The sequence below is a fragment of the Triticum urartu genome, chromosome 5 (assembly GCF_003073215.2).
Source record: "Triticum urartu cultivar G1812 chromosome 5, Tu2.1, whole genome shotgun sequence".
Lineage (NCBI taxonomy): Eukaryota > Viridiplantae > Streptophyta > Magnoliopsida > Poales > Poaceae > Triticum > Triticum urartu.
The window spans coordinates 48,481,988-48,553,684 of NC_053026.1; the positions used below are offsets into that span (position 1 = coordinate 48,481,988).

General features: G+C 44.5%; 3 protein-coding genes and 2 pseudogenes across 6 annotated transcripts; 4 read left to right on the forward strand and 1 right to left on the reverse strand.

Annotated features, from left to right (window-relative positions):
* Positions 1-34,739: 34,739 nt before the first annotated feature.
* LOC125507803 (WPP domain-associated protein-like) lies at positions 34,740-38,713 on the forward strand. Of its 2 annotated transcripts, XM_048672307.1 has the most exons (6): positions 34,740-35,223; positions 35,310-35,375; positions 35,927-37,305; positions 37,543-37,669; positions 37,980-38,081; positions 38,203-38,713. In XM_048672307.1, exons 1-6 carry the CDS (start codon positions 35,191-35,193, stop codon positions 38,281-38,283), a joined length of 1,788 nt encoding a protein of 595 aa, XP_048528264.1. In that variant the 5' UTR covers positions 34,740-35,190; the 3' UTR covers positions 38,284-38,713. The 2 variants fall into 2 exon arrangements, with proteins under 2 accessions (XP_048528264.1, XP_048528265.1); XM_048672308.1 differs by lacking the exon at positions 35,310-35,375 and having other exon boundaries at positions 34,744-35,223.
* Positions 38,714-39,192: 479 nt separating this feature from the next.
* Positions 39,193-51,374, forward strand: LOC125507805. 3 transcript variants are annotated; one of them, XM_048672311.1, is made up of 4 exons: positions 39,193-39,483; positions 39,850-40,084; positions 40,254-40,288; positions 41,790-43,547. In XM_048672311.1, the coding sequence occupies exons 1-3, from the start codon at positions 39,352-39,354 to the stop codon at positions 40,262-40,264; spliced, it is 378 nt and encodes a 125-aa protein (XP_048528268.1). In that variant the 5' UTR covers positions 39,193-39,351; the 3' UTR covers positions 40,265-40,288; positions 41,790-43,547. The 3 variants fall into 3 exon arrangements, with proteins under 3 accessions (XP_048528268.1, XP_048528269.1, XP_048528267.1); XM_048672312.1 differs by lacking the exons at positions 40,254-40,288; positions 41,790-43,547 and adding an exon at positions 51,356-51,374; XM_048672310.1 differs by lacking the exon at positions 41,790-43,547 and having other exon boundaries at positions 39,196-39,483; positions 40,254-40,573.
* On the forward strand, positions 46,469-50,081 carry LOC125507804 (protoporphyrinogen oxidase, chloroplastic). Its single transcript, XM_048672309.1, has 9 exons — positions 46,469-46,898; positions 46,986-47,171; positions 47,259-47,343; positions 47,451-47,598; positions 47,675-47,755; positions 47,929-48,100; positions 48,946-49,105; positions 49,219-49,322; positions 49,578-50,081. The coding sequence occupies exons 1-9, from the start codon at positions 46,539-46,541 to the stop codon at positions 49,875-49,877; spliced, it is 1,596 nt and encodes a 531-aa protein (XP_048528266.1). The 5' UTR covers positions 46,469-46,538; the 3' UTR covers positions 49,878-50,081.
* Positions 51,375-54,264: 2,890 nt separating the features above from the next.
* LOC125506746 lies at positions 54,265-54,693 on the forward strand (annotated as a pseudogene).
* A 13,689-nt stretch (positions 54,694-68,382) lies between these two features.
* Positions 68,383-70,279, reverse strand: LOC125506747 (annotated as a pseudogene).
* Between the last annotated feature and the right edge of the window lie 1,418 nt (positions 70,280-71,697).

Below are 71,697 nucleotides of genomic sequence, written 5' to 3' on the forward strand. Positions count from 1 at the left end.
GTGCCTTGGGGGGGAGGGAAACCCCCCTTGGCCGCCGCACCTAGGAGATTGGATCTCCTAGGTTGCGCACCACCCCCCCTTGGCCCTCCTATATATAGTGGGGGAGAGGAGGGACTTGACAGACCAGCCCCTGGCGTCTCCCTCTCTCCCCGTTACGTCTTTCTCTCGTAGTATAGGCGAAGCCCTGCTACTGTGACGCCCTGCATCCACCACCACGCCGTCGTGCTGCTGGATCTTCATCAACCTCTCCCTCTCTCCTTGCTGGATCAAGGCATGGGAGACGTCACCGGGCTGTACGTGTGTTGAACGCGGAGGTGCCGTCCGTTCGGCACTAGGATCATCGGTGATCTGAATCACGACGAGTACGACTCCATCAACCCCGTTCACTTGAACGCTTTCGCTTAGCGATCTACAAGGGTATGTAGATGCACTCTCCTTCCCCTCGTTGCTGGTTTCTCCATAGATAGATCTTGGTGATACGTAGGAAAATTTTGAATTTATGCTACGTTCCCCAACAGTTGGTTGCATCGAGTTCCAGACAGCGTCATTGAGCTTGTGTTAACACTATTTTAGGGGGAAGAAAACCCACTATTATCCTGAAAGAAAGTATGTTTTTTTCGAAAAGGGGGATCTCCCCGGCCTCTGCATCAGAGTGATGCATACGGCCATTTTACTAACCAAATAAAAAGGTTCCAACAAGGTTCCGAAGTCTCGAACTGTAGAAAAAAAAGGACAGCAAGCTCACACAGAGCCAAAAAGGGCTAGAAACACAAACTAGCCAAGAAAAGACGCCACAACCGGCTGGCTAAAGATAGATAGGTGAACTAATTGCCTATCCTATTACATGACTGCCATCCAAACCGGTTGAAGATATCCCGAGCTACCATCTCCCGGCGGATAGATCCAGTAACCAAATGCTCCCTGGCCCCCATCGGAGTGAGTAGCGACCACGAACGGATCAGTGACGTGGCTCGGAAAATAACCTGCAAAAAATGAATACGTGATGTTCTGTTAAAAACCAAATCATTTCTGCAATTCCAGATAGTCCACATCAAAGCGCAAACTCCAACCCGAATGTGTCTCGCTAAGTCAGGCTCAATCCCATTAAGCCATGTCCCAAATAACGCGTTGACGGAATTCGGTGGAGTAATATTAAAAGCAATGTGGACCTTCCGCCAAAGGACTTTGGCCAACGGGCAATCAAAAAAGAGGTGTTTGATTGTCTCATCCCGATCACAGAAACTACACCTAGTAGGTCCTGTCCAATTACGCTTTATCAAGTTGTCCTTGGTTAAAATAACTTGTTTATGAACAAACCACATAAACACTTTTATTTTCAAAGGAACTTTGACATCCCAAACATTCTTGGAGGTAGGAATGGAGTTCGAATTAATAACACCAATGTACATTGATTTAACTGTGAATAATCCCGACCTAGTCAGTTTCCAGCGTAATTCATCGGGTTGTTGAGAAAGCTGAACCTCCATCAGTCTCCTAACTAGACGGAGCCATTCTTCCCAACGATTGCCCACTAGCGACCGTCTAAACTGAATATTAAGGGGGATAGATTGAAATACCGTTGCAACGAACACCTCACGTCGTTGAACAATACGATACAAAGACGGATATTGAATGGCCAAGGGTGTCTCACCGAGCCAAGTATCCTCCCAAAAGCGCGTACTAGCGCCGTTTCCAATAACAAACTTTGTTCTAGTAAACAAGGATTGTTTGACTTTCATCATTCCTTTCCAAAAAGGCGAGTCAGTCGGCCTGACTGTGACCTGGGACAAAGTTTTTGTCTGGAGGTACTTGCTGCGAAGGATTTGCGCCCACGTGGCATCAGTCTCAGATGAGAGCTTCCACAGCCACTTACTAAGAAGGCATCTGTTCTTAACCTCAAGATTCTCAATACCAAGACCCCCTTGGTCTTTCGGTCTACAGATTATATCCCATTTAGCAAGCCAGTATTTTCTTTTAAGTTCATCACCCTGCCAAAAGAAACGCGATCGATAGAAGTCCAGTCTTTTCCTAACACCAACTGGGACCTCAAAGAACGATAAGAGAAACATAGGCATACTCGTGGTCACCGAATTTATCAGAATTAATCGGCCTCCGTATGACATGAGCTTACCCTTCCAGCAACTCAGTTTCTTCTCAAATCGGTCCTCAATGCACTTCCATTCTCTGTTTGTCAGCCTATGATGGTGGATTGGAATACCTAGGTAAGAGAAAGGTAAATCCCCCAACTCGCACCCAAACAATTGCATATAAGCCTCCTGTTCTTCTTTGTCTCTACCAAAGCAGAACAACTCGCTCTTATGAAGGTTAATCTTTAACCCGGTCAATTGTTCAAAAAGGCATAACACCAGCTTCATATTTCTCGCCTTGGCCAAGTCATGCTCCATAAAGATGATTGTATCATCAGCGTACTGAAGGATGGATACACCTCCATCAACGAGATGAGGTACCAAGCCACCTACTTGACCATTCTCCTTAGCCCTTCCTATCAAAATTGCTAACATATCCACCACAATGTTAAACAGGATAGGGGACATCGGATCTCCTTGTCTTAGACCTTTATGTGTCTGGAAGTAATGACCTATATCGTCATTTACTTTAATTCCCACACTCCTTTTTTGCGTAAATGATTCAACCTGTCGGCGCCAGGCTTCATCAAAACCTTTCATACGCAATGCCTATTGGAGGAATGGCCATTTGACCTTATCGTACGCTTTCTCGAAATCCACCTTAAAAATTACTCCATCTAATTTTTTGGAATGGATTTCATGGAGCGTTTCATGAAGGACGACCACCCCTTCAAGGATGTTTCTGTCTGGCATGAAAGCATTTTGGGATTGTTGCACCATAGAATGCGCAATCTATGTGAGCCTATTAGTCTCGACCTTGGTGAAAATTTTGAAACTAACATTGAGGAGGCAGATCGGCCTGAACTGCTCAATTCTCACAGCATCCATTTTCTTAGGAAGCAATGTGATAGTTCCAAAATTCAAGTGAAATAAGTGAAGCTGTCCAGAGAACAGATCATGAAACATAGGTAACAAATCCCCCTTAATAATGTGCCAGCACTTTTTATAGAACTCGACCGGGAATCCATCCGGTCCGGGAGCCTTATTGTTTTTCATCTGTGCAATAGCATCAAACACCTTCTTCTCTGAGAACGGGGCGACCAAAATATCATTATCGGCAGCCGATAGTTGAGGTACATCCTCAGTCCTGGACTCATCGAGGGACACACAATTATCCTGCGGAGGTCCAAATAACTGCCTATAATACTCGGTAATATAGGTTTTTAGGTTATCTTGTCCTAAAATAGTGCCCTCATCTTGTTCAAGTTGAAAGATTCGCTTCTTTCTATGCTTACCATTAGCAATCAAATGAAAGAATTGAGTATTTGCGTCCCCTTGGACCACTTTGCGGACCTTAGTCCGCAAAGCCCACTTCAATTCTTCTTCGCGGAGAAGTTCTTTCAACCTCTTCTCTGCCTCAGTTTTAACCTGAAGCTTAGCTGGCAGCAAAATCATGGATTCGGCCTTTATGTCCAGAGCCTGTATAAGAGAAAGGAGCCTATCCTTTTCAATCTTATACATCCCACTGAGGTGCTTAGCCCAACCCCGTAAGAAACTTCTCAAATTCCTAATCTTATTCTGCCAACGCCTCGACCGCAGTCCTACCTCCTGCACCCCTAGCCCATTCCCTGGCAATCAGGTCCAAGAACCCCTCGCGTTCGAACCAAGCCATCTCGAATGAAAAGGTGTTTTTGTTTCCCACGTGGTTCGGCTCCCCTGAGTCCACGAACAAGGGTGTGTGATCGGATATTCCCCGCAAAAGAGCTTGCACCGTAACAAGAGGAAACTTTTGTTCCCACTCCACGCTCGCGAGAACTCGATCGAGTTTTTCGTATGTCGGGTTTGGCATAGCATTAGCCCAGGTAAACTTTCTACCAGAAAGCTCAATCTCCCTTAGATCCAAGCTTTCGATAATGGTATTGAACATAAACGACCACCTGCCGTCAAAGTTATCATTATTCTTCTCCTCTCTCCTCCTAATGATGTTGAAATCACCCGCAACTAAAATTGGAAGCTGCTCTGACCCACAGATTCGAATAAGGTCTGCCAGAAACTTCGGTTTAAGCCCGGGCTGTGCGGCACCATAAACCGCCACCAAAGCCCAGTTGAAACCATCAACTTTAGACCTGACTCGAAACTTTACCGCGAAGTCGCCCATCACTACACTTCGGACTTCAAGCGAATCGCATCTCACACCCAGCAAGATACCACCCGATCTTCCTCGCGGAGGGAGGCAATGCCAATCGAAATCAACACCACCCGCAAGAGAGGAAAGAAACTAGGGCGCAAAGTTATCTCTACCAGTTTCCGATAGAGCAATAAAATCTAAACGATGCTCCAGAGATGCCTCAGCAAGAAACCTTCTTTTAGCCAAGTCTTTCAGACCTCTGCTATTCCAAAAGATTCCTTTCATAATTCGTCATGAATTTTTTTAGTAGTCCAAATCCTAGCACTCCTATGAACTGCAGAAACGGGATAAATCTTCCATTTCCACTTGCGCTTTGGTTTACTAGGCTCTGTCGCCCGGTCCTCATAACCGGGCTCAGCGGTACTAACAACGGCATTATCTAGGAGCATATCATCGTCCTCAGACTCATGATTGGAGGGTGCTAGATCTGCACACGGATTATCGAGCACTCTAACCCCTAACGCATCAATCTCATCATCATTCATTGGTTTAACCGCTGCGAGATTATGAATCATCTCTAAGGCACGTTCCGCCTCCAAATCTAAAAGATCATTCACCGAATTGGAAATCTCACTATCAGTAGCCCCTAGTGAAACTCCTAATTGTTTTGCATTATTTATAATCTCCTCATGAGAAAAATGCAATAAAGAATTAGAAATGTTGACGGACATACCAGAAGAGACCTCAGCATCATGAAGCTTGGCCGCCCTCATAGCGCACCACTGCTGCATGTCATCAACCTCTGGAAGCTCCTGAATGCGAGCACTCATCCGTCTCCCCATCGAGATTGGGTCAGGTATCCCGCCAAAAGCAACGACCTCCTCCCTAGTAAAGCCTCGCGCTGAATCCCTCAAAGGATCAACCAACGTTACCGGAGGAGGCGGCTGCGGGCTCCCATGCCCCTCAGACAAGTGCCCCACACCAAGGCCCAAGACCACGGGCACGTCAGGAGAGAGGATGGCGGGGGCCGCCTGCTTGAGCCCTCCTCCCGCCCCACCCGCCAGCGCAGAGTGGAGCACCGTCGTCGTAGGAGATGCGGTCCTCCTGACCGCCGAAGACAAAGGAGGAGCCAGGGCCACCTGCCCCAGACCCCCTCCCTCCAGCGCCACTGGAGGCGCGGGCGCCGTCGCCACGACCGGAGGAGAAAGAGTCGAGGTCGCCTGCCTCGGGCTCCCTCTCCCAGGGCTGGCCGACCCCCTCGGGACCGGCGTCACCGGTGTCACCGGCGTCAGGATAGGGAGGGGAGAAGGCGAGGCCACTTGCCCCGAACCCCCTCCCCCAAGCCCCACCTCACACGCAGTCGTCATCACCGGAACCTCAACCACAGGAGAAGCAAGGGAAATAGAGGCAACCTCCGGCTCCCCCTCCCCAACTCCAACCAAAGTCCTCGCCGACGAGGCCCTCACCAAGCGTCCATCCAATGATCCGCCAGCCCCCTCAAACTCCAACAAAGGGAGCGCGCGCTCAAACATATCCTCGGAATCTACCCGGTCACTCCAAAGTCTGGGAGGCGCTGAGGCTGGCTCAAAGGACCCAAAATGCAACAAAGTCATAAGCACCGATGGTGAGTCTGCCGGCTCAACCCCGGTCCCATCCCCGGGCAACTGAGAATCTGGGCGAGAGCCGTTAGACCCCTCTCGTGTCGACTCATCAGTCGGTGCCCCCTTGGCTCCCGCACTGCCGTCACCCTCGTGCATATCAACATCATTCCCATTAACCGCATCAGCAAACAGATCGGTGTCCTCAAACTCGATCTCGAGCGGGAACACCTCTCCCCTATAAGTCCAGTTGACCACATCAGGCACGAACTCAATATCCAGAACACTCACTAAAATCCGGGCCACCCCATGAGCATGGGTAAAAGCCATATCCACTCTCTCCGTCTTCCCAACCATAATACCCATACTGGCCACAACTCGAACATCCTGCAAAGGCTTAGATGGAGCCCCTGAAAACTGCAACCAGACCTGCGTAAGCGGCTTTCCCTTAGGCTCCACCTTCTTCCACTCGTGAAACTCCAGAATGCACTTAGTGCCAGGAACTCTACACAAGCCAAAGCTCAGCAATCTCTGCAAATCATCCACATTGGGGAAATCAACCTTAAAAACATTGTCCTCGAGAACAACCAGCTCCCAATGAAAGTCCCCCGGAGCCAGCTCCTGAAGCCTCCGCACAATCTGAGCCTCAGTCACCTCGCCCTGGGTAGCTTTCACAATCCCGGTGGTCATGCTCAGGGTCTCCTCCGGAATCTCTCTCGCAGCTGGGGACTCAAAGAACATTAGCTCAGCACAATAGACTCCATAGATTGTCAGCAACGGAGCCTGGTCACGCAATAACGGGCACTCCCCCGAGGCATGTGCTGGCTTGCCACACGACTCACACAGCTCGGCCACGCACTCAGCAATGAAGTGGCCCTTCTCACCACAACGGTAGCAAAGCATCCTTTCCTTCTTACGCGCATACTTGGACGCCCTCTCTGCATCAGACCTGTCGGTAACCTCGGCCACAGTCCCAGTCTCAGGAACCTCAACACTGGCCAAGGTTGTCACCACCTCCATCGCCTGGGTAGGAAGATCCATGGAGGCGTGGTCGGTCTCCACTGCTGACGCCGCATGGTCAACAACTGCCGGAGGCGGAGGCGGTCGGCGATACCTCCCACAGCCCCACCCCGACCACCACGACGGCCACGATAGCCTCCTCTCTGGCGGTGGTCCGGGCCCGAGGCTCCCTCGAGAAATCCACCTGGAGGGCCGAGAAACGGTCTCTCAGCAGACCCATCACTCTGCCAGGCATAGCCACGACCTCTTCCCGTGAAAGAGGAACCACGATGCTGTCCATCACCATACTCATCATACCCATCATCCCTCCACTGGACTCGGGGCGGATCATTGGGCTATCTATTGCTAGAATTCTGCCTCGTCTGTGCCGGACCCGATCGGTTCTGAGCCGGCCTCGCGATGTAGTGGGGCGGAGGTGCGGCACGCGGCTGACCGCCCGAAGGCGTCGGCACAACCCCAAGGGCAGTACCACCGCGGCCAGCAGGAGCCACACCAGTCACGCCCGACGCTAGAGGCCGAGGCCCACCACGACCCGCGGCCGGCTGAGCGACGGGTGTTGCACCCGGCGCCGGAGGCCTCAGCCCACCCCGTCCTGCAACAGATTGTAAGGGCACCTGCCCCGGTGGTCGCATGCCCAAGTGGCCAATGCGTCGGCCCGGGTTACCCTGCGCAACTCCCCCGCCCGCCGGCGGCCTCTGGCCAGGCGGCGCCAGGGCTCCACGCCCGGCACCCACCGCCGGCGGCGGAGCCGTCCCACCCCGTCCCGCTGGACAGGATGAGGTCTTCTTGGCTGGCGGCGGCACAGCCCCGCGGCCGGCCTTGTCCAGGAGTGGCCGGATCCTCCTTGCCCGACGAGCTCCACAGACCGGGAAACCTCTCGTCCCGTGCTTGGGAACCCTAGAACCAGGAGGCGACGGCGCACGACAGAGAGAAACACGATCGCCCTCGTACGTGCATGGGATGTCGATATGGGCAGGAGTATGGCCCGGTACAGCATGGGCCTCATACCCATCTGACCCTGGCCCAACTCCTTGCGGACCCGGTTCCCTCTGAACCGGCCCAGCACAACCCAGCAGGTGTTTCAAATGCAGCGATCTCGCGTTTGAGATCCCAGTCGCCGACGCGGCCATCACGGGCGCCGCCGGTGCCTGACGAACGGCGAGCCGCCTCGCATTCTTCCTCTTCTTCACAGTAATCCATGACTCCGGCCTAATCATATCGAATAACGTAAGATTCAGAAGACTCACCTTAGGTAGGGGACCCTTCCAAGGTCTAAGCGTCGACGCCGCCGTCTTCCGATGAACAACGCGTCGGATCATCTCATTCTTCTCGCCCGCGTGAAGACCGATACGCGCCGGATCGTCCGGTGGCAGAACCTGATCGATCGTCATGGCCACTTCATCTTCGCTATAACCTGCATGGAATAAATCGCAAATGAGATCCGAAGGTGTCGGTGAGGGCGGCGACTCTGCCGGGGATGCATCCCCATCGTTGTCCGCGTCTTCCTCGTCGGACTCGGCGAGAGCCCAGAACCGCCCACCGACGCGCCGGCGATCACCGGCGGCGGACGGCGCCGTCGCGGTCGGGTGCACGGTCGCCCGCCCTGTCGCCCGCCCTGTCGCCCTCATCCTAAAAAGCCAACCCACCTCACAACGTGTTGATCTCCGCAAGAAAGTATGTGTTCTGCTGGTTAGGTAGAAGGCAAAATATATCCGTTTGCGACTTGATTATATGTATATATGAAAAAAGGCAACAGGGTCACCGGACTATGTAAAAGTTAACAGCTTGACCTAACATAATCATCACCCAATCCACCACCGGTGTGAAAGAAAGACCAAGTTATTCCATAGACCAGATGAATGAATAAACAAAAGATAAACCACAAAGAGCAGAGGCATCACCAATGCTTTCCAAATGAAAAAAAGTTATGAAGAGATGCACGGTTAGCTGGTTTCTTCGACAATTTATTATTGTAGAGGAGATGCTCGTGATGCATTTCTTAATACCAGTAGTAGTACTAGTATTTAGTAGGGCTAGTGGATGACCAGAAGAGACAAGCATGAACGTTAGCATCGGGCTTAGCACAGCTGATCAAGGCAAAAGCTAGCGCTAAAGTGACCGAGCCAACTCCACTACTAGTACAAACCAACCAATCAATCAACCCCACTACTAATACAAACCAACCAAACATTGCCTATCTATCTATCTAGTAGTGTATCAAAATGTCGCCTCTCACCATTTCCCGTAATGTAAAAATTTGTCCCCATATATATGAACTAGCTAGTTTCAAATGTTTGCTTGATCCGTGCAAAGTTTGGATAGAAATACATGCCAAGTAGAAGTACACATCTTTTAGTTGATGCAAAGAAAAAGAAAAGAGGAAAGGAAAAAGAAATAAACATGTTTGGTGGTTGCGATATGGTGACTCTGAGTTTGCACATAGTCTTTGTAGCCTCCAAAAAGTTATGAAGGACACACCAAATTGATTTCGGAGTTGCTCTTAGAAAAATGACATAAAGAAACGCGCACAATGGGAAAATTATATGAGACATGCAGTTCTAATAATTACTCCTCGAGCTAGACCCCATCCAAAAGCCACAATATGTCTTTTGGAATCTCAAAGCTCGATTGAGCATAAAACTAAGGCAAACCGCTAAAGTGACCGAGCCAATTCCACTAGTGCAAATAAACAATCAATCAACATAAAAATGTAGGAGACATATATTCATCTTAAACAAACAAAATTAGGGTGCCACTATGACTTTTTGAACTTGATGGAGGTGGAGGGGTTAGAGGTGTTAGTTCTGGTGGGCCATGATCGGGGGTATAGATGGATCAAGTGCTAGGAAAGCTTGGGACACATCTAGGCCTCTTCTTTCGGTCTGCGCCCGCCTTCACGCCTCGTTGTTATGACCATCGCTGACTTCACGCCTGCTTCCTCCTCGGGATTAGCCTATCTTACAATCATCACATTGATTTTAGTTATTTTCCATACCAAACTAGTGAGCTATTGTTTGGCTAGCTCTATTGTTATAGCTTCCAGTCTGTTGTGTCCGTGGAGCCTATCGCTAGACATTATTTGTACGGTTGTTTGCCAAGTGTCGTCTATGGGCTCCTCTACTTGATCTTATTGTAGATGGGGTAAATGCACATATCTAATATTCTTTGTGTTTTATTTCATAGTAATCTATTTGAGCTAATGGTATTGTTTCTTTATAGCACATAGGAGCGGTTCTTCACTACAACCATCATGCCAGATGGCCTTTACAGGTTCATCAACAATAGTAAGTCATGCAAGCCACACCATTGTGCTAGTTATGTGACCGTGATCGCTATTTGCATTCTTAAGTTTTTTTTTCATTTTCACTATTATGGGTGGTTTTCATGAAACACTAGTTAAGCTAGGCTAGAGTGGTCGAGCACCCACCACCCTAAGTTAGAGGAAGGGGGCTAATGCATACCCCTCATGACACCACACTATATTGCAATAACTCTTAATATCTGAGTACATATACCACACATCATTTAGATAATTATCCAAGTACATAAATAAGAAATGCCGAGATTTACTTGTTATATCACCTATTTGTTCAAGGTTGATCCACCTATTTGTTTTGGTTAACATGTTTTTTTTAAAATTGGTTAGTAACTTAGTATTACAAATTAAAATGAACCACGTGGTCAGACACCTTATGTAGGTGGAGGGGCTAGAGGGTGTTGCTTCTGGTGGGCCATCTGCCAAGGGTCAGGATGAACGACATGCCAGGAAAGCTCAAGATGCTTCTGGGCCTCTTCTTGTGGTTTGTGCAGTCCATATGAACTACCATCACACTCTTTGTTATTGTGAGCACCGGCCTCATGCATGTTCCCTCCTTTGGGTTAGCATTATTTTGTTCTTATTTTCTAATCATCATGTTGCTTTAGTTCTTTTTCCTTATCAAATTAATGAGTTATTTGTTTTACCAGCTTTGTTATTAGAACTTCTAGTTTATTGCGTCAGTGGAGTCTGTTACTGGCCATTTTGGATTTGTACATGTTTGCCACACGTCATCTGATACGTCTCCAACGTATCTATAATTTTTGATTGTTCCATGCTATTATATTATCAACCTTGGATATTTTATATGCCTTTATATGCTATTTTATATGATTTTTGGGACTAACCTATTAACCTAGAGCCCAGTGCCAGTTTCTGTTTTTCCTTGTTTTAGACTATCGCAGAAAAGGAAAATCAAACGGAGTCCAATTGACCTGAAACTTCACGGAACTTATTTTTGGAAGGAAAGCAACCCGGGAGACTTGGAGTCCATGTAAGGGAAGCAACAAGGAAGCCACGAGGCAGGGGGTGCGCCCACCCCCTGGGCGCGCCCTCCACCCTCGTGGCCCCCTCGTGGCTCCCCTGACGTACTTCTTCCGCCTATATATCTCCATATACCCTAAAACGATCGGGGAGCATAATAGATCGGGAGTTCCGCCGCCAGAAGCCTTCGTAGCCACCGAAAGCTAATCTAGACCTGTTCCGGCACCCTGCCGGAGGGGGAACCCCTCTCCGGTGGCCATCTTCATCATCCCGGTGCTCTCCATGACGAGGAGGGAGTAGTTCTCCCTCGGGGCTGAGGGTATGTACCAGTATCTATGTGTTTGATCTCTCTCTCTCTCGTGTTCTTGAGTTGGTACGATCTTGATGTATCACGAGCTTTGCTATTATAGTTGGATCTTATGATGTTTCTCCCCCTATACTCTCTTGTAATGGATCGAGTTTTCCCTTTGAAGTTATCTTATCGGATTGAGTCTTTAAAGATTTGAGAACACTTGATGTATGTCTTGTCGTGCGTATATGTGGTGACAATGGGATATCACTTGATGTATGTTTTGGTGATCAATTTGCGGGTTCCGCCCATGAACCTATGCATAGGGGTTGGCACACGTTTTCGTCGTGATTCTCCGGTAGAAACTTTGGGGCACTCTTTGAGGTTCTATGTGTTGGTTGAATAGATGAATCTGAGATTGTGTGATGCATATCGTATAATCGTACCCACGGATACTTGAGATGACATTGGAGTATCTAGGTGACACATTAGGGTTTTGGTTGATTTGTATCTTAAGGTGTTATTCTAGTACGAACTCTAGGGCTGTTTGTGACACTTATAGGAATAGCCCAACGGATTGATTGGAAATAATAACTTTGAGGTGGTTTCGTACCCTACCATAATCTCTCCGTTCATTCTCCGCTATTAGTGACTTTGGAGTGACTCTTTGTTGCATGTTGAGGGATAGTTATGTGATCCAATTATGTTATTATTGTTGAGAGGACTTGCACTAGTGAAAGTATGAACCCTAGGCCTTGTTTCAACACATTGCAATACCGTTTACGCTCACTTTTATCATTAGTTACCTTGTTGTTTTTATAATTTCAGATTACAAAAACCTTTATCTACCATCCATATTGCACTTGTATCACCATCTCTTCACCGAACTAGTGCACCTATACAATTTACTATTGTATTGGGTGTGTTGGGGACACAAGAGACTCTTTGTTATTTGGTTGCAGGGTTGCTTGAGAGAGACCATCTTCATCCTACGCCTCCTACAGATTGATAAACCTTAGGTCATCCACTTGAGGGAAATTTGCTACTGTCCTACAAACCTCTGCACTTGGAGGACCAACAGCGTCTACAAGAAGAAGATTGTGTAGTAGACATCAAGCTCTTTTCTGGCGCCGTTGCCGGGGAGGTTAGCGCTTGAAGGTATATCTTTATATCTTGCAATCAAGTCTTTTAGTTTCTTGTTTTATCACTAGTTTAGTTTATAAAAGAAAATTAAAAATGGAATTAAGTTTACCTCATATGCTTCTTCTTTTTTATATCTTTCATGAGTATGATGGAAAGGAAAATTGTGCCAAAGTGTTAGGAGAAGAATGCATTAAAATGTTTGGCACTAAATATTTGAATGATGAGCATGATTGCAATGTTGTTAGTATGAATTCCTTGAGTATCCATGATGCTAATGATATGCAAAGCCACAAGCTTGGGGAAGCTATGTTTGATGAAGATGATATTTTTTGTCCCCCAAGTTTTGATGAGCAAATTTATTATGATGAAAGCATGCCTCCTATTTATGATGATTATATTGATGAAAGTGGATTTGGAGAGGTCATGACTTTATTTTGTGATGAATCCACTATTTCGGAAGAGGTTCCAATTGATTATGAGAACAAAGTTGCTATCTATGATGATTATTGTGATGACTTGTATGCTATAAAGAATAATGATATCCATGAAACTTGTCATCATTATTTTAGTTTCAATTGGATTATGCCTCACATGGTAATTATTTTGTTGAGTTTACTCCCACTATTATTCATGAGAAGAAATTTGCTTATGTGGAGAGTAATAAAAATTGTATGCTTGTATATCATGAAAAGAATGATTTAGGTGCTGGTTATATTGTTGAATTCATTCATGATGCTACTTAAAATTATTATGAGGAAGGAATATATGCTTGTAGGGATTGCAATAATATCGAGTTTCCTCTCTATGTGCTTAAAGTTTTGAAGTTATGCTTGTTTTACCTTCCTATGCAAGTTGATTCTTGTTCCCATAAGTTGTTTGCTCACAAAATCCCTATGCATAGGAAGTGGGTTAGACTTAAATATTCTAGTCATATTCTTCAAGATGCTCTCTTTATGTCACAATTCTTATCTTTTATGTGAGCATCATTGAAATCATCATGCCTAGCTAGGGGCGTTAAACGATAGCGCTTGCTGGGAGGCAACCCAACTTTATTTTTGTTCCTTTTTAGTAATAAATAATTCATATAGCCTCTGTTTATATGTGGTTTTATGTTTTAATTAGTGTTTGTGCCAAGTAGAACCTTTGGGAAGACTTGGGTGAAGTCTTTATGATCATGCTGTAAAAAACAGAAACTTTAGCGCTCACGAGAATCGCTGCCATTTTTATTTGGAAAGTGCTATTTAGTTAATTCTTTTTGAAGATGATTAATAGATAAATTACTCAGGTCCATCAATTTATTTAAGAATTTTTGGGGTTCCATAAGTATACGTTTGATCCATATTACTACAGACTGTTCTGTTTTTGACGGATTCTGTTTTCGATGTGTTGTTTGCTTATTTTGATGAATCTATGAGTAGTATCGGAGGGTATGAACCATAGATAAGTTGGAATACAGTAGATATTACACCAATATGAATTTAGAATGAGTTCACAACAGTACCTAAGTGGTGATTTATTTTCTTATACTAACGGAGCTTACGAGTTTTCTATTAAGTTTTGTGTTGTGAAGTTTTCAAGTTTTGGGTAAAGATTCGATGGACTATGAAATAAGGAGTGGAAAGAGCCTAAGCTTGGGGATTCCCAAGGCATCCCAAGGTAATATTCAAGGACAACCAAGAGCCTAAGCTTGGGGATGCCCCAGAAGGCATCCCCTCTTTCGTCTTCGTTCATCGGTAACTTTACTTGGAGCTATATTTTTATTCGCCACATGATATGTGTTTTGCTTGGAGCGTCATTTTATTTCATTTTGTTTTGCTTGCTGTTTGAATAAATTACCAATATCTGAAATTCTTAAATGTTAGAGAGTCTTCACATAGTTGCATAATTATTCAACTACTCATTGATCTTCACTTATATCTTTTGGAGTAGTTTGTCATTTGCTCTAGTGCTTCACTTATATCTTTTTAGAGCACGGTGGTGGTTTTATTTTATAGAAATAGATGAAATCTCATGCTTCACTTAGATTATTTTGAGAGTCCTAAACAGCATGGTAGTTTGCTTTGGTTATGAAACTAGTCCTAATATGATGGGCATCCAAGTGGGGTATAATAAAAAATTTCATATAAAGTGCATTGAATACTAAGAGAAGTTTGATACTTAATAATTGTTTTGAGATATGGAGATGGTGATATTAGAGTCATGCTAGTTGAGTAGTTGTGAATTTGAGAAATACTTGTGTTGAAGTTTGTGATTCTCGTAGCATGCACGTATGGTGAACCGTTATGTGACGAAGTCGGAGCATGATTTATTTATTGATTGTCTTCCTTATGAGTGGCGGTCGGGGACGAGCGATGGTCTTTTCCTACCAATCTATCCCCCTAGGAGCATGCGTGTAGTACTTTGTTTCGATAACTAATAGATTTTTGCAATAAGTATGTGAGTTATTTATGACTAATGTTGAGTCCATGGATTATACGCACTCTCACCCTTCCACCATTGCTAGCCTCTCTAATACCGCACACCTTTCGCCGGTATCATAAACCCACCATATACCTTCCTCAAAACATCCACCATACCTACCTATTATGGTGTTTCCATGCCCATTCCGACATATATTGCCATGCAACTTTCCACCATTCCGCTTATTATGACACGCTCCATCATTGTCATACTGCTTTGCATGATCATGTAGTTGACATCATATTTGTGGCAAAGCCACCATTCATAATTCTTTCATACATGTCACTCATGAGTCATTGCACATCCCGGTACACCGCCGGAGGCACTCATGTATAGTCATATCTTGTCCTAAGTATCGAGTTGTAATTCTTGAGTTGTAAGAAAATAAAAGTGTGATGATCATCATTATTAGAGCATTGCCTAGTGAGGAAAGGATGATGGAGAGTATGATTCTCCCACAAGTCGGGATGAGACTCCGGACGAAAAAAAAGAGGCCAAAGAAGCCCAAATAAAAAAATAGGCCATAAAAAAATGCCCAAATAAAAAAATAAAAAAAATAAGAGAAAAAGAGAGAAGGGACAATGCTACTATCCTTTTACCACACTTGTGCTTCAAAGTAGCACCATGATCTTCATAATAGAGAGTCTCCTATGTTGTCACTTTCATATACTAGTGGGAATTTTTCATTATAGAACTTGGCTTGTATATTCCAACAATGGGCCTCATCAAGTGCCCTAGGTCTTCGTGAGCAAGCAAGTTGGATGCACACCCACTTAGTTTCTTTTGTTGAGCTTTCATACATTTATAGCTCTAGTGCATCCGTTGCATGGCAATCCTTACTCACTCACATTGATATCTATTGATGGGCATCTCCATAGCCCGTTGATACGCCTAGTTGATGTGAGACTATCTTCTCCTTTTTGTCTTCTCCACAACCACCATTCTATTCCACCTATAGTGCTATGTCCATGGCTCATGCTCATGTATTGCGTGAAGATTGAAAAAGTTTGAGAACATCAAAAGTATGAAACAATTGCTTGGCTTGTCATCGGGGTTGTGCATGATTTAAATACTTTGTGTGGTGAAGATGGAGCATAGCCAGACTATATGATTTTGTAGGGATAGCTTTCTTTGGCCATGTTATTTTGAGAAGACATGATTGCTTAGTTAGTATGCTTGAAGTATTATTATTTTTATGTCAATATTAAACTTTTGTCTTGAATCTTATGGATCTAAACATTCTTGCTACAATAAAGAGAAATACATGATGAATATGTTAGGTACCATTCCACATTAAAAATTCTGTTTTTATCATTTACCTACTCGAGGACGAGCGGGAATTAAGCTTGGGGATGCTGATACGTCTCCAACGTATCTATAATTTTTGATTGTTCCATGCTATTATATTATCAACCTTGGATGTTTTATATGCATTTATATACTATTTTATATGATTTTTGGGACTAACCTATTAACCTAGAGCCCAGTGCCAGTTTCTATTTTTTCCTTGTTTTAGAGTATCGCAGAAAAGGAAAATCAAATGGAGTCCAATTGACCTGAAACTTCACAGAACTTATTTTTGGAAGGAAAGCAACCCGGGAGACTTGGAGTCCACGTAAGGGAAGCAACGAGGAAGCCACGAGGCAGGGGGCACGCCCACCCCCCTGGGCGCGCCCTCCACCCTCGTGGGCCCCTCGTGGCTCCCCTGGCGTACTTCTTCCGCCTATATATCTCCATATACCCTAAAACGATCGGGGAGCACAATAGATCGGGAGTTCCACCGCCAGAAGCCTTCGTAGCCACCGAAAGCTAATCTAGACCTGTTCCGGCACCCTGCCAGAGGGGGAACCCCTCTCCGGTGGCCATCTTCATCATCCCGGTGCTCTCCATGACGAGGAGGGAGTAGTTCTCCCTCGGGGCTGAGGGTATGTACCAATATCTATGTGTTTGATCTCTCTCTCTCGTGTTCTTGAGTTGGTACGATCTTGATGTATCACGAGCTTTGCTATTATAGTTGGATCTTATGATGTTCCTCCCCCTATACTCTCTTGTAATGGATTGAGTTTTCCCTTTGAAGTTATCTTATTGGATTGAGTCTTTAAAGATTTGAGAACACTTGATGTATGTCTTGTCGTGCGTATCTGTGGTGACAATGGGATATCACATGATTCACTTGATGTATGTTTTGGTGATAAACTTGCGGGTTCCGCCCATGAACCTATGCATAGGGGTTGGAACACGTTTTCATCGTGATTCTCCGGTAGAAACTTTGGGGCACTCTTTGAGGTTCTATGTGTTGGTTGAATAGATGAATCTGAGATTGTGTGATGCATATCGTATAATCATACCCAGGATACTTGAGGTGACATTGGAGTATGTAGGTAACATTAGGGTTTTGGTTGATTTGTGTCTTAAGGTGTTATTCTAGTACGAACTCTAGGGATGTTTGTGACACTTATAGGAATAGCCCAACGGATTGATTGGAAAGAATAACTTTGAGGTGGTTTCGTATCCTACCATAATCTCTTCGTTCGTTCTCCGCTATTAGTGACTTTGGAGTGACTCTTTGTTGCATGTTGAGGGATAGTTATGTGATCCAATTATGTTATTATTGTTGAGAGGACTTGCACTAGTGAAAGTATGAACCCTAGGCCTTCTTTCAACACATTGCAATACCATTTACGCTCACTTTTATCATTAGTTACCTTGTTGTTTTTATAATTTCAGATTACAGAAACCTTTATCTACCATCCATATTGCACTTGTATCACCATCTCTTCGCCGAACTAGTGCACCTATACAATTTACCATTGTATTGGGTGTGTTGGGGACACAAGAGACTCTTTGTTATTTGGTTGCAGGGTTGCTTGAGAGAGACCATCTTCATCCTACGCCTCCTACGGATTGATAAACCTTAGGTCATCCACTTGAGGGAAATTTGGTACTGTCCTACAATCTCTGCACTTGGAGGCCCAACAACGTCTACAAGAAGAAGGTTGTGTAGTAGACATCATCATCTACGACATCCTCTACTCGATCAATTTTGTTGTTGTTGGAGATGGGGTAAGTGCACATATATAATCTTCACTGTTTTTTTCGCAATAATCTATTTGAGCTACTGTGTTATTTCTTTACAAATCATAGGAGCAACTCTTTTCACTGCAACCACCATCATGGTAGACGGCCTTTCTAGGTTCATCAACAATAGTGAGCCGTGCGAAACATGCCATTGTGCTAGTTATGTGATTTTGACATTATTTGCATCCTTAAATTGTTTCGCACTTGTATCATCTTTCTTCCTAAACCATGGTTCATGGGCTTCCTGATCTAGTGTCAATCAGAAAAGATTTACCTTCTGCTGTAAATATTTCTCTGTTGAAATCCTAGTTATGTGCATGGTTGAATTTCATGAAATCCTAGTTATGTGCATGGTTGAATTTCATGAAATGCTAGATAAGTTAAGGCTAGAGAAGCCTAGCACCCACCACCTTAAGTTAGAGGCAGGGGGCTAGTGCCCCCCCCCCCATGATATCACATTGTATTTTAATAAATTTTTATATCTAAATACATATGCCACATACTATTTAGATAATTATCCGAGCACATAAATCAGAAATATCGGCATTTACTTGTTATATCATATATTTTCCAAGCTTGACCCGTCATCTCTTTGTTTACATGGTTTAGTGAAATTGTGGGTCTCTTTCAGAAGTGAAAACAGTTCAGCTGGTCGAAAACTTGATTGGGGTGTTGCTTCTGATAGGCCATAGGGCGGGGGTCAGGATGGATGACGTAATGGCTGAGGGTTAGGATGCATGATGTGCCAATCAAACTTGGAACACATCTAGTGAAGGAAATATGCCCTAGAGGCAATAATAAAGTTGTTATTTATATTTCTTTATATCATGATAAATGTTTATTATTCATGCTAGAATTGTATTAACCGAAAACTTAGTACATGTGTGAATACATAGACAAACTGAGTGTCACTAGTATGCCTCTACCTGACTAGCTCGTTAATCAAAGATGGTTAAGTTTCCTAGCCATGGACAAAGAGTTGTAATTTGATTAACAGGGTCACATCATTAGAGAATGATGTGATTGACTTGACCCATCCGTTAGCTTAGCACGATGATCGTTTAGTTTGTTGCTACTGCTTTCTTCATAACTTATACATGTCCCTTTAACTATGAGATTATGCAACTCCCGAATACCAGAGGAACACTTAGTGTGCTACCAAATGTCACAACGTAACTAGGTGATTATAAAGGTGCTCTATAGGTGTCTCCGATGGTGTTTGTTGAGTTGGCATAGATCGAGATTAGGATTTGTCACTCCGATTATCGGAGAGATATCTTTGGGCCCTCTCAGTAATGCTCATCAATATAAGCCTTGCAAGCAATGCGACTAATGAGTTAGTTGCGGGATGATGCATTACGGAACGAGTAAAGAGACTTGCCGGTAACGAGATTGAACTAGGTATTGAGACACCGACGATCGAATCTCGGGCAAGTAACATACCGATGACAAAGGGAACAACGTATATCATTATGCGGTTTGACCGATAAAGATCTTCGTAGAATATGTGGGAGCCAATATGAACATCCAGGTTCCGCTATTGGTTATTGACTGGAGACGTGTCTTGGTCATGTCTACATAGTTCTCAAACCCGTAGGGTCCACACGCTTAACGTTCGGTGACGATCAGTATTATGAGTTTCTGTGTTTTGATGAACTGAAGGTTGTTCGGAGTGCCGGATGTGATCACGGGCATGACGAGGAGTCTCGAAATGGTCGATACATAAAGATCGATATATTGGAAGCCTATGTTTGGACATCGGAAAGGTTCCGAGTGAGTTCGAGCATACACCGGAGTACCGGGGGGTTACCGGAACCCCCCGGGGAGTATATGGGCCCTAATGGGCTTTAGTGGAGAGAGAGAGGCAGCCAGGGCAGGCTGCGCGCCCCCTCCCCCTCTGGTCTGAATTGGACTAGGAAGGGGGGGCGGCGCCCCCTTTCCTTCCTCCCTCTCTCCCTCTTCCTTCTCTCCTAGTCCAACTAGGGAAGGGGGGAATCCTACTCCCGGAGGGAATAGGACTCCTCCAGGGCGCGCCATAGAGGGTCGGCCCTCCCCCTCCTCCACTCCTTTATATACGGGGGAGGGGGCACCCCATAGACACACAAGTTGATCATTGATCCCTTAGCCGTGTGCGGTGCCCCCTTGCTACCTCTTGAGCACTGCGTTGGATTTCCCCGAAGATGAAAGGATGATGCAGCAAAGTAGAGTAAGTATTTCCCTCAATTTTTGAAAACCAAGGTATCAATCCAGTATGAGGTTGCGCGCGCATCCCTAGTACCTGCACAAAACAAATAACTCATCGCAACCAACGCGGTAAGGGGTTGTCAATCCCTTCACGGTCACTTACGAGAGTGAGATCTGATAGATATGATAAGATAATATTTTTGGTATTTTTGTGATAAAGATGCAAAGTAAAATAAAGGAAAAGTAAAAAAGCAAAGGAAATAACTAAGTATTGGAAGATTAATATGATGAAGATAGACCCGGGGGCCATAGGTTTCACTAGTGGCTTCTCTCAAGAGAATAAGTATTCTACGGTGGGTGAACGAATTACTGTTGAGCAATTGACAGAATTGAGCATAGTTATGAGAATATCTAGGTATGATCATGTATATAGGCATCACGTCCAAGACAAGTAGACCGACTCCTGCCTGCATCTACTACTATTACTCCACTCATCGACCGCTATCCAGCATGCATCTAGAGTATTAAGTTCATGAAAACAGAGTAACGCCTTAAGCAAGATGACATGATGTAGAGGGATAAATTCATGCAATATGATAAAAACCCCATCTTGTTATCCTCGATGGAAACAATACAATACGTGCCTTGCTGCCCCTACTGTCACTGGGAAAGGACACTACAAGATTGAACCCAAATCTAAGCACTTCTCCCATTGCAAGAAAGATCAATCTAGTAGGCCAAACCAAACTGATAATTCGAAGAGACTTGCAAAGATAACCAATCTTACATAAAAGAATTCAGAGAAGATTCAAATATTGTTCATAGATAATCTTGATCATAAACCCACAATTCATCGGTCTCAACAAACACACCACAAAAGGAAGATTACATCGAATAGATCTCCACAAGAGAGGGGGAGAACATTGTATTGAGATCCAAAAAGAGAGAAGAAGCCATCTAGCTAATAACTATGGACCCGAAGGTCTGAGGTAAACTACTCACACTTCATCGGAGAGGCTATGGTGTTCATGTAGAAGCCCTCCGTGATGGATGCCCCCTCCGGCGGAGCTCCGGAACAAGCCCCAAGATGGGATCTCGTGGATACAGGAAGTTATGGCGGTGGAATTAGGGTTTTGGCTCCGTATCTGATCGTTTGGGGGTACGTAGGTATATATAGGAGGAAGGAGTACGTAGGTGGAGCAACAGGGGGCCCACGAGGGTGGAGAGTGCGCCTGGGGGGGTAGGCGCGCCCCCTACCTCGTGACCTCCTCCTTTGTTTCTTGACGTGGGGTCCAAGTCTCCTGGATCATGTTCGGTGAGAAAATCACGTTCCTGAAGGTTTCATTCCGTTTGGACTCCGTTTGATATTCCTTTTCTTCGAAACCCTAAAATAGGCCAAAAAAACAGCAATTCTGGGCTGGGCCTCCGGTTAATAGGCTAGTCCCAAAAATAATATAAAAGTGGATAATAAGGCCCAATAATGTCCAAAAAAGTAGATAATATAGCATGGAGCAATCAAAAATTATAGATACGTTGGAGACGTATTAAGCATCCCCAAGCTTAATTCCTGCTCGTCCTCGAGTAGGTAAATGATAAAAACAGAATTTTGATGTGGAATGCTACTTGGCATAATTTCAATGTAATTCTTCTTAATTGTGGTATGAACACTACAGGAATCAGCTACTTTGCCGTCTGCCACGGCGAACGGCAAAGGCCTGAACGGCGGACGGCAAAGGCCTTTGCCGTCAGCCGCGGACGGCAAAAGGCTCCGGCAAAGTAGGCTTCGGTAAACAGCTACTTTGCCGTCTGCTACTGACGGCAAAGTCTTTGCCGTCTGCGGCGGACGGCAAAGAGAGCGCGGCGGACGGCAAAGAGAGCGGACGGCAATAATTGCGCTGTCAGTCCGTTAAGTGGCTCACGGAAGGCCTTTGCCGTCCGCCGCTGACGGCAAAATTTCTAGGGTCTTTGCCGTCCGCCGTATGATGTCATCGACACATCACTACATGGCAGGTTCTTTGCCGTCCGCCACTGACGGCAAAGTCTTTGCCGTCTGCCACTGTAGGCAAACTGACCAAATGGGTCAGCTCCCAGGAAGCACAGCTGGATGCCACGTGGCTTCTTTGCCGTCCGCGGCAGACGGCAAAGAGCCCGTTGCCGTCAGTGGCAGACGGCAAAGAGCCTGCATTGCCTCTGTTTTTTCATATACCCAACCATTTTCACAGCAAATAGATGATACATATATATTTTTCACATGGCAAGTTCACAGCAAACATATGAGATATCCAACACATATAATTTCATCATACATGCATAGTTCCATCAACCATACATAACAAGTTCGACATATACATGCATCCAACCATACATATTACAATAGTGTCATCCTACCATAGATGCATAGTTCATAGATACAAAGGAAACATAGTTCATCCAAACAAGCACTCCATCTATGCAAGCTTCCATGAAGTGAATGAATTCTGCAAAATGGGAAATAAGAAAGTTAGAAGAAGAAGATTAGAAGAAGAAGAAGAAGAAGAAGAAGAAGAAAATGAAGAAGAAGAAGAATATATGACATTTATGAGCTAATTTAGGTGAAATTGATCATTTGTGAGCTAACTTAGGTGAAATGGATCGTTTATGAGCTAACCTAGGTGCAATGGATCGCTTATGAGCAAACTTAGGTAAAATGCATCATTTTAGAGGTAACCTAGGTAAGATGGATCATTTTGGAGCTAACCTAGGTAAAATGGGTCATTTTAGAGCTAACTTAGGTAAATGGATCGTCTATGAGCTAACTAAGCTAATTATGCAATTTTTGACATAAGTAAGCTAAGTACAGATCGTTTTAGAGCTAACTTAGGTAAAATGGATGGTTTTGGAGGTCAGTAAGCTTATTAAGTCATTTTGGAGGTGAAGAAGCTAAGTCTAGGTCATTATGGTAAGCATTGGAGGAAATAAAGCTAAGTCTAGGTCTTTATGCATGTGTTAAGCAAAACACTAGATAAACTTACCAAGATGTAGGAGGTGTAGGAGCGGGGTGGCTCATGTCGGTAGCTGGAGAAGGATCGTGCGATGCTTGTCTGGAGTTACGCTGCACCAAAGATCATTTCCAATGTCTTGTTAGCATGATGACACTCAAATGTTAAGACTAGCAAGTAATGTCCATTCAATAAAACTCACCGTGGTCCCAGGAGCAATCACTAGCATCGGCGGAGCGGTCTGACCTGTCTTCTCGCACACAGACTGCACATTTGGTTTTGATGACTCAGTCATACTAGTTAGTAATGAGACAAACACTACATGAATGTTTTGGCTAATCTGCAGAAGAAACTTACCACAAGGAGCTCGTACATGGCCCTTGCCTGCATGTCATTCTGTGCCCTCTCCTCCTCCATCATCTTTGTTGTCCTCTCCTCCAACTCCCGCTGCCTCTCCGCCGCCTCCGCCAGAAGTTTCTCCGTTCTATCTCTCTCACTCTGTATAGCAGCCTGCAACACCACTCACATGACCATTTGTAATCATTGATGGAAGCGCACACAATGTAATGGAGAAAGATAACTGAGTGCGTATCACTAACCTTGATGGCGAGTTGCACTGGCCGTTCACGAGGCCTTATCTCAGGAGCGGAGCTCGACTGGCGCGCCTTGATCTCCGGGAGAGTGCTAGGACAACGGATAAGTCCATCTCCAATGGCTATGGAGCCATGGGACCTCCCGCCACCAGATATCATCACCAGCTCTGGATCAATGGTACCCTGGCTCGGGTTAAAGTCCTCCCCTTTCCTCGCCTTCCCCTCATCTCTATATCTCACGAGCTTGTTGTGGGAGGAGATGTTGGTGAAGTTGTTTGCATCATCGAGGTCAGACTGAGAGAAAGCCTTGACTTTCTTGAAAGAGGCAGTGTGGGCCATGGCATACAGGTCGTACACCTCTGGCACCTTATCCGCCTTATTGTAGCGTGCCTGAAAGAGAGAAACAATGAAAATTAGTAATTAAAGGGCTCAAGCTAGCATGATGAATGAATTGCATGAATCATGAAGCAAACCACATACCCAGTTGTGCCCGAACTGATATAAGTTGGAGCTGCCTTGATGGTGTGGCACACCTTCCATTTGGGCATGTTTGTCCTTGGCCTCGTTGTGGAGGGCTAGCCATTGTTTTGAGCACCACTCATCGACCAACACCTCCCAACAATCCATCCGATCCGCACACCATCTCGGAGGCGCCTAAGTTAGCAAATAGAAACTTGAGCGCTACGGCTAAGAATTACTAAATGAAGGAACTTAAGTAGAGAAGGCCTTAAGAATTACCTTCATGTACTGCTCCTTACTCAGGAACTTATCGTGGCACGCCGGCTTGGTCTTCTTGATACCACGCAAGGCGTAGTAGTCTCGAACAGCCTGCACCCGAGCCTCGTGCCGTAAGTTCTGGAGTAGGCGCTTGCAGACGTTCTCGATAACATGTGCCGCGTCCTCCTCGTATCCCTCCTCACACCTGTAGAATGTCTACAATCAAATGAGACAATATTGATTAGTACAATTAATAACTAGCTAGTTGAAGATTTTTAAATGTGTAAAGGAGAAATTACCCAGAACTTTCTGATCACCATGTCTGCCCTCGTGTCGCACACGACACCGTCGATAATCTCATTCCGGCGGGGCGTCGGGGTGTCGGGGTCGGGGTCGGGGTCGGGGTGTCGGGGTCGGGGTCTAGGGGTCGGGGTGTCGTGTCGGGGTGCCGGGTCGGGGTTGGGGTGCCGTGTCGGGTCGGGGTGCCGTGTCGGGTCGGGTTTTTTTTTCGCTTTTTTCCTTTTCTTCTTCTTCCTATTCTTCCTTTTCTTCCTTTTCTTCCTTCTTCTTCTTCTTCTTCTTCTTCTTCTTCTTCTTATTTCCTTTTTCCTTTTCTTCTTCTCCTCCTCTCCTCTTTTTTCTTCTTCTTCTTCCTCTTCTTCTTTTTTCTTCTCCTCCTCCTCTTCTTCTTCTTCCTTTCCTTTTTCCTCTTCTTCTTCTCCTCCTCTCCTCTTTTTCTCTTCTTCTTCTTCTTTCCTCAAACTAAACTAAACCTAAAACTAAAACTAAAACTAAATCTAAATTAAACATAAACCTAAAACTAATAAAACAGAAAAAAAGGAAAAAACTAAATCTAAACCTAAAACTAAACTAAAACTAAACCTAAAACTAAATCTAAACTAAAACTAGAAAAGAAAAAAACAGAAAAAAAAACAGAAAAAAGGAGGGGGCTCACCTGGGGCAGGGCCGGTGGAGGAGGGGGGCGGGGCGGTGTAGGAGCTTGGCCGGGGGGCCGGGGCGGCCTGGGGGCGGGGGGCCGGGGGCGGCGGAGGGCTGGCGGGGCGCTGGGGCGGCGGGGGGGCGGGCCGGGGCGGGGGCGCGGGGCGGCGGGGGGCGGGGGGGGGCGCGGGGGCGGCGGGGGCCCTGGGAGGCGGGGGCGGCGGCGGGGGCGAGATGCGGCGTCGGTGGGCCGGGTGGGAAGTGGGGCGAGGAGAGAACAGAGAGGGGCGGGGGGCATACGGGCCGTTAGGTACTGCCTCTTTGCCGTCCGCCCCTCTTTGCCGTCCGCCTTTTGCCTCTTTGCCGTCTGCTGGCAGACGGCAAAGAGGTGGGCCGTTAAGTGTTTCCCAAACGGGCGGGGGGTGGGGGCCACCTCTCTCTTTGCCGTCCGCCGGCTGACGGCAAAGATTCTTTGCCGTCAGCTGGCAGACGGCAAAGAGCTTGTTTGCCGTCCGCCAGATCTTTGTCGTCTGCTTTTTGGTAGCTGATGGCAAAGAGCTTCTTTGCCATCAGCTAGCAGACGGCAAAGAGCTGGCAGATGGCAAATTAGCTGATTCCAGTAGTGGAATATGCAGATCCGAAAGATTCAAGATAAAAGTTCATATTGACATAAATATAATAATACTTCAAGCATACTAACAAAGCAGTCATGTCTTCTCAAAATAACATGGCTAAAGAAAGTTATCCCTACAAAATCATATAGTATGGCTATGCTCTATCTTCACCACACAAAGTATTTAAATCATGCACAACCCCGATGACAAGCCATGCAATTGTTTCATACTTTTGACATTCTCAAAACTTTTTCAATCTTCACGCAATACATGAGCGTGAGCCATGGATATAGCACTATAGGTGGAGTAGAATGGTGGTTGTGGAGAAGACAAAAAGGGAGAAGATAGTCTCACATCAACTAGGCGTATCAACGGGCTATGGAGATGCCCATCAATAGATATCAATGTGAGTGAGTAGGGATTGCCATGCAACGGATGCACTAGAGCTATAAGTATATGAAAGCTCAAAGAAGAAACTAAGTGGGTGTGCATCCAACTTGCTTTCTCATGAAGACCTAGGGCATTTTGAGGAAGCCCATCATTGGAATATACAAGCCAAGTTCTATAATGAAAAATTCCCACTAGTATATGAAAGTGACGAAATGAGAGACTCTCTATCATGAATATCATGGTGCTACTTTGAAGCACAAGTGTGGTAAAAGGATAGTAGCATTGCCCCTTCTCTCTTTTTCTCTCATATTTTTTTATTTGGGCCTTTTCTCTTTTTTTATGGCCTCTTTTCTTTTTCTTTTTTTTCGTCCGAAGTCTCGTCCCGACTTGTGGGGGGATCATAGTCTCCATCATCCTTTCCTCACTGGGACAATGCTCTAATAATGATGATCATCACACTTTTATTTTCTTACAACTCAACAATTACAAATCGATACTTAGAACAAAATATGACTCTATATGAATGCCTCCAGCGGTGTACCAGGATATGCAATGACTCATGAGTGACATGTATGAAAGAATTATGAATGGTGGCTTTGCCACAAATACGATGTCAACTACATGATCATGCTAAGCAATATGACAATGATGGAGTGTGTCATAATAAACGGAACGGTGGAAAGTTGCATGGCAATATATCTCGGAATGGCTATGGAAATGCCATAATAGGTAGGTATGGTGGCTGTTTTGAGGAAGGTATATGGTGGGTGTATGATACCGGCGAAAGGTGTGCGGTATTAGAGAGGCTAGCAATGGTGGAAGGAAGAAAAGTGCGTATAATCCATGGACTCAACATTAGTCATAAAGAACTCATATACTTATTGCAAAAATCTACAAGTTATCAAAGCAAAGTATTACGCGCATGCTCCTAGGGGGGGGGGGGTAGATTGGTAGGAAAAGACCATCGCTCGTCCCCGACCGCCACTCATAAGGAAGACAATCAATAAATAAATCATGCTCCGACTTCATCACATAACGGTTCATCATACGTGAATGCTACGGGAATCACAAACTTTAACACAAGTATTTCTCAAATTCACAACTACTCAACTAGCACAACTTTAATATCACCATCTTCATATCTCAAAACAATTATCAAGCATCAAACGTCTCATAGTATTCAACACACTCAATAGAGAATTTTATTATTAATCTTGTATACCTAGCATATAAGGATTTTTAAGTGAATTACCATGCTATTTAAGACTATCAAAATAATCTAAGTGAAGCATGAGATATCAATAGTTTCTATAAAACAAATCCACCACTGTGCTCTAAAAGATATAAGTGAAGTACTAGAGCAAAACTATATAACTCAAAAGATATAAGCGAAGCACATAGAGTATTCTAACAAATTCCAAATCATGTATGGATCTCTCAAACGGTGTGTACAGCAAGAATGATTGTGGTAAACTAACAAATGAAGACTCAAATCATACAAGACGCTCCAAGCAAAACACATATCATGTGGTGAATAAAAATATAGCTCCAAGTAAAGTTACCGATAGAAGTAGACGAAAGAGGGGATGCCTTCCGGGGCATCCCCAAGCTTTGGATTTTAGGTGTCTTTAGATTATTTTTGGGGTGCCATGGGCATCCCCAAGCTTAGGCTCTTGCAACTCCTTGTTCCATAATCCATCAAATCTTTACCCAAAACTTGAAAACTTCACAACACAAAACTCAAAGTAGTAAATCTCGTGAGCTCCGTTAGCGAAAGAAAAAACAAAAGACCACTTCAAGTTACTGTAATGAACTCATTATTTATTTATATTGGTGTTAAAACTACTGTATTCCAACTTCTCTATGGTTCATAAACTATTTTACTAGCCATAGATTCATCAAAATAAGCAATCATCACACGAAAAACAGAATCTGTCAAAAACATAACAGTCTGTAGTAATCTGTAGCTAGAGCAAGATCTGGAACCCCAAAAATTCTAAAATAAATTTATGGACGTGAGAAATTTATCTATTAATCATCTGCAAAAAGAATTAACTAAATATCACTTTCCAAATAAAAATGGAAGCAGTTCTCGTGAGCGCTAAAGTTTCTGTTTTTTACAGCAAGATATCAAGACTTTCCCCAAGTCTTCCCAACGATTCTACTTGGCACAAACACTAATTAAACACAACCAAAACAGAGGCTACGTAAATTATTTATTACTAAACAGGAGCAAAAAGCAAGGAATAAAAATAAAATTGGGTTGCCTCCCAACAAGCGCTATCGTTTAACGCCCCTAGCTAGGCATAAAAAGCAAGGATAGATCTAGGTATTGCCATCTTTGGTAGGCAATCCATAAGTGACTCTCATAATAGATTCATAAGGTAATTTAATTTTCTTTCTAGGAAAGTGTTCCATGCCTTTCCTTAACGGAAATTGGAATCTAATATTTTCTTCCTTCATATCAATAATTGCACCAATCGTTCTAACTAAAGGTCTACCAAGAATAATAGGACATGAAGGATTGCAATCTATGTCAAGAACGATAAAATCTACGGGCACATAATTCCTATTTGCAATAATAAGAACATCATTAATTCTTCCCATAGGTTTCTTATAATAGTGGAATCCGCAAGGTGCAAGTTTAAAGAGCAATCATCAAAATCACGGAAACCTAACAAATCACACAAAGTCTTTGGAATCGTGGAAACACTAGCACCCAAATCACATAAAGCATAGAACTCATGATATTTAATATTAATTTTAATAGTTGGTTCCCACTCATCATAAAGTTTTCTAGGGATAGAAACTTCCAACTCAAGTTTTTCTTCATAAGATTGCATCAAGGCATCAACGATATGTTTAGTAAACGCTTTATTTTGACTATAAGCATGAGGAGAATTTAGCACGGATTGCAACAATGAAATACAATCAATCAAAGAGCAATTTTCATAATTAAATTCCTTGAAATCCAAAATAGTGGGTTTAGCGACATCTAGGGTTTTAATTTCTTCAATCCCACTTTCATCAAATTTAGCATCAAGATCTAAAGACTCCGAATTTTTGGAACGCCTTCTAGGTAAAGGTGGATCATATTCAGTCCAATCATTATCAAGATTCATATTGCAAAACAAATATTTAATAGGGGATACATCAATAACTTTTAGATCTTCATCTTTATTTTCATTGGAACTAGAAGAACACGCTCTTATAAAGGCATCTTTCTTAGCACGCATCCTAGCGGTTCTTTATTTGCACTCATCAATGGAAATTCTCATGGCTTTGAGAGAATCATTGTTATCATGCTTAGGTGGAATAGATCTAAGTTTCAAAGAATCAACATCAAGAGAAATTCTATCAACGTTCCTAGCCAAATCATCAATCTTAAGCAATTTTTCTTCAATCAAAGCATTGAAATTCTTTTGCAGAGTAATAAATTATTTAATATTGGATTCAAAATCAGAGGGCATCTTATTATAATTTCCATAAGAATTGTTGTAGGAATTACCATAATTATTAGAGGGATTACTAGGATAAGGCCTAGGATTAAAATTTCCTCTATACGCGTTGTTACCAAAATTGTTCCTACCAACAAAATTCACATCCATATATTCATTATTATTCTCAAGCAAAGTAGACAAGGGTATATCATTAGGATCAGAAGAAACACTCTTACTAGCAAATAATTTCATAAGTTCATCCATCTTTCCACTCAAAACATTAATTTCTTCTATCGCATGCACCTTTTTATTAGTAGATCTTTCAGTATGCCATTGAGAATAATTAACCATAATATTATATAGGAGTTTAGTAGCTTCTCCTAAAGTGATTTCCATAAAAGTGCCTCCCGCGGCCGAATCTAAAAGATTTCTAGAAGCAAAATTCAATCCGGCATAAAAAATTTTGTATAATCATCCACAAATTCAAACCATGAGTAGGGCAATTACGTATAATTAATTTCATCCTCTCCCAAGCTTGTGCAACATGTTCATGATCAAGTTGCTTAAAATTCATAATATCGTTTCTAAGGGAGATGATCTTAGCGGGAGGAAAATACTTAGAGATAAAAGCATCTTTGCACTTGTTCCAAGAATCAATACTATTTTTAGGCAAAGACGAAAACCAAGATTTAGCACGATCTCTAAGCGAAAAAGGAAATAGCTTCAATTTAACAATATCATTACCCACATCTTTCTTCTTTTGCATATCACACAAATCAACGAAGCTATTTAGATGGGTAGCGGCATCTTCACTAGGAAGGCCGGAAAACGGATCTTTCATGACAAGATTCAGCAAAGCGGCATTAATTTCACAAGATTCAACATCGATAAGAGGAGCAATAGGAGTGCTAATAAAGTCATTGTTGTTGGTATTGGTAAAGTCACACAATTTAGTGTTATCTTGAGCCATCGTGACAAGCAAGCAATCCAACACACAGGCAAATGAAAAGCAAGCGGGCAAAAAGAGGCAAATAGAGAAAGAGAGGGAGGATAGAGAGAGAGGGCGAATAAAACGGCAAGGGTGAAGTGGGGGGGAGGAAAACTAGAGGCAAATGGAAAATAATGTAATGCGGGAGATAAGGGTTGTGATGGGTACTTGGTATGTTGACTTTTGCATAGACGCCAGAAATGGCTCGTTGTTGGAAGTCAAATCTTGACTTGCGTGAACCTCCCCGGCAACGGCGCCAGAAATTCTTCTTGCTACCTCTTGAGCATTGTGTTGGATTTCCCCAAAGAGGAAAGGATGATGCAGCAAAGTAGCGTAAGTATTTCCCTCAGTTTTTGAGAACCAAGGTATCAATCCAGTAGGAGGTTGCACGCGCGTCCCTAGTACCTGCACAAAGCAAATAACTCCTCGCAACCAACGCGGTAAGGGGTTGTCAATCCCTTCACGGTCACTTACGAGAGTGAGATCTGATAGATATGATAAGATAATATTTTTGGTATTTTTGTGATAAAGATGCAAAGTAAAATAAAGGCAAAGTAAAAAGCAAAGGAAATAACTAAGTATTGGAAGATTAATATGATGAAGATAGACCCGGGGGCCATAGGTTTCACTAGTGGCTTCTCTCAAGAGCATAAGTATTCTACGGTGGGTGAACGAATTACTGTTGAGCAATTGACAGAATTGAGCATAGTTATGAGAATATCTAGGTATGATCATGTATATAGGCATCACGTCCAAGACAAGTAGACCGACTCCTGCCTACATCTACTACTATTACTCCACTCATCGACCACTATCCAGCATGCATCTAGAGTATTAAGTTCATGAAAACAGAGTAACGCCTTAAGCAAGATGACATGATGTAGAGGGATAAATTCATGCAATATGATAAAAACCCCATATTGGTATCCTCGATGGCAACAATACAATATGTGCCTTGCTGCCCCTACTGTCACTGGGAAAGGACATCGCAAGATTGAACCCAAAGCTAAGCACTTCTCCCATTGCAAGAAAGATCAATCTAGTAGGCCAAACCAAACTGATAATTCGAAGAGACTTGCAAAGATAACCAATCATACATAAAAGAATTGAGAGAAGATTCAAATATTGTTCATAGATAATCTTGATCATAAACCCACAATTCATCGGTCTCAACAAATACACCACAAAAGGAAGATTACATCGAATATATCTCCACAAGAGAGGGGGAGAACATTGTATTGAGATCCAAAAAGAGAGAAGAAGCCATCTAGATAATAACTATGGACCCGAAGGTCTGAGGTAAACTACTCACACTTCATCGGAGAGGCTATGGTGTTCATGTAGAAGCCCTCCGTGATGGATGCCCCCTCCGGCGGAGCTCCGGAACAGGCCCCAAGATGGGATCTCGTGGATACAGGAAGTTACGGTGGTCGAATTAGGGTTTTGGCTCTGTATCTGATCATTTGGGGGTACGTAGGTATATATAGGAGGAAGGAGTACGTCGGTGGAGCAACAGGGGGCCCACGAGGGTGGAGGCGCACCTAGGGGGTTGGCGCGCCCCTACCTCATGTCCTCCTCCTGTGTTTCTTGACGTGGGGTCCAAGTCTCCTGGATCATGTTCGGTGAGAAAATCACGTCCCCGAAGGTTTCATTCCGTTTGGACTCTGTTTGATATTCCTTTTTCTTCAAAACCCTAAAATAGGCAAAAAAAACAACAATTCTGGGCTGGGCCTCCGGTTAATAGGTTAGTCTCAAAAATAATATAAAAGTGGATAATAAAGCCCAATAATGTCCAAAACAGTAGATAATATAGCATGGAGCAATCAAAAATTATAGATACGTTGGAGACGTATCACCCCTCCATCATAATCCACCTCGGTCATATCGTCGTAGTGCTTAGGCGAAGCCCTGCGCCGGTAGCTTCATCATCACCGTCATCACGCCGTCGTGTTGACGAAGCTCTCCCTCGACACTCAGCTGGATCAAGAGTTCGTGGGACATCACCGAGCCGAACGTGTGCAGATCGCGGAGGTGCCGTAGTTTTGGTACTTGGATCGGTCGGATCGTAAAGACGTACGACTACATCAACCGCGTTGTCATAACGCTTCTGCTTACGGTCTACGAGGGTACATGGACAACACTCTTCCCCTCTCGTTGCTATGCATCACCATGATAGATCTTGCGTGTGCGTAGATTTTTTTTTTTGAAATTACTGTGTTCCCCAACATCTAGGCCTCATCTTCATGTCTGTGCCACGACCACACTCGTCTTTATGGCCAACATTGACTTCATGCCTATTCTCTTCTCCGGGTTAGCATTTTTCTTCTCATTTCTAGTCATAATAATTGATTTTAGTTATTCTCCCATATCAAACAAATGAGTTATAGCCACTATAATTGATTGGTTATGCGTAAATACAAAATATGTAGCTAACCAGCTTCGATTGCTCATCGTCCCATCTGTTTGCAAATGAAGGCGAAGATAGAGATGCAAGTTCACATGGGGAAAACCGCTTCAGCCAAAGAGACATGGCGGCTTCTAGATTGGGATAACTCAGTTAGGAATTATACTTGGTCTCATAGGATTTCCTCCACTTCACATGTGCATAAAGCCATAAACACAGGAACTCCAACGACCTCAGCAAATGACTCATCATGTGAAATTGTCATTCCAATGGCAAGAGCAAATAACTCAGCAAAAACTGTCTTTGAATTCCCTCTCCTACATTAGGCTTATCTCTCGGCCTAGGAATAGATCGTCCATCAGGTCAAAATCCCTCTCACCGCATTCCTTCCGCGCCTGCCAGGAGGGTTCCTATACCAAGCCCATTGCTGCACCGCGCTGATTCCTCTCATCGCGGCGTTGTCAAGCAAGGTTTGTCATGGACCTCTACTTTCTTCCTTTGTGCCACTGGCATCCCATTGCATATGATGTTGTCCCCTCACCATTCTGTAAGAGGAGGTGGGGCGGTGGCGAGCCATGGCGTGAGAGGAAGGATGTCGTGGAAGCTGTGAGGAAGAGGGCATGCGATGCAATAGAGTGGGGAGAAGAGGTTGTGAGAGGGGAGGGCACGAGGGAGATAGAGGTCGTGAGAGAAGAGGGCATGCAATCGAAAATATCTATCTCTTAGGTCTCAGCCATGCCAAAGGAGGTTGTCGTGCGTTGATAGTAGGGCAACAGAAAGGTGTGGGAGGCCATGAGCAGCGCCCATTTGAGACAAACTGCCAGCCGCACAGCTCTTCCCCATGCAAAACGGGGTGCGTCTCATCCTGACGAAAGCATCCACGCCAATCCCCCTAGTCTACATATCAAGGGCAAGTGAGGTGTCGTGAATTTCAAGGCAATGGAGCAGACGACCCGTGACTGGAAATATTAAATACACATTACAAATCAAACGTAAATTATGTTTTTGCCTGGATGGCAATTCTTTCCGCAAGCATGTCAAATACCGGCAAAAAAAAAAGACAAAGATTTATCATGCTTGCTAAAAAAATTATCATCCTCGCAGCAATAATTGGCCATACTATAGTTCGGACGTTTGATTTGTATAGAAATCTAGAAAAAAAAAACCAGCACGTGCTGATGCTGCCAGTCTACTGGCGTAGTAGGAGCAGCAGAGTGTAAAATAGTGGTAGTCTACATCGAAGGGTACGTGAGGTGTCGCGAATCTCAAGGCAACAAACGGAGCGGGCGACCCGTGAGTGAGAGACAGCGACCGCCAACGGCGCGCGCATCCACCCCCTCCGACAAACAACCCCGCGCTGTCACGGAAACTCCGCCTTCGCTGTCAACGTCGCCGCTCGCCCCCTTCCCCGCTCCCCCTGACCGGCTGACCCGGCCTGAGCGCGCGTGTGGCCACTGGACCAGCGGCGCGGAGCCAGCAACCACCGCCGCATCCTCCCTCCCCGTCCCGGACGCTCCTCCAGCAGTTTCCTTCCTGCTGATTTTTTCTTCCTCCTCTCGTTCTTTCCAACTGGCAAGCAACCGCCCCTCCCCCCACCAACGACCGAGCGAGCGAGACGGGGCAGCCAGAGCGAAAGCAGCCGCCTTTGCTGCAAAAGTGCGCCGCGCACTGCTGCGTCCCTCGTCTCCTCTCTCTCATAGCGCCTTCCTCTGGCTCCGCCGCACTCTTTTCGTTTCGGTTTCCCGCCCCCGAAGCCCCGGCGAAATTTGAGACGCGGAGGCGGCACCGCTTCCCGTCCTCGGCGGCGCGGAGGCGGACGGCTGCGTCTGGCTCCGCGGACATGGCGCCGGCGCCGCCGGCGGCTGAACAGCCCGTGAGTTCTTCGCCCCTTCCTTCTCTTTTCTTCTTCTTCTTTTGTTTATTATTCCCTTAAATTTTTCTCCCCCTTCCGAGAAACAGCAGCAGCAGCCGCCATTCTTCGCCGGTCAACTACTCCACTCCTTCGCTTCTTGTAATCTACTCCGAGTATGATGATTTCTTGATTAATTAACGAGCACATAGTCCGGGGCTTAATTAACTGCTCCGCAGATAATCTTGTCGCAATCTTGTAGTACTGGTAGCGCGTAGCATGCAAGATACTAATCACCAAGTACAGAAAACCAAGCCATGAGCAGCCTGACTTCAAAAACTGTCATCCAAACAGTTTGGCTCCAAATATTCCTCATCCTAACACAGCCGCCTCTGCTTCTCAACTGCCTGCCCGGTTTTCTGTCGACTATGCAAGGTTCATGGGCTGCATTTCGCTTTGCTTGGCAGGCAGTTGCCACTCCCACTATATCTGTGATTTGTTTGCCTTGCTTGGCAGGCAGTTGCCACTAGCCCACTAACACTATGTCTCCGGTTTCTTTATTACCAATAATTCGAATAAAAACTTTATTATGTGATTATTATCTTTACTGATTGTAATAATGATCTGACCTTTCGTGGACTAACAAATTCCACGGCTTTGCCATTGTAATTAACAATCCCATATTTGGTAGAGTAACAGCTTCTATGGTTTTGTCATCTTTCTGCAGTTGGAGCATGAGCTGCAACAAGAGCTCTCCAGCATCATGCTCCAGGGCTACATTACCGGTCTGCGTCGCGAGTTCGAGACCAAGCTATGTGAGAATCACAACCATATCAGCACACTGAGCAAGAGCTGCAAGGAAAACCTTTCCGAGATCACCGCGCTACGAGACGAGCTTAACTGCATCCTGACCGCCGCAGCAGCTTTAGAGTCCACCCTTCTTCCTCACCACAACAATCTTGAGAAAGCCGAGGAGACGAACTCTCTCAAGATGAAAGATGACAATGACATCCCGGATTTTTCGCTCCTGAAGCACATGCACGGCGAAGAACTCATGACCTTTCTCAAGTCGGAGTGGCTGAAATCGCGAAGGCAGCACGAGTATGAACTACAGCAGACGACTGAAGAGCTGTTCAGGCTGAAAAGGCATCTGGCGAAAGATGGAGCTGTGTTGCCTTTTAGGAAAGAGAGAGAGCTTGAGTTCATCAAATCAAAGCTGCTTCAGACTATCTCCAAAATGGATGGCATTATCTCGAGGAAAGAGGGCTCTGGCTCTCATTACAATGAGGATGATGAGCTATGCAGATTGAAGGACAGAATTGGTTCTCTGCTCGACGAAAATGAACATCTCCGAGGTTTGCTGTCCGACAAAAGAAATGAGGCTAAGCAGCTCTCTGCACAAGTAGTCGACGCGCAAAGCAATGTCGCGCAGCGCTCGCTCTCCGAGTCAAAACTCTGCGATGAGCTTCAAGATCTGAAGATTGAGAGCCACTTGAAAGAGCTATTGGAACTGTCTGTATTAAGAGAAGTTTTTGGCAGTTACGAAAATCAGATTGATGATCACAACCAGGAGGAGTGCTTCCTCAGAGAGTTGCTTATGGAGAAAGAAGAGCGGTTACTTACCATGTCTGGGGATAAACGTAAGCTCAAGTATGAAAATGACCAGCTTGTATCTATTGTAGGATCAAAACTGGTTCAGCATCATGAGGAATTCGACTTGGTTAACGATGAGCTTACGATGTTCAGGGAGAAAGTGTGCGAGCAAGAGCTGCTGATCTTGGAGTTCAAAGGCGAGTCGAGCTCGATGAAGAGCTGTCTGGATGAGGCCATCCAGCAAATCCATGTGTGCAAGCAAGAGATAGTTGGGCTGACTGAAAGCTTAGCTTCCATGTCTGTTGCTTTGGAGGAAGCAAAAGAGCAAAATGCCTTGCTCGACGCGACTATCTGGGAAATGAAGAGAACAGCAGCGCCACGCACCGACGGTCATATAGGAGATGATGCAGGCCCCCTAGAGCAATTTACCCTTGTTAGTATGGAGAAATTGTCTAAAGCATACAGTGATTTCGAAAGCAGATTAGCGCAAAGTATGAAGCAAAATGATATAAGGTGCGCAAATTTGTTAACACTCATTCCTCAATTTTTTGCTGTTGCTGTTTATTTAATTAAAATCGCACCTGCTCAGCAAGCTCACTTCACCAGAGTATGCAGACCTATTCTAAACATATGCATGTTACTGTTCCAGAAAAAAAAACATATGCATGTTACTGAAGACTAGCATCTTAGTCACACTCTGTCTATTTCATATTTCCTAATGCACTGGCCATTTTTTATAATTTGGTGCAGGTTGACTAGAATAATTCGTCGGTTCAACCCACTGGTGCAGCAAGTTGCTGTACTAAAGAAGAAGGAATTCTGGTATAAACAAATACTCGAGATTAAATGCTCGAATCTTGAAAAAGCAGAAGCTGAGGTTAGCCTTCTTTGCGTCGCTTCATTTTGCTTTTCGATTGGTTTGAGTTCTAAGGTGACGTGTTCAACAAAATTCCAAGTAATTTTCAAAGTTGGGACTTAAGTAAAGGAAGAATGGTATCTCAAGATTACATTTCTCTTAGAGAAACACATGATGCTTGTTTTGCAGTCCACCCAAATAAAAACGTGGTTCTGGAATCTAGATAAGATGGAGTGAATTTTTAAATCTAAATGGGACTCCTCCATTTGTTAACCATCCATTTTATGTGTGTGGTGATATGATTCATAATTGTTTTTCTAATGTGATTCAGGTTGATGTACTTGGCGATGAAGTTGAGACCCTCTTAAGTGTTCTTGGTAAAATCTATATAGCACTTGACCATTACTCTCCTGTCCTGAAGCACTACCCTGGGGTAAGAGCATTACTGCATAAATATCCATGGAACTAGTCCTGCACTTTTGTTTATAATATGGACATGTAGGTTTTGGTGTGAAGGTTCTACAATTCACAATCGTTTTCCACAATTACTGCAGGTGACCGAGATTCTGAATGTAGCCCATAAGGTGTTGAAAGGAGAAAGTATTGAGCAATACAACACTTTGTTAAAACATTAACAGCACAGATGTTGACTTGGACAGATCCTGAGAATAGTTTTGGCAAGTTTTAGCATACAGGGAGGAAAACGAAGATGTTAACTTATAGATATAGTTGCAGTCAAAGTAGTAGAGACCATTATTGGATTGCTAGTGTGACCAGGGTGATCTCTTTTCTTAGGCTTCATTTGTATCATATCAGTGTGCAGTTTGTAGTTGTCCATACAAATCCGTAGGGTTCGCTGGTGTTCATTATAGCTTTCAGGTTGGAATGTGGGTGTACCATTTCTCTGTTTTCTGAGAAAATCGGGTGATTGTTTCTCTGCTTGCAGCAAGGCAGCTTGTTACAGTCCCAGCTTGCATTGTCAGTGACTGTATAAGTCAGTCCTAGTTTGTATTGAATTGACTATGATTATGTATCTGTAAGTTGTAACTAGTGCAGTTTTTTTCAGGGCTACTAGTGCAGTTTTCTGCAGTCCATTTTTGCTAACTGGGAAGAAGTATGAATTGTAGTAGTGCCAACATGTTAGTGGAAGCATTTGGCCAAATTTGTCTCATCATCTCAATGTGGATGATATGTAAACTTATGATGGATTCATGGCATGAATACAAGTCCACCGCAAATAAACTTATAAATAATCCAGCCAAGAACAAAATATCAAAGTAATTTGACAGATTTCTGTTGATACTATTGGTCCATCATCAAGAAAACAAACCTCTGGCCCCATGAGGCCATGACCCCATATTCGCTTTAAAAGTCAAAAGGGTGAGGTGCCTACAAAGTACACACAAGACTTGCACCGATTATTAGTCAGAGAGGTCTTTATTTTATCGCGACAAGATCACGAAACTTAACCGCCAACACGCAAAACTTTAGCTAGGACTAATCAATAGACGATTGCACACCACATGGTTTAAACTATTTCTGGATTTGTGAGGCAACATCAGGATCCAGGTCACCATGGTTCGCGGGTCAACTCTCCGTTCCCGGACGCCATTACTGGGTAAAATCCTGTGAATCAGGACAATTAATTAGGCTATAAGTACCCAAAGTACTACTAGTAGTGTCTTGAGTTCGTCCTGAGGAAGATGACTGGCCTTGCGGCGCCGATGAATATGAATATGAAGAGGAAGGATGTTGAGGTGGTGGCCAGCCATGGCTTCTCCATCTTCCTTGATCCTAAGAGGATCAAACTAGAGCTGCTGCCTCCATATGGTATGGTAAGTAGTATCCTCCGCATAGCATACAATTTTGTTTCATGAGTTCTAGCAAGATTGGTAGTAAAGAAACATAGTTCGTTTATTATGCCAAGTTAGGAACTGGCAGTAACTGACCTTGATAGTTACTTAGTTAGCAGTGGCAGTACCATATCAGATCTAAGTTGATCCTAAGAACTTCTTGGACTTATTAGATTAGTACTACCCAACGGTTGATTAAGTCATCCACAGGATCACAGTGAAAGCATCCGGCGATCCACGTGCCAAACATAGTACCAAGATTAACTCGATTCGTTTCATGATATAAGCTTGTGTTAACTCGGTCCACTTCATATGATAAGCTTGCATTAACTCGACTCAATTCATTAGGATGGCATGATTCTCGACATGATGGAAGATGACGATCCACCGGCACGTGCTCTAACTCCTACTGCTAGTGCACCAACCATTGTCCATGACAAGGTGAACATTGTATCTGGGGGCAAATCTTCAGAGCGACCACTCAAGAACAGTGAAGAACAGGACGCTGCTGCAGCGACGCCGATGGACGTCGAGGCAGAACCCCAGCAACACCAGCCATGCCGGAATGCTCCTTTCTTTTCGGGTTAGTGACAATCATCTCAATTGTTAACATGGAAAACAGAAAGGACGGTAGCATGCTGTCTGGTGATGTTTATCCACAAAATAGGCTGGAATATATTGAATTATAATAGCTCGTGAGATGAAAGATCTTTTTTTAGCCATTTGAATTCTGAATATCCTACTGCTTGCAGGTTTCTTCTGATTTCCCGAGTGGCACTCTACTGAATTACTAAACAGTATAACAGGGCGAGCTGGGAGCCTCCACAAAGCTTTGGCGTTGCTAGCCGTAGGATCGCCTGCCTGGATATCTCTTGGGCTGCTGCTCCACGGAACTATCTACTTCACCTGTGGTTGATTGGGCCTGGATTGTTTCTTGGGCCGGTGGACTAGCTTAAGCAGACAAAGTGTATATGAAACACAAACGTAAGTAGCTGTTTCCTAAATTTTGCTAAAAAAAGTTGTTTCTCAAATAAAAAATTACGTAGCTGCGTGTGAGCGGGGCATTATCTTCTGCCTTTGATAGTAATGTTGAGGCTCACAATCTTGTGAAAGTCGTGTCTTCTTTGTGGGCGGGCCATCTTGTCTGGCTAACATCTCCACCATCTATTATCTGTACTAGCCAAAGGGCCCGTGCGTTGCAATGGGAGAAAGAATATCGCACGCTCTTAATTTACAAAAATAGTCTATAATCTGAGTATTTGTAGCTATGGTCCAAACAAAGATGGTCTTTCCCTACAAAAGCGCAACTTCAAGATTCCATATGCATTCTATTTAAACACGGCTTGCATGTAAATTTAATGTGTACAAAGAAACTGGCAAGTGATCTTCAATTTTGTCTCCAATCCTGATTTTACTGAGATGTCCATCCACAATTCGGATCAGTACCAATATGAAAGAAAGACGGATAATGCACTATTGATTAAGATTGCATCCTAGATAGTGTTTTTTTTAATAGTTAATAGGTAAAATAACATCATATTTCGATTTTATATATTTTTCTAATTAAATTCCATATATAATATGTTAACTTTGGAGTTATGGTTTAGAAGATATGAGTATTTTTAAAAACATTTGATATGTATCACGGGTTTAATGTCAGAAACATCATGTTTTTTTCTCTCCATAAAATAGCATGACGGACTAAGAATACCTATTTCTTTTATTAGTAGGTATAGATTCCCCAAAACATTTTGCAATAGACGGTGGTTTTAAAAAAAAATTGTTGCTCGTGTTGGCGTCACAGCGCCACACAACATTGACGCCCCACTGCCTAACTCCCTTACGTGCGCGTGGCAACAATGAGAAGGTCTACCAATATGGGAACCAAGCATCGCTAATTCTTTTTCTAGGGAAAGTGGCACTATTTTTTAAACAACGATAAAAGATTTGCCTCATCGATTAATTAAGCAGAAAAGATTGCCCCGTTAATTTATCTTACCAATTATGCTATTGACTATCATGTATGTTCTCTAAACCTATGTTACTTATTCATGTTTTTGTTTCCAAGATATCTTTCATAGACACTATTCATTTAAAAGGTAGAGCAATCACTTGACTAATTCTATTTCCCGAGACAATCGGAATATTACATTTTTTACCATTGTCTAATATACAGGTTAGTTCATGCAAGTTTAATTTCTATATTTTATATTTAAAAAAATTACATGATAATTCATCATTCTATCATAAAATTGACGGGCGCAGCAACGCGCGCCATCATGGTCTAGTATAGTGGTGTAAGCGTGTGGCCAGCATATAGATTGAACATGTCCGTTTCATGCAGTATATTGCTAATTAATCTTTAGTACCACCTGGACTAGTAAATGTTGTTAATCTACCTTTTTAACTCTTAATTGTTATTAATCTATGGGTCCCTCTAGGGCTCATCTAGATGAGCACTTAGTGTTCATCTGAGATGACATCATTAATGTTTTGTCATGTTCCCCCTCCAATTGTCCTTTGTTTTGGAGAGAATTTCTTATTTGATCCTTTTTTAAAATTTGCTTCCCTTTTTGGCTCAACGTGGAATCTCCAACGTGCAACACTTTCATACATTCATATTCACGCTACTTCTCTTCCCTTTCTTGGTGACATATACTAGTATCAGGGGTAAAATTGTTTTTATACGTCATAGTTAACACCGTTGGATGGAAAAACGGATGAAAGTGGCACATAGGGAACAAAATGGAGTTTAAGTGTCAAAAAGGGAAGAAAGAAGTTTTTTGGGCCAAAAAAGGAACCAAATTTTAAGAAAGGGCCAATAAGGAATTCTCTCTTTGTTTTGTGGCTGCTTTTTCTGCTTCTGCCGATATGTTGGGTGTTCCAATTGTGTTGTGCTTTTTTTTGTCTTTACTTTTCCTAGGGGATTTTTTTTTTGGTCTTTGCTTGTACTGTTGTTTGTTCCTTGCCACTCTGGGCTGGGCTGACACAAAGAAACGCAAGAAAAATACATAGAAGCAAAAATCTCGAAAAGTGCAAGCAGAGGCCGAGCTCCATAGAGCTCTTTATTAGTTTTCAGAGAAGAAATTAAGAAAAAAGTAGCGAAATACATCAGAAAAAAGTAAGTAATTTTAAAAAGGTGAAAGAAATATTAGAAATAAAGAGAGAAGAAATTGTGGTTACTATTGAAGAATGTAATGCTGATATTTTTTTTCCAACAAAAAGTAGCAAAGAATATACATTTTCAGCGCACATGTGAAATATTTTCCAATACACTTTGAACTTTTTTCAATACAAGTTTTGAAAGATCACTTTTTTGAATACAAGGTAACATTTTCCAAATACATGTTGTATGTTTTTTAGTGGCAATTTTTTTAAACTACAGAACTATTTTTTATATTGTATAAACATTTCTTAAATTTCCACAGATATTTGTTGTGAACACATGAATATTTCTTTATAATGCCACCTACATTATTTTAATTGAAAGAAACATTTTTTGAACATAGTACAGATGCAGACGCTCATACACTCACTACTATGAATGCACGCACGCATACCCTATCCTTATGAGCAACTCAAAGAGACTGAGCCGGCGTATCATATTGAGATTGACGAAGTCTGTACAGATGACTTTGTGGTCGATGGGAACGTCTCCTCCCACCGAACGCACATCGCTGGAAGGCCTGTAATAAATCCAGCAAACTGCGAGCACTAATGTCAACTCTAGGACTTGAACCATCGTGAGCTGGGATACCACCGTCCTCCTAACAATTCAACCATAAATTTGTTTGCATTGAACTTACAAAAACGTTTTTTTTTACATTTAACATTGGTGGGCTGGGGATAACATTTTTTTGAACCTACGATAAGTTTTTTTACATCGTATAAACATATTTTAAGACATCATGAACATTTTTTGAATCATTGGAATTTTTATTTAAATACTCATAAATATTTTAATGGTACAATTTTTTTAAAAAAAATATGCATTTTTTACATCATATACACCATTTTCTAGAAATGCCACAAACACATTTTTGAAACTTGTGAACGTTTCATGAAATGTAACGTACATCCTTTTGAATGTACAAAACTTTTTTTTCAATTACGTGATCAATTTTTGAAAATTTTATAAATATTGTTAATATACGTGATTTTTAAATGTCACAAAAAAAATTTATATGTCATGTACATTTTTTACACATGTGACATTTTCTAAATGTCATAAACATTTTTTTATACATGATTAACATTTTTCTATACAGATCTTAACATTTTTAATTGCATGATTATTTTCTAAAATTTATGCAAAGTAATTTATTTTAATATATATATTTGGAAAATATAAATAAAATTTATAAAAGAATTTTTTTAATAAAAAATGAAAGCAGAAACAAAAACGAACGTGACATTAGATTGCGCACGGTTACTGGGCCGGCCCTATAAGGGCTCACTGCAGGTGAGGCCCTGGTAGGACTCGCAGCGGACGGCACATAGCTGCATCCTCTCCAGATGGCTGATTAGTTCGAAATGACTATTTAAGTTGTACCCCTTGCAAAGGTTACTCCACCTTCTCATGTGCTGACAATTGGCGCACTGTGCCACTTGTTACAACTTGAATTTTTTTTATGGATTCATTTGTTCAAAATGTTTTATATCTTGAGTTGTGCATCCAAATCTCGAACCATTTTTACTGTTGGATTTCTCATGTCGAGATTTCGAAACTAGATGTTGTGTTAATAGGTTTTGACGAATTTGTTTTCACGAAAATTGAAAACTGAAAGAAAAAGAACCGGAGCTAGAAACACGTTTTTATCTTTCCCCTTTTTCCCTTTCCGAGAAGCACATTGTACTTCTCGCGAAAGCAAATCCGTGCCTCTGTGCTTCTCTTGAAATACAAAAAATCACATTTTTTTCCGAGAAGCACAGTTGTGTTTTTCGTGAAAGCAAATATATGCCTCAACAAGAAGCAAATCTATGGTTCTGATGGAAGCAAAAAAAAATCACGTTTTTCCCTTTTCGAGAAGCACAACCTCCACGAAAAGTAAATATGTGCTTCTCGTGGAAGCAAAAAATTGTGTTCTTTTCTGTGCCTCCATGGAAGTAATCTATGTTTCTCATGAAAGCATTAAATAATATTATTTTCTAATTTTTTATTTCTCCGAAACCTAGGAAAACCTGGGGGAAAACTAAACCCCGCAAAAGGGGGAAAACCAATCTAAAACCCAAAACCACGTACAGAAAAATAAAAAATAAAATCCTAAGGGAACACCTATCACTTGACACTTGGTGGAGGCTTGATGCACCACTTGACACACTCTCAGCCTAAAAATGACGCTTGCTGGGCTTTGAAGGGGTACCCCTTGACTAGTTGCTCTCTGATTAACTAGAGATGATACCCCGCACGTTGCAGCGGGAATTGGATGTAGTTATTTCTACGCGATTTGGTTGTTTGAAACTTTATTATTTGGATTAGTAATATAAAAATTAAAACAAAATACATATAATTGTAAAACGTATTATTTTATTTATTAAAAGTAACATACCTGGTGCAAGTTATGGTGGGCCTTTTCTATGCATGATGGTATGGTAGTTGGCATAGTTGCATGTTGTAAGAATTAATTTAGTGGGACATGCACGATGACATAATGATTTGTCATAGTCACATGTCAAAATAATTGAGTTACCGCTGATCAACTATATTTAGTTTTTTTTCGAGCGAAAATGCTAGGTTTTATTGATCAACCCTAATGTTTACAGTTACAGCAATAGGATCATGAGGAGATCCTAGCCAAATATGTCTCCCTTGTGGAAGAGAGACACCAAACCTAGCAAGTCTATGAGCTTCCACATTGGAAATTCTAGATTCAAAATAGAAATTACATGCTCAAAAAATCCAAAGCTTTCTACAATCTCTTTGATGATTCCTTCATCCTCTCCTCCAACTCCTTGATGGATATAGTTGACAACTTGCTGACAATATGAAGCTATTTGAATATTCTACACTCCCAAATCTTGAGCAAGAGCCAGCGCCTCCCTACATGCAAGAGCTTCTAATACTGCCGGATTGAGAAGACCTTGTACTGCCAACAAAGATGATCCAAGATATGCTCCTTCCTGACTCCGGCAGACTGCAGCCGTTGCCCTCGTATTGTGATGGACTGACATCCCAATATTTACATTAATCTTGACGTGACCATCCTTTGACGCAATCCATTTTCCCCTTGGCTAGCCCGACAGACTCGTTCTTACTTGTGGTACCGAAGAATGGCTTAGTTGATCGAGCTCGGAGATAAATCTCTTGACAAACGAATATGTTTCATATGGGCTCTGGCTAATGGACTCATGAATCAACTATATTTAGTACTCCCTTAGTCCGGAAATACTTAGGCCTTCTTTAGTTTAGAGGAATCTTATAGGAATTTTATAGGATAGGATTTCTATAGGAAAAATTTCTTTAGAGCCCTTTGGATCCTATTCCTATGGAGGGATTCTTCCTATCCTCCATAATTCATAGGAAAATAAACATTAGCCTAGACTCAATGAAAAAAAAAATCTTATGATGTGAATCAAAGGGCATCTCCTTTCCTATTCCTATTCATAGGATGTGAGATACTCCCTCCGTTCCCAAATATTTGTCTTTCTAGAGATTTCAACAAATGACTACATACGGAGCAAAATGAGTGAATCTATAGTCTAAAATATGTCTACATGCATCCGTATGTTGTGCCCATTTGAAATGCCTAGAAAGACAAGTATTTGGGAACGGAGGGAGTACATGTCATCTCATTTTCTATGACTTTCCTATTCCTACGATTTTCCTACCCTATGAACCAAAGGAGGCCTTATCGGAGTTATAGGATTCTTAATATTTTTTTTAGGGCTTATAGGATTCCTAATAGAAAAGACCCATTCTGTCCATCTACAGTGGGCCATTCCAACTTCGAAAGCCCAAATCAACAAACCAACACAGCCGCAACCTGATCGCGTTATCCATCCCGCGGCACTGACATTCCTCGCCCCGAGCGACAGGAATGGCCGGCGCAACCATGGCCACCGCCACCGTCACGGCCGCGTCGCCGCTCCGCGGCAGGGTCACCGGGCGCCCACGCCGCGTCCGCACGCGTTGCGCGGCCGCGAGCGGCGCGACCGAGACTCCGGCGGCGCCCGGCGTGCGGCTGTCCGCGGAATGCGTCATCGTGGGCGCCGGCATCAGCGGCCTCTGCACCGCGCAGGCGCTGGCCACCCGATACGGCGTCAGCGACCTGCTCGTCACAGAGGCCCGCGACCGCCCGGGCGGCAACATCACCACCGTCGAGCGCCCCGACGAGGGGTACCTGTGGGAGGAGGGGCCCAACAGCTTCCAGCCCTCCGACCCGGTCCTCACCATGGCCGTACGCTTCTTGCTCGCTTCTCCGACTGTGATTGTTCGAGACATTCGCGTACAGAATGATGTAAGCGCTGGATTGGTTATCGCGCAGGTGGACAGCGGGCTCAAGGATGACTTGGTGTTCGGGGACCCCAACGCGCCCCGGTTCGTGCTGTGGGAGGGGAAGCTGAGGCCGGTGCCGTCCAAGCCAGGCGACCTTCCGTTCTTCAGCCTCATGAGCATCCCCGGGAAGCTCAGGGCCGGCCTTGGCGCCCTCGGCATTCGCCCACCTCCTCCAGTGTGTGCTGCATTCTTGATTCTTTTCTGAATTTGTTGCTTTGCCGTCAGCATTGATGGGCCTGAGCGTCTCCGGCGAAGGTTTCAGGGGCGCGAGGAGTCGGTGGAGGAGTTTGTGCGCCGCAACCTCGGCGCCGAGGTCTTTGAGCGCCTCATTGAACCTTTCTGCTCAGGTCTTCCCTTATTACAATGCGCAATGCCTGTTTGTTACATATAGTCTTCTTGTTGCGTGCAACGACTGTGATAGCTAGGAATGTAACATTTCGATATTAACATTAAGGTGTATATGCTGGTGATCCTTCGAAGCTCAGTATGAAGGCTGCATTTGGGAAGGTCTGGAGGTTGGAGGAGATTGGAGGTAGTATTATTGGTGGAACCATCAAGGCAATTCAGGATAAAGGGAAGAACCCCAAACCGCCAAGGGATCCGTAAGTGAAGACCAAACTTTTTTTTATTTGGTCAGTTAACTGTTCCGTTGTACTAACCTGTTTTCACCACTTTTAGCCGGCTTCCGGCACCAAAGGGACAGACAGTGGCATCTTTCAGGAAGGGTCTAGCCATGCTCCCGAATGCTATCGCATCTAGGTTTGTTATCGTTACTTTGTGCAATTATGAATTTCTGTCATTATCAATACAAGTTGTTTGGTGTTTCGGTGTGGGCCTTGTGCCGTTGTACGTAGACATGATCATGAACCAGCAATGATGTAATCCTAGGTGTCACTTAACCATGTTCTGTTCTGTATTTCCTTCTTTTCCAGGTTGGGTAGTAAAGTCAAGCTGTCATGGAAGCTTACGAGCATTACAAAGGCGGACAACCAAGGATATGTATTAGGTTATGAAACACCAGAAGGACTTGTTTCAGTGCAGGCTAAAAGTGTTATCATGACCATCCCGTCATATGTTGCTAGTGATATCTTGCGCCCACTTTCAGTAAGTGCTTCTATAATTAAAATTCATGTTTTTAAAATACATTGGGCCATTGTGCCCACTTTCAGTAAGTGATCCTCCCTGTTTGTTTGCTAGGAAACATGGAATGTTGCACTAGTACATTTCCACTAAATAGACTTGCCAAAAAATATGACTGCATCTTAACAGCCATTTCCTTTAATCTTGGTGTAACGCGTTATTGCGATTTTTTGCAGGAAGTTGTGATTTTTCAGATTATAATTATATCAGGATTGCATTGATCAAACTGTTTGCTGATTCACAAGTCGTACTATATCTTCAACAACCAAACCCTACGTTTTCAAAGAACTAAATTTACAATAATTATATGTTCTGAAAGTTGTATCTGGTTTGGACAAAATGAGACAAGACATAAGTATGCGTTATACTACATATTAAAAGAAGATTTTTAGTAGAAAACAAATTTCGACAGAGAAATGGAAAATATAAAGCCCATAGGACCTAAGTTCCTCAGCATTTTAGAAGCCTCAGCATTAAGCACAAATAAGATGCCTTAATGTTTTATTTCTCCTTTCACTTTGCTATCTTAATTGAACCTGACAAGCCACGCCATGCTGTTCTTAATGCATATCTTACAAGGTGCACTAGATTACTTTACGTGATATTTGCTATTTTCCCTACACACTAGATATCCTGCCCTATCATGTATGTTTTTATGACCATCTTTTCTACGTGGCATGGAACATGCTTATTTCTTCCTGGACAGAACAATTCCAAGCAGTAACTTTATTTCACATTGCTTAGGTTTTCTAAAGTAGTCTAACCATACTTCCTCCTGTCATCCTGTGTTCATTGAACCCCTCCTGCAGATTGATGCAGCAGATGCACTCTCAAAATTCTATTATCCGCCAGTTGCTGCTGTAACTGTTTCATATCCAAAAGAAGCTATTAGAAAAGAATGCTTAATTGATGGGGAGCTCCAGGGTTTCGGCCAGTTGCATCCACGTAGCCAAGGAGTCGAGACTTTAGGTATCTCGATCGGGAATAGATTCTTAGCTTCAAACAACTACAAACATTACTCTTGCTTCTTTGTTTGCATTTATCTTGTCAGTGATTACTAATTAGTTGTGTCTTTTATCTAGGGACAATATATAGCTCTTCTCTCTTTCCTAATCGTGCTCCTGCTGGAAGAGTGTTACTTCTGAACTATATCGGGGGTTCTACAAATACAGGGATCGTCTCCAAGGTTCTCTCGACCTGCCTGATCCTCCTGTCATTCTCTTATTACAATGATATATTCTTACAGTATTCAGTTTGTGTTGATCACCTATTCCTTCCTTTGGAATTAATGTAAACAATTTGACTGCATATTTCACCACCAGCTGCAATTATGAAATTATGGTAGATGTGAACCACTTGTTAGGTGCTACATTCAGTTGTGATGGTATTTTTAGATTGCTTGTTACTGATTGTATTTCTGTTGATCCTATTCTATTTGCAGACCGAGAGTGACTTAGTAGAAGCCGTTGATCGTGATCTCAGAAAAATGTTGATAAACCCTAGAGCAGCAGACCCTTTAGCATTAGGGGTTCGAGTGTGGCCACAAGCAATACCACAGTTTTTGATCGGGCACCTTGATCGCCTTGCTGCTGCAAAATCTGCACTGGGCCGAGGCGGCTACGACGGGCTGTTCCTAGGAGGAAACTACGTAGCAGGAGTTGCCTTGGGCCGATGCATCGAGGGTGCGTACGAGAGTGCCTCACAAGTATCTGACTTCTTGACCAAGTATGCCTACAAGTGATGGAAGTAGTGCATCTCTTCATTTTGTTGCATATATGAGGTGAGGCTAGGATCGGTAAAACATCATGAGATTCTGTAGTGTTTCTTTAATTGAAAAACAAATTTTAGTGATGCAATATGTGCTCTTTCCTGTAGTTCGAGCATGTACATCGGTATGGGATAAAGTAGAATAAGTTATTCTGCAAAAGCAGTGATTTTTTGTGAAGATTTTCTTGTATGCTAAGTAGTACTCCCTCTTATATTTCTTTACGGAGGGAGTAGATCGCTTCAGTGTGCTGAACAACAATTGGCCAAGAGAGTTTGAAGATTTTTGATAGTGGCCCGAAGAATTTGACAACTGTTGAATGGACATACCAGATCGACCGATACCTCTTCACGGTATGAAGATCATGTGGCCCAAGTTCAAGTGGTAGATGGCCATCACTTTTCGCGCGCAACATTGTCAATTTTCTACTCCCGCTATAAACTACTGCAAAATCGTCTTATATTAGTGCACAGAGGTAATATCTCTGAAGCTGTCGTTCCATTTCCGTTTTACTATGTCGCCTACGCTGAGTTATAAAGCCAGGAATGTAACTAGTGAGATCCATCAAACACTTCACCTTGATACAAGAAACCTAGCGTCGCTAGTTGGTTAGGCGTCTCTCACCACTTTCTCTGAATTTCTCACCTCGATCATGCTCCAAATTTAGCAAATGATTGAGGATTTCTAGTATAGGTTGTGACAAAAGTGATATTAGAGCAGTGAAACTGGTCTTAGTTCTTCATCCTTGTGGTAGATCTGGCGAGGGTTTGAGGACCTCTTCCCTTGCAAAATTTCGCAACCGGTCCGCACAAGTTCAGAACTAGGGCGGTACTATGGAGACATTGGGTGCTTGGTTTTGGAGAACTGGCTGGAAGAAAACCCTGGTCATCTAGTGAAATCCTAGATCTCCAACTTCCTTAATTAGTTGGGCAATTGGGAAAACCACAAATCAAACTAGAAGCGATGGTGACAGTGCCATTATCTATATCACCAAGGAGGAACTTCAGGCCATGGGAGCTGGACTTCAGAAGAAGTTGGATGATTTTGCCAGAATGGCGCGTTTCTCGACATGATGGAAAATGATGAACCACTTGTACATGCTCTAACTGCTACTGCTACTGCCAGTGCGCCAACATTTTCCATCACAAGGTGAACACTGTATCTCGGGGAAAATCTTCAGAGCCACCACTCAAGTTCAGCAAAGAACAGGATACTGCCACAACGGCGCAGATGGAGATGGACGTCGAGACGGAAGCCCAACAGCATTATTTTCAGGTTAGTGACAATCCTCTCAGTTGTTAACATTGTTCATGGGAAAACAAAGAAGACGGTAGCCTGCTGCCTGCTGCAGTTCATCTGCAAAACAGCCTGGATTATATTGAACTCTAATATCATGCGAGATGAAAGAGATCTTCATTTGACCAAGTAAATTCTGAATATCCTACCGATTGCAGGTTTCTTCTGACTTCCGAGACCAAAATAGCCTGGATTATGCTGTAAGCGTGTGGCCAGCATGGATTGAACAGTGCAATGTTAATCTTTAGCACTACATAGACCAGTAAATATTGTCATTCTTTTAATTGTCTGAACTCTTAAGTGTTGTTAATCTGAATATGCTGATGTAAAGTGTGTTGCCGCGCCTGTCAATCTTTAGGAAAGAACAAATAGAAACATATGGCTTTTTTCAAAAAAATACGTAAGACGATATGCCTCAATATAAACCATGGAGCGTTTATCTTTTAACATCTAGCCAACTCGAGAGCATACACAATTTTCCTTTTTAGTGAACTGCTAGCTTTATTTATATCGATAGTATGCACAATTAGACATGGCAAATAAGGACAACCATTAGTTGTACTATTAACTGTGATTCATATAACTGGAAACAGATCTTAGAATGAATTTTAGAATGTACATATGCAGTTTTATTATGTCTGCTTTAAAATATACCATATGAATTGATGATTAAGATGCTGCCCGCGATTGTTCTACCATCTTCACCGGCTGTCGCACTGTTATGACCGGTTTAGCTTACGGCCATAGAAGGCCCATCGGGCAATCTTAGCTCACAAATTATCTTAGGTTAATTCGTATGCAAGTTATCTAGGTTATAAATATATGTTGTAAGACTCTTTTTGAGATGAAGCAATAAAAATATTATTATCCCTATTGCCCGGCTCTCAAAGGAGCCGGAACCCTAGCCGCCTCTAACCCTAGCCGCCGCCGCCATCTTCCTCCTACGTGACGGCGCCCAGCCGCCGGCGCGCCCGCTCATCGCCTCGCCCCGCTCCATCCTTCCCCTACAACCTACGGAGCAGGTCCGGTAGGATCCCTGGTTGTACCAATTTGGTATCCAGAGACTCGGTTGCGATCATGTCATCATCATCATTCACGCCAACGCTGCCCCGCGGCACCACCGCCCCAATGACCACTGCCGGGTCCCCAACGCCGCCGGCCCCGATCACCTCCGCTCCACTGACCCCTGTCACTTCCGCGCCGCCGACAACCTCCGTCTTCACGCCGGAGGAGATGACCAGCATCCTGCGGGACCTCGTGACGGCCGTCCAGGGCATCTCCCTATACCTGGCCAGCCCGTACACCACCCCGCTGGCTGCGCCCCCTGCCTACAGCCACCCGGCGACGCACTGGCCAATCCAGGCCACGTCTGGCCCGAGCGGACCGCCCCTGCTGCCGTTCCAGGCGGGCTACACCAGCGGGCCTCCACCGCTGCTGCACCTCCAGCAGTCCCCAGCCACGGGCCAGCTCTGGCCGCCGACTTCTACACCGGTTTCCACCACGTTTGGCCGCTACCCACAGCAGACGCAACAGCCGCTGCAGCTCCAGGCGCCACCTCTGCCTAGCGCCGGACTGTCGTCCGCCGCTCCGACCGGCCTGCCAATACACCAGGTCCGGTTTCCACCCTCTCCATCGCCATTACCGGCGTGGGCGGCTGGGTCTTCGCCATTACCGGTCTACACCATGTCTCTAGAACAGCCGACACCGTTCCCGCAGTTCGGCGGGCCATCCGGCTCCGCGGGTCCCTACCTGGAGTACTCTGACCAGGCGCCACCCGCCTCGCTACTCCGCCCCTCAGAGCCCTCTCGACACGGCGCTCCGACGCAGACACCGCCACGGTTCGCCAAGATCGACTTCGCCACCTATGACAGCACGGAGGACCCCCTCAACTGGCTCAACCAATGCGACCAGTTTTTTCGCGGGCAGCGCACCCTCGCATCGGAGCGTACCTGGCTCGCCTCTTACCACCTCCGGGGGGGGGGGGGGCAGATGTGGTATTACGCTCTCGAGCAGGACGAGGGCGCCATGCCCCTTTGGGAGCGCTTCCGCGAGCTCTGCCTCCTTCGCTTTGGGCCGGTCCAGTAGGATCCCTGGTTCTACCACGCACACTGACCACCACGCCGCCTACACGATCATGGCAACCATCCAACACTTAAGCCGCGAGCTCCCCCCATGAGAACCATGGATCCTACCACCAAGACTGCCACCCTGACATCCAAAACCTCGACACCACCCCAACCGAGACTTGCAACCACGACGACCAAAGAGACAAGCGGAAAGGCACCTCCTTGCACACCCTTGGACGGTCCCCCATCTCTGAGACCAACATGGGCTAGCCAGATTTGGCCTCCACCCCCCGCCCTTCCTCGCCCGGGCAAGGGACGAGCTCCTCGGTGGCACATCACGACTATATGAGACGCAAGGATGACTCCGTTGCCTTCCTGGCGACAAAATCATCCCTCAACAATGGACACCAACTAGGAGAGAACCAGCCCTTCAATGTAGCCCTCGTGGCAGTTTCACATCTATTGGGTTGAGGGTGGGTTGATATTTTACAAAACTGCCATGGCAGTTTGTTTAAATTGTGTTTTTTTTCTCCAGAAAACTATTGTCGTCGGATGCATATCTGATGGTTCTGGGGGCGTTCGTCGGGATTGGATACCAGCGAACGTTTGCCAGATATCTTTTGTGAAGTTGAATCACGGGGTGCGGCGCAGATTGGCGGGGGGAGTGGTGCGACCCGGAGACGCGGCAGATTGCATAGTGCGGCTTTCGTTAGTGTGGTATATGGAAATCGTGCGGCTTTCATCAGAAACAAAACGCAGTTTAGCTTCCGAGTTTCGAACGGAAGGATCCGACACGGTATGCGATTTGCAGGCGACACGAGGCCGACACCGGCACCGAGTCGAAAAGGATCTCGCGCGCCCCAGCGTTCGCGTGAATCTATACAAGTATCGACCTCGCGTGAATCTCTCTATGCAAGTTCATCATCATAAATAAAGTAAATCTCCACCTCGATTGCGCTGGTCGCCTGAGCAGCATCGAACTAATTAAGCCCGCGGCACCAATGGACGTGGAGCGCGCCACCTCCACGGCGGTGTTTTGGATGCCGCACTCATTTTTCGGCGGTGTGGCCGTGGGTGCGCCAGCACCCAATCCTTTCGAGTGGCCGCCGCGAGGGCAGAGGCCGGCCCGGCGGGTGGCGGACGTACGATTACGATCCGCCGGTCGTCGTCCCTGCAGCGGCGCCGCCGTCCCGGCGTCGGAGAAGGCCATCGCTGACCTGCCCAAGACCACGGCCGGCGAAGCGAGGGAGAAGGGCTGCTCCGTGTGCATGGAGGCCTTCGAGGAGGACGACAGGCTGAGGAGGATGGAATGCTCCCACGCGTTCCACGAGGACTGCATCTCCATGTGGCTCGGCGTCAGCCACCTCTGCCCGCTCTGCCGCTTCGCGCTGCGTACCCAAGGCCAAGAGGACGACGAGGAGCGTAGATGACTCGCCTAACCCGATTATCTATGGTTTGTGCCCGCCCCTAAACAAAAAATCTACGGTTTGTGCCCCATTGGCTTTTTCCAAGAAAACCAGTCCTGGCAAAAGTATATTCTTCCTAGAAGGACTAGGAGGGTGCCGGTTTTGCTAAAAAAAAAGAGGGTGCCGGCGTTTGTAACCTTTCGTTTTGGACCAAGTGCCACACCCACGCGTGTGAAACAAAGCAGTTTCATTCAGACGTTTTTTTATGGCAAATTTAGTTACCCTAGGATGTCAACTTTAGTTATGAAGCACAGTTAGAGTTGCGTCAAATATTATTGTACAAGGTAGGTTACAATTGGACTTGTAGTTGTATTGTGTTTAGATAGGATTGGAGTCGTGTCCTAGTAGGACACTTATATCCTAGGCCTCTCATATATAACGGGGGTAGACACACGATGTAACATATGCCAACATAATAGCACGGGCACGCGGGGGGAGCCGGCGGCGTGTGCCGGCGCCCGGGCGGCCGGGGTGCGGTATTGTAGCGGTGTCATGGGGAGGAGCGCCCGTAGTCAGGCCTCGGGGATGTAGCCATGATGATGAACCTCGTTAACAAATCTTGGTGTCGTGCTTATATGATTGCTTGGTCCTGGGTAGATCGACGGAGCGCCTCGGATTTATTCTAACAAATGGTATCATGAGCAAGGTTACGAGAATGTCGTGGTTGTGTTTGATCTAGAGGAAGGAGCGGAAGAATCGAGTTGGTCGCATGCGGCGATGAAAAGATTCGAAGGATATCTGCTCGAGAAGCAATCGGTTTGCAGCAGCAGCTAAGTTCTCGGAGTCGGATCGAGCAGCGATCAGGAGCACCCGCGTGCAGGCAGGCAAGCAGCAGGCGAGGCCACGGACAGGCGTCGGGCAGATCGAACCAGAAGCAGCGGTGGCACGCGCATGCAACACGTGTGGAGCAGCAGATCGAGATGTCATAAGGCGGCGGCATGACGTGTACGAGCAGGGCTGCAGGCAGAGCGCTAGGGCACGTGGTGCGAGGCAAGCGCGTGGAGGCAACGAGAGGCTGGCGTGCGCGGCAGGCTGGACGTGCGGCGATCTGTCGATCGGGCGAGCGTCTGACGGTGCGCGTACGTGCTGTGATTGCTAGCGCTGCCTGGCGGCCCATGACAGGCAAGTCCCATGGTGCGCTGGCGCTGCTGGAAAGCAGAGGCCCGTGCGCCTGGTCGGTTGAGTGTAGGTACGCAGCGGTGCAAGGGTCCGATGTTCATGCACGCAGGTGGTTAGTACGAGGGCGTACGCAGGAAGCTGGATGGAGATCGGAGCTGAGATTTGTTTGGACAAAAAAGTTCGGTTCTGGAAGGTGCTGCAGCGTGATGGAACATGGAATTCACTGGCGACTAGCATGTCGATTTTGAGCATGGAAAAGAAAAGAACAAGAAAATTAGAAGTCACGTAGTGCTATGGTTGTGGAGCGGATGTAGTAATGGAATTGCTTGAGTTGGTTGCACACATACACGAGACTACAAGGACTACTTTTGGGGTTTTTTGTTTCACATGCTAAGGAGATCTCGGCATGGCAGTAGTGATGTTGTTTGGCTAGCAGTCAAAGGAGGACCGAAGAGGGCGACATGCGTATAAGGTTCGGAGGAGTCTGGAATGTGTCGTGACAGAATCATGCAAACACAGGGCATCAAGCAATGCACGGAGATGTGCGGGCGGACACGACGCAGGGTGGTGCATGGTTGCAGTCAGATTATTTCGACTGGGTCAGACTGGACAGTCTGATGGATCGACGTGGATGTCGGTCAAAGCAGAAGACGGTGGTGATTTCAGCGACGACGACATAGGAGCGTGATACTGATGGTGGCCGACTTCTGGGGCGTGGAAACACGTGGTGCAGGCCTGAGGGCTTGTGCGGCTTCGACAGACTATGGCGCGGGGTTGATTCAAGACGGTGCACATGAGAGCTTGGAGTCGACAGGGCGCGGGAGGGTGGCACGTACAACCACCATGGAGTCATGTTGAAGGTGGAGCTGGAGTCTGATGGATGACTTCACTCTGTGCTGATGGAGGGGCTACGGCGTAAGGATCCGGAGAATCGTAGCCTATTTCAGCGGGAAGGCGAGAGACACGTGGGTCGGACTGGGTACCAGTGGTCTGATGGAGACGTGATACTCGGCATCAGTCGGTGATGATCGGTGGTTCTCTGCAGTGGGGGTTGAGGCAGTGTGGGCTAGCTACCCGGGAGACTCGACCAGGACAGTAAAGGCTCGACGCGGTGATAGCGGCGAGGCGTGCGGTAAGCACGGGACACAGCGACAGGCCAAGGCACTGGTGGTCAGACATGTGGTCAGACAAATTGTGCAGGGGGTGCTGAAGCAGTGTTGACGAGTACCGGATTCAAGTTGGTGACTGGGTCTATCGGTGCTAGTTGATGGACAAGAGTTGACCGTGGAGAATCTGAGAAAGTGGCGGGAAATCTAAAATTGTCAAAATCTGAGAGAGTACATGGCCATATATTTTGTGGTGTTCAGTGCACATGGCAAAGTGCAGATGATAAGGCAGAAGGAGGACGCAGTGCTATAGCGGTGGGACATGTCAGAGACTATCCGGAAGAAGGGTGAGACAACTGCGAATTTGACTCAGGGTGACATAGGGCGACGGTGAAATTCCTTCAAGTTTCAGACAAGCGGTCAAGAAAGAGCGGTGATGTTGAGTTCAGGTAACTCTTATGTGTGGCGTCCAATATGTGAGTTGTTTACTTTCACGCAGATTAATGATCAGTGTGTGATGGCGTTGAACGGATTCTTCGGAAGTTGGGAGTACAACGTAGAGGAATGAGAAACTTAATTTTGCTCAAGTATTGACTGTGAAGAAGACGAGAATGGACTACAGTTGCAGGTGGAGTCACATGGAGTCTGGAAGTAGCAGCGGTGCTCATGGTGTATCTCAAGTCCAATGTACATGGAGGTTCGACGCAAGGACGAATTCAGGTGGTGAAGAATATTCGCCAAGGTGGAGTTTGTTAGAGTTGCGTCAAATATTATTGTACAAGGTAGGTTACAGTTGGACTTGTAGTTGTATTGTGTTTAGATAGGATTGGAGTCGTGTCCTAGTAGGACACTTATATCCTAGGCCTCTCATATATAGCGGGGGTAAACACACGATGTAATCTATGCCAACATAATAGCACGGGCACGCGGGGGGAGCCGGCGGCGCGTGCCGGCGCCCGGGCGGCCGGGGTGCGGTATTGTAGCGGTGTCATGGGGAAGAGCGCCTGTAGTCAGGCTCCGGGGATGTAGCCATGATGGTGAACCTCGTTAACAAATCTCGATGTCGTGCTTATGTGATTGCTTGGTCCTGGGTAAATCGACGGAGCGTCTCGGATTTATTCTAACAAGCACGACAACTTTTTGTTTGGATGAAATTTTTTAGTTTTTTTAAGTTTTTTTCGGATGGCTTGTAAAAAAAACGTCAGACGGTGCTTATCATTTTGATTCGTTTTTCTCTTCTTTATAATCACTATACTTGGCCATTCATCGGGCCGGGCCTGGCCAAGCCCGAGGTAGAAAACTCAGGCCCGGACCCGGCCTGGCCGTCAGGCCTACTTTCCGGGCCCAAGCCCACCCCGCCACTACAAAGGCCCGTCGGGCCTCGAGCCGGGCCTCTTCAGTAAATCGCAAAAAAAACAGTTCCGGGCTTGGCCTTCAGGCTTAAAACCTAGGCGCAGGCTCACCCTGGGAGCAACGTCGGGCTAGGCCGGGTCGGGCTTTTTCGGGCCGGGCTGCCCATGTCCAAGACTAATTATCATCTTGTTTATCATGTAATTTGGGACCTCCTAGTTTGTGCACGGATCGGTAGATAGGCTACTATCGCGCACCCCCCAACCCATGTGCAGGGAGGGCGCCTTGTTTCTCTTTCTTTTGCTTCATTAAAATATGTTTGGGATTCCAAACAAAAATCGAATTCCAAATTTTTATCATAAACTAGAAAAATGTTTGCAAGTCCGAAAAGTATATTTACGAATTCAAAAAATGTTCTCCAATTTTTAAAAGTTGTCGAATTCAAATAATGTGCATGATTACAAAAAAAATATTTGTGAATTCAGAAATGTTAATGAATTTTTATAAAAGAATTATAAAATTCATAAAAATGTTCATGGGTTCAAAAACTAACGAGAGTTTAGCAAATTTTCATGAATTTCAAAAAAGGTTCGTGAATCCAAAAAAATGTTATGACTTTTAAAAGTAAACAGGAAAATTTAAAAAATGTTTAAGATTTTGAAAAATATATTTGTGAATTTGAAAATTGTTCATGAACTGCAAGTAATTATTTGGGAAATTAAAAAAACCATGGGTTCAAAAATGTTGACAAATTTAAAAACATTCTTAAGTTTTAAAGAAAGTCCAAGAATTTTAAAAAGAAAAATAAAACAAGAAGAAGATAAAAACACAAAAGAAAATAAAAATACCAAAAAAATTAAAACACTAAATGTGTCCGGATGCTATTATTTAGTAGGTCCACGAATAACTGCAAAACGATTCTGAAGCTCCACATCCTTTCTAACTGCTTCTTGTGTTTAGGAAAAATGAGACTTTTTCTGACCAACTGGCTCAGAGATGGTATTGACAAAGGTGACCCACGGAGGATAGATTCCGTCAACCAGATAGTAGCCCATGTTGTAGTCATGCCCCACTATTAGGGAAAACCCTAGCAGTAGCGCTGGTTTTGTGCTCACTAGTAGCGCGGGTAGGCGCGCTACTAATAAGGCGCTACAACTATTGCTTAGCAGGCACGCGTTACTGCTAGGACAAATAGCTGCAGCGTTTGTTTACTCCCACGCTACTGCTAATGTAACTACTGGCTGCGTGTTTTCTCTCCATCGCTACTAGTATTCTTTTTTTTATTTTTTTATTTTTAGTGTATTTATGCGCCATCGTACAAATATTGGTACAATACCAGTTATGAGGTTTACATCATTATGTCAATAAGAGTGTTTCAAATGAAGGTGGATTAGGTTCAAGTGGAGGCAATATGTGGTGCATGTCAAAAGTATACTACTAATCCAAACTTGATCTAGTTTGGACTAGTAGTACTTTCGATATGCACCACATGTTGCCTCCACTTGAATCTAATCCGCCAGCACAAGCTATATAATCATCATCATAGTCATTACCACCAACAGTATTTATTTAATCACCACTAACACTAGCTAATAATAATCATCATAGTCATTACCACCAACACTAGCTATTTTATCATCATAGTAATAGTGTAGCATATCATCCTCAAACTCATTTCTAGCTAGCTAATCACTCCTGCTGCTCTCTCTTAAGTAAAATAACATAAAACATGTGTAGCTCTCCTCCTTGATCAAGTTGGAGCATGCAGATGAACCTGTCTCCTAATCGTGGGTAGCGCATCTGTTTGCTGCCCCCTAGTACTTCTCTGTGCTTCTCCATCACACATTTGGTCCAGTCTTGCACTATTAAGCATCCGTCGCTAATCTTGAATGCACTAAAGTAATCTGTAGGATATCTTGGCCGTAAGCTAATAATGCTCATGGTACCTTTAGTCTCGATCCCATAAGGCACAACATTCATCGGGAGTCCCTGTTGAAGAACATCGTATGGTAACATACTTAGCAATGAAGTTAACTTCAAAAATAATGTATGGAAAAGATGCACCGAGGACAAATAGTAAAAATCTTACCATCCTTCCTAAATAGATGTGACCGTAGTTCATTACGAACACTATTGGTCGCACGTTTTCAGTACTAACATTTCGAAGTGCAGGAAGAAAATTTGTCTTGACAGTATCAAGATCCTCAAGCCATGAAACATGATGACTTAACTCCTCGCAGTTTAGTTCAGCCTCGGGACAGTAGTAGGTCCTGTCTACCAAGCGATGGACATGTTTGCTTGCACCGAAATAAGCTGACAATACAAATTAGTTGTCAACTATTTTTGAATAAACAATATCAAAGACATAAATATGGTTGAGAAACTTACATAATGGTATAACTGGAGGCGTCTGTACATCGACCCAGATATCGGTATTACCTTCAATATCATCTTCCGGACGAATATCAAAGGTGATAACCATATCAGGCTCAAATGCATAAGTCTTGCATAGTGCTCGCCATGTTTTGCATCCAAAATAGGTGCAGTCGTCTGAATTGTACAATTTTGCGTGGAAAATATAACCATGCTTGGTCTTCAAGTAAACTTTCTTTTCCTCCATAGTACGACTGAAACATATCTTATCCAATACAAAAACTCTTGCATGGCAGGGGATACGCTAGTAGAATAGTAAAAAAAGACTTGTCATGCTTAATGTCATGCTTAAATTATAAGTTGAAGCAAATGAAGCAAATATCATGCTTAATTACGAAAAAAGACTTGTCGTTGTGACTTACTGTATCCACTTCGAAGTTCTCGTCCAGCTTGATGCTGAAGCACCTATCATCATCTAGGAAGATTCCATCGCACAGGCCGCGCTTGTCTTCGCAGTATTTGCAAATACCAAAATCCTTTTCGTCGTCAGACATTTCCTATGTTCATAGTTAAAACATTAATTGAAAATTGATCGAAGACAACTAGCAGGATACTCAACACACAAATCCGGGGCACTCGATATTTCCTACATATTCTGGCACAAGTCATGCCAAAATTCACGGAAAAATCCGACATGACCTTTGCTAAAATAGGACATATCGAGCGCCTGAAATTTGCCGGAACGGAAATGAATCAACACTCCGGCAAAACATAGGCCACTCAGAGGTGTAACCTGCAAACATGACCGGCCACTTGGGCAAGCACATATTCTATTTGAGCAATACAAGATATACATTTCAAAATCTCTACTCCTAATGTCTCAGTTGGTAGGTCGCGTTCCGGGTTTTATTTTCGTCCTACCTCATCCGGTCTTTTTTGGTACTTCTTTGGTACTTCCTCCCACCTCCCTCTCAGCCGCGAAAAACCAAGGAAAACCCCGCGATCGAGTCCCGCACACGCCCAACCTCCCGTCTCACGCTAAGCCGCATAGAACCAAAAAAAAAACCTCAAGACGAGTCCCCCGCCCGCCCCCACGCACTCCAGGCCCTAACATCCCGTCGCACCAAGACAGACGAACCAAAAAAATCTACGAATAGTCCGCCGGTTATTTTTCGCTGGTTTTTATTTTGCCTCATCACTTTCGTTGGTTTTATTTCACTGATTTTATTTCGTCTCCCTCCCACCTGTCTTTTCGCTTCACCACCCACATAAACCCATCAGATTAGTTACCATAAAAAAAATCGCAATCAATCAAGTATTGATGATCAGATTAGTTACCATATAAAAAATAAATCGCAATCAATCAAGTATTGATGGGATATTTCCTTATATTGATGTGATTTCCCCTTTTTTATCATCAATCGTCTCTACTGCCTAAAAAATGCGTAGCTTTCCTTTTCGCTTCACCACCCACATAAACCCATCAGATTAGTTACCATATAAAAAATAAATCGCAATCAATCAAGTATTGATGATCGGATTAGTTACCGTATAAAAAATAAATCGCAATCAATCAAGTATTGATGGGATATTTCCTTATATTGATGTGATTTTCCCTTTCTTATCATCAATCATCTCTACTGACTAAAAAAATGCGTAGCTTTCCTTTTGGCTTCACCACCCACATAAACCCATCAGATTAGTTACCATATAAAAAATAAATCACAATCAATCAAGTATTGATGATCAGATTAGTTACCATATAAAAAATAAATCGCAATCAATCAAGTATTGATGGGATATTTTCTTATATTGATGTGATTTTGCGTAGCTTTCCTTTTCCTGCCAACCGACCGCGTCCCGTCTCCCTACATCCGCCCTTGTTGCTCTGCCTCCCGCACGAAAAAAACCCTCTCGTTTGACCTCCCCCAAACCCCGCATGATGGAAAAACCCAGCCGCCTGCTTCCCCTCCTCTCGACCGCTCCATACGTCCAGATCGCGGCCCCATCCCCATCCTCCTCTCACGTCACGGCGGCAGATGGACTGCCGCCACCACCCTCCTACTCTCTCGCCGTCGCCGTCCTCCCGCTCGCTCGCCGCCGCCGTCGCCACCAATCCCGGCGAAGGCACAGTTGCTGCTATGTCGCCTCCTTTCCCCATCCAAGCCTGACCATGGCAACGGCGCCCTCTCATGTGTCCCGCGGTGAGGTTTGGGGAGGCGCGACCACAATCCAGTAGGGATCTCACCGCGGACCCGTCCGCTGGGATGGGTGTTGCCTCCGTTGCGAATGGGATCGAAGGGAGGGACTACTTCGTCGTCAAGGTCGGCGAGGCAGCGGCCGATTGGGAGCCCGGTTGTGACGTGGCCCCGTTGCAACGCACGGGCATTCTTCTAGTATCTTATAGGACTCAAATTAGCATGCATTCAATAAGCAAAAGTAAATCATCTCATGCGTCCGTACATCGTCGAATATTATCACTAATACATCCCCAATAGTGTCATACATATAACATCACTAATACAACTAAAACCCTAGCACACGACAGGTATCGGCGCGGGCGGTGGACACCCACAGAGAAGGAACCATCACGGGATCATAGCTCCAGTGAGATCTCTGGAGAACCTGTCAGGTATTGGAGAACCTGTGCTCCAACGCAAACAAGTAGCGACGGACGTGCGCGTCCTCCTCACTGACACGGTGACGCACCACCTCCGCGGGGTCCTCGAGCCTCTGGACCGTCACTGGCCCACGCGACCGCCACCAAAGAAGGTTCGGGTCAACGACAGGCTGGCTCCTCACCAACCTGCGCCCCCCGGTAGGTAGCGCCTCCCAGTACCACCCAAGCGGAGCCCAGTCCCGGACATGGCCCATCTGGTCAAGCAGGTGTCATCCTCCGCCGACTCGACGACGAGGATGCGAGATAGGCATCGTCCACGTCGATGCGGGAAAAATTGCTTTAACTAAAAAAATAGCAACAAGTTCTTACTAACTGATATTGACCGAACCCCGTTGGCGAGATCCGGTCTGTTGTTGCGGCCCGACCTTTCACGACACTCCACCTTCAGCAGTAGTAACCTCTCGCCCGCGCACGCGATGTACGCGAAATAGAGGGATTGAACCTTACGGTCCAGCACGAGAAAACCAATCTCGACGACGGCACTCACGCGCAAAATAATTTCCACGAAGAGAAATCGCAACAAAGAGGTTTTCTAAAGCTTCCTCCAAAACCTAGGGATTTTTAGACAGCTTCCCTCAAAACTCGATACGGGTGTCTACCCTAAAAACACATCATGTTTATTATCGAAATATAACCTGCCTTTCACATGGACGCACCTGGCTTTATATAATAGCCGATCAAACCTAGACTTAGAAAACAAGAAAACACACTATGCGTAAACAAACTGGACAACTCTATATTTGCCTTTTACATCTCGGCAGAATTTTATTATATAAACTAAAATCTGGTACGCCATGTTGATCTGATTTGATGGAGGTGGACCCCAGCCCAAGTCGCACAAAGAAAATATATCACGTAACAATTTAGAAGTCTTCCCTCGAGCAAACTCTTTACATGGCAGAAATAGAAATAGTATACAATTACTGCTCCTCCTTTTCCGTTTGAATCAACGTGATGAGATCTTCTCGTAATACTCAAACTGAAATCCTTCCAAAGTATCTCCATCGACGTGTCTCGCCATGTTAGCTCCACCATCTTAAGGCTTCAAGTTTCTTATGCATGCATGGCTGTACGCACATGTACCTCTCCCACGTAATGCATGCACGTCCAACATCTTATTTCCTTCTTTCTTAAACGAGCGCGTCCCTGTCAATACCATAGTATGCATGCATGTGACTTCAACAAATTCTGCAATCTTTTTTGTGTACTGTTTATCAACGGCAGTATAGTTTGGCACATATACATCTTTAACAGTAACTAATGGAACAACGATAACTTGATCCGGGTGGGTAGCTTGTACGTCGTCGTTGTCATTGGTCCGACTACAATTGAAACTAGCCGTATCACTAATTAGTTCTACTAATTCAATTAGTTTTTATTAAAAATAAACTTACTATAAATAAAAATAAACTATACGTAATTAGTACCTAGTTCTTACTAACTAATTAATACCTAGGACCTACTGCCCTAATTACCATCTAATTTGATGAAGCTAGGGGTGGAAAGTGGTAGCGGATATTCCAATTATCCAACTATAAAGTGAAATAAGTGGTCAAATTTTACTCGTTTTATGATTCATCTTAGAAATTTGATTCGTTTTCACCCTTACATGAACCCTAACTCATTTGAGCCGCATCCGCATCTGATTCGTTTCCACCCTTACATGAACCCTAACTAATTTGATGCAACTAAAATATAAAGAAACCCTAGGCAGAGGTAGGGGAGAGGGAGGAGCAGGCGAGCTCACCTCGGGTGCCTGCGACGAGGGAGGGGCAGGCGGCGTCGAGGTCGGGGTCGGGGCTCAGGCGCGCGGCGGATGGCGGCGTCGAGGTCGGGGTCGGGGGCGGCGTTGAATCTGGGGTCGGGGGCGGCGTAGAGGGTGTGCGGAGAGCGCGCGGCGGCCGATGGGCGACAACGGCGACGAGAGTGGAGAGCTGGATTTGGGGGAAGTGGCCGTGGGGAAGGACGAACCCCGTGGTTAAGTCGGAAGTAGCAGTAGCGCGTTCTAGAAAGCACGCTACTGCTACGTTAGCTACAGCGCGTTCTGGGATACACGCTACTGCTACTCCTTTCTATTTTTTCCCCTTTTTATTTAGTTTTCTTCATATTTTATTTTTTTCTTTCACCTTATTCTATTTCTTTCATTTTCAGTTACCTTTCTATTTGCTTTCTATTTAATTTTATATCCTTTAGCAGTATCGAGTTTAGATTAAAACGCGCTGCTACAAAGAAAGTAGCGGTAGCACGGTTCGATATAGGTCGCTACTACTATGTGTAGCCTATCGGCTAAGCCGTGGGAATTTTAGTAGTAACGTGTTTAGAACATGACGCGCTACTGCTAAAACTTTATCTGCAGCGCGGTTTGCACAGGCGTGCTACTGCTACTTAGCACTAGCGTGCTTCTTTGACCCGTGCTACTGCTAAAGTTCTGTGTATAAGATTTTCCCTAGTAGTGCCCATTGGAAGTATAGTTGCACTCAGGAGCTTTTCTTTCAGTCAGCCTAACAAACAAGGAGATTGCTGCAGCACGTTTATGTCACTGTGTGACCCGTGCATGCCAAAGAAGGTGTGTTAAATCCAGAGATCCTCTTATGCAACTGCTTCAAGAATGATGGTGCACTTCTTAGCATGGACAGTTCTTCCATGTCCAATGTGTGCACTTAAGAGATCCAAGCAACCCTCTTTGCTTCAGACATTGCCAAGAGCCTGTTAGTGTCTGCGACAGTTGGTTCTTTCAAGTACTGTGGTGGTCCAAACACAGAGATCATGGTAGTAGCAAATCTGACCATCCCATCTTCGCATGTGCTCTTAGATATCCGGAGGTACTCGTCCCAGAAATCTGCAGTCGTTCCATATGCAAGAATCCGCAATGCGGTCATGCACTCCTGATAACCAGAGAATCCAATTCTTTTAGCAACATCGTTCTTCAAGATGAAGTAGTCGCCAAAGGACCAGCCGCCATGGTAAAGGCGATCGAAGACATTTTTTCGCATCCGAAAGTAGTCATTCATCAGCGTCAAATGGCCCCATGCCCTGTCTCAATTGAGCACTCGATGAACCTTGATCAACCCCTTGAACTTGAGAACATGCGCTTCTGCTTGCTCCGCGTCTACAAGGACTACCTGCATCATAGCCGTTTCATCCATGGCCCAGCGGCGGAGCACAAGCCGCGTGGATGCCTGCTCTAGCTTTCGAGGTTGCAGAGGTCACATAGTTTCGGCAGGGGCTTGGTGGCATTGGTGTCAAGCTCGGGTCGGTGTATTTTTCTTTCTCGCCTGGCGTTCCTTCGTGCAAAGGTTAGCGTTACATTATCTTTTCAGTTTTTCTAGGTCAGTGTATACATGACTTGTATTATAATCTTTATGATATAAATGAGACACGTATTATCATGCAAAATAAATAAATAATTAAATATTGAATCCTAATAGCATGTGAGATGAAATATATTTTTGCAGCCAAAGAACATTCTGATTTCTAAATATCCTACCAATTGTACTTGAGAGTGGAGTGACACTCTACCTAATATTCTCATGTAAGCACGTGGCCATCATAGATTGAACATGTCCGTTTCATGCAATGTAATGTTAATCTTTACAGGTATTCCAACATAGCACCCCCACAAGTCTAAAGAGAAGCCCTCATGTGAACTCTCATCTAGGGTTTCCTTACCTTTCGCTCGTGCCGTTGTCGATCCGCCTGGTCTCCAATGGTCCTTGGACCATGGAGGCGCGGTGGATCTCGGTCCTTGCCGGCAGGAGGGCTTCATTTTTAGGTGTTTTTCTGAATTTTGTTAGGATTTGTGCCATGCTCAAGACGATGAGGTGGCGACGACTTTTAGAAGATGGAATAAGGCCCTCCCCGCCTAGACCCCATCCCCATGATGTTTCAAGTGTCGTTGGAAGGCGTGTGAAGGTTTGCCTCCGACGGACGTCGTGGGATCGGCTCGGCGTTTGTCTTCGGTGGATCTGACTAGATCCGGTCTTTTTCGTCTACGTTTGTGTGTCTGCAGGTTGGATCCTTCTGGTCTATGCTTCTCTTCATCGACGACGGGTGCCGTTCTGGTGCGCTGGTCCTACGGAGTCTTAGCACAACGAATTTCTGACTATCTACTATAATAATGTCTGCCCAGCTCTGCCGAGGGAGGGGCGATGACGGCGGTGCACCTTCGGCTCGCTCCAGTGCTTGTAGTGGTCGCTAGGTAGTGTACGGACCTAGATGTAAATTTTACTTCTAGTGTTCTTTGTACTACCTTAGAAGTTGATGAATAGATCGGAAGTTTTCTCGCAAAATGAAAAAACTAACGTTAATATTTAGCACCACCTAGACCAGTAAATGTTGTCCAGTTTTTTTTTAACTCTCTAATGTTGGTAATCTAAATATGCTGATGTAACGAGTGTAGCAGCAAGCCGCACCCGTCAATCTTGAGGACAATAGGAATGCTTTTAACGATAAAAGTATGTAAGACAATACGCCTCGACCTTAACCATGGAGCATTTATCTTTTAACATCTAGCTAATACGAGAGCGTACACCATTTTCTATTTTGTTACAACTGACAGATTTATTCGTATCAATAGTATGCACAATTAGACATGTCAAATACTAACAACAAACATTAGATGTATCATTAACCGTGATTCATATAATTTGAAACACATAAAATATATGAGTTGATGATTAAGATACTGCCCACGGACCGCTGTGATAGTTGAATAAACTCTCCATAATGGGTGGAGGCGAATTTTTTGTGTCCCTAATGCCTGATGGTACATTGAGAAAATATGCTAATACTGAATTTGAAAAGGTACATGATAACACGTAGTAAAATATTTTCACACAGATGCTAGTTTTAGGAGAATTGTGAAACAATGCTTACAGTTGTTAATAATTACCATTGCAAACAATCAAATTATTAGAATACCACCTTAGCCATGCATGTCAATGAGTCTATACCACTGCCATTCCCTTCGGTTTGGAATTCAATCAGTCAGGAGTTTCGAATTAATACCACTTTGGTTTTACATCATCATGCTTTTGCTGGAAGATGCAAGTCCTTGCTATTGCTTTCCAACATGTCAAGGACTTCGCTCATAGACGGTCGATTTGTGGGTGTTAACTGTATGGACCAGAGTCCAACTAGAGTCATCTTCCTCACCAGCTCCGTGACATCGTTACTAGTAATTTCGTCGATGGTGCCACAGAACTCATCCAAGTTGTCATATACCCATTGAGGGAAATACATGGCGCTACTTTCGGTACTAACACTGATTTGTTTCCTTGCTCCAACCATCTCAAAAACCACCATCCCACAACGGCACACATCCGACTTGCTGCTCACCACTCCGTACTGTCTTGAAAACACCTCAGGTGCTATGTACCCTACAGTTCCTCTTGCTCCACCTATAGAGATTTTACTATCCTTCTGCTGGCACAGTTTTGCTAATCCAAAATCAGACATCTTTGGACAAAAGTCTCTATCCAGCAGAAAGTTTTGAGGTTTAATATTGAAATGCACGATGCGACTATTATACCCACGATGAAGGTACTCAAGGCATCGATCAATGCCAAGAACAATGTTAAAGAGTATTTCCCAGCTTAGTGTGTTCGGATCTTGAGCAGAGTTGTTGGCAAAAGTGTATCTCTCAAGTGAGACATTGGTCATGTACCCGTAGATGAGAGCTTGTTCCAAACCTTGCAAACAGAACCCTAAGAGCATCTCTAGCAGATACCGTAAAAGTCTGGCAAACTACGTTTTATGGGGCGGGCCAAAAACCGGCCTGATTAGATCCACTAAAAAAGGCCTGCCCCATAAATTTTTTAGAGGAGGCCCGTAAACCGCCGCTGTTTCCTCCATATATGTGGGCGCCGATGCAGTTTAGGGTTCCCGTCCCACAAATCCCCCACCCTCCTCACCCGCAAAGCTCCTCCCTCCAGCGTTAAATTGCTTCTCCTCCAGCCACCTTTTCCTTTGCATTTCTCCGTCGGATCTTGTCGGAGATGTCGTCCATGGGTTCCGGGCATGGCGGCGGCGGGGGTTTCGGCCGCCGTGGTGGCATTGGGTGCCGCGATGTGTTCGCTGGATGAAACAACGACGAGGCCGGCAACTCCTCCCTCCGCCCACCTGTGTCGGACAGGCAAAGGGAGGCGGCGCGCACCCGCGGCGTGAAATCTTGCAGCGCCGGATCGCGAGCTTGGGCGAATTTCCGTCGCCTCGGCAACCCCTCCAACACCATAGGGCGGCCGAGCGCACATGGTTTGAGGCGAAGCAGGCTGCCGCAACTGGAGATGCAGTTGCGGCCGCGCGCGTGCCGGTGCTCCAGGAGGAGTTCCAGTTCGCGGCAACCCTCTCCGGCACGCTCATCTACCACACCCTCCACGGCAACGAGCCCCGCGACAGCAGCGACAGTGACTCCGACGATGAGTAGATCTGCTATGTGTGTTTAATTTCGGTTTGTATTAAAAACTCCCCTATGCTATGCGTGTGATGAACATCCCTATGCTATGATATGCTTGTGATGAACTCCGGCGAGATATTTTAGCGTGGACTAGTATGTATAAATTTGCAGGATCTATTCTGGCTGCGCGCTGGTGTCCTGCTAAAAGTGTTTACGGGATATCGTAAACAATTTTTCCGGGACGACGGGTTGCGGGATCTACTAGAGATGCTCTAAGAGGGTGACGACATTGACATGAGAGGTTCTACTAATGCTAGCAACCTCATTCATGAATTCCTTCCCATCACCCTAGGTGTCCTTGAGCATCTTCACTGCTATCTCACGGCCATCAGGGAGTTTGCCTCTGTAGACAACTCCAAAGCTGCCTTGGCCAAGCTTGTGAGCTAAAGAGTTGGTCGTTCTTCTCACCTCTGGATAAATATATCTTTTGGGGTGTGAAGTTCCTTGCTTTTGCAGGAAAGATTCCATCCTTGGTGTGTTCTTTGACCCCCATTGGCAGGGAGAAATACCTTAGTATTTCTTCCACAGAAAGAATATGAGGAGAAACAAACATACCCCAACTAGGCTTGAGGTGCTGGCAATTACATCTGAAAAGACATCAGAAACGAGAAATAAGTACTCCATATAAGATTTTTGCTAAGCGATAAAGGTTGGAGTTTTCTTCTTCTTGAATTGTCATGGTTGTTAGTAACATCTTGTGTTCGATCTTATCCGCTCATTCATCAACGGTACACTTGACAATGTAAAATATTCCATGGCTTGGTGAACCATTTTTCAACATTTCTTTTTTTTACAACCACTTAGCACACCATGTTTTGATACGTCCACATTATGACATTTGTTGATTAGTTTGGACAAAAAAGGGATACATGGCTTCTATGCTTCTTATTTCCACGTAAACCACACTATTAAAATGCAGTCCCTCTATTTTTATTTACTCCGCATATTAGTTTTATTTTAAACCAAATTTTATAATGTTTGACCAAGTTTATTGTAAACAACATGAACATTTACAATCATAAATATTTTTTCCCGTGAATACACATATTGCCTATCATTTCATTGATAGAGGTGATGTGAAAATATATTCAATGATGAATCTTTTTTGTGGGTTATTCAATGATGAATCTAATGAGATTGATTTGGTATTGTACATGCTAATATTTTTCTTTCTATAGAATCGTTCAAAGTTACAAAGTTTGACTTAAGACAAAGTTAATATGCAGAATAAATAAAAACAGAAGGAGTATATTCCAAACAACCAAATTTCATCAAAGTATATTGGAACTAATTTCCACACCAACTCGCGCGGGGTATATCTAGTTCTATAAATAATTGTATTGCCACATTTATCTTTGTGGACAATATTACAGTGGTGTAGAATAGTAGGAAATGCTATTTTTCCCGATATGAATAACCAATTTAGCCAATGGAGATTCAGCAGGCCACTCTGCTACTCCCTATGTTATATTTCATACAATTTTTGACATACGGTTTATTACATTGATTAAAGGGCGACGCTACGCGTCGACCGGCGGATAGCACAAAAAAATTGACTGCCTCCGGGCAGTTTGACTGATGCAAAAACAGCCGTCGGATCTTCCTAAAAATGCCCGTCATGAATTGCAACAAGCAGATTGGGGGGAGGGACAGAACCGTCAGATCGGCCGGGTGAAGGAAATCATTTTGTTGATTAAATTGTCGATCTAGCGATACTACTACATTCATTCAGCAACAAACATAATTGTTACTGTGATTGGTATATATTTCCTGTCAATGTCATTCAAAGTAGAAGATGAAGTTTGCGTCGTACCTATGCTCTTGTTCGCTATACAAATTTATTAATTAAATATCTAAAATATACCAAATAATGAAACCTACAAGTT

What these genes read in the sequence shown, in the direction of transcription:
- LOC125507805 (XM_048672312.1), top strand. Translation starts at nt 39,352, where the DNA reads ATGACTGGCCTTGCGGCGCCGATGAATATGAATATGAAGAGGAAGGAT. An exon ending in TGCTGCCTCCATATGGTATG is followed by an intron (nt 39,484 to 39,849) that starts GTAAGTAGTATC and finishes TCAATTCATTAG; the next exon opens with GATGGCATGATTCTCGACAT.
- LOC125507804 (XM_048672309.1), top strand. Translation starts at nt 46,539, where the DNA reads ATGGCCGGCGCAACCATGGCCACCGCCACCGTCACGGCCGCGTCGCCG. An exon ending in CATTGAACCTTTCTGCTCAG is followed by an intron (nt 47,344 to 47,450) that starts GTCTTCCCTTAT and finishes ATTAACATTAAG; the next exon opens with GTGTATATGCTGGTGATCCT. An exon ending in CCCAAACCGCCAAGGGATCC is followed by an intron (nt 47,599 to 47,674) that starts GTAAGTGAAGAC and finishes CACCACTTTTAG; the next exon opens with CCGGCTTCCGGCACCAAAGG.
- LOC125507803 (XM_048672307.1), top strand. Translation starts at nt 35,191, where the DNA reads ATGGCGCCGGCGCCGCCGGCGGCTGAACAGCCC. An exon ending in ATGAAGCAAAATGATATAAG is followed by an intron (nt 37,306 to 37,542) that starts GTGCGCAAATTT and finishes AATTTGGTGCAG; the next exon opens with GTTGACTAGAATAATTCGTC. An exon ending in TCCTGAAGCACTACCCTGGG is followed by an intron (nt 38,082 to 38,202) that starts GTAAGAGCATTA and finishes CAATTACTGCAG; the next exon opens with GTGACCGAGATTCTGAATGT.